General features: G+C 40.0%; 3 protein-coding genes and 1 non-coding gene across 18 annotated transcripts in view; 1 reads left to right on the plus strand and 3 right to left on the minus strand.

The window, feature by feature from the left end:
• Positions 1 to 20123, minus strand: part of MEGF11 (multiple EGF like domains 11) — a 254581-nt gene extending 234458 nt beyond the window's left edge. For all 11 annotated transcript variants that reach the window (XM_051628083.1, XM_051628087.1, XM_051628080.1 and 8 more), the window contains exon 1: positions 20082 to 20123. The gene's annotated coding sequence lies outside the window, so the exon portion shown is untranslated. The remainder of the gene's footprint in view (positions 1 to 20081) is intronic.
• Positions 20124 to 35128: 15005 nt separating this feature from the next.
• DIS3L (DIS3 like exosome 3'-5' exoribonuclease) lies at positions 35129 to 51343 on the plus strand. Of its 3 annotated transcripts, none has more exons than XM_051628206.1 (17): positions 35129 to 35283; positions 37844 to 37997; positions 38628 to 38756; positions 39408 to 39543; positions 40450 to 40626; positions 41540 to 41618; positions 42533 to 42712; positions 44118 to 44287; positions 45151 to 45312; positions 46022 to 46269; positions 47114 to 47206; positions 47833 to 48366; positions 48558 to 48712; positions 48808 to 48986; positions 49323 to 49468; positions 50562 to 50736; positions 50812 to 51343. In XM_051628206.1, the coding sequence occupies exons 1-17, from the start codon at positions 35154 to 35156 to the stop codon at positions 51121 to 51123; spliced, it is 3159 nt and encodes a 1052-aa protein (XP_051484166.1). In that variant the 5' UTR covers positions 35129 to 35153; the 3' UTR covers positions 51124 to 51343. The 3 variants fall into 3 exon arrangements, with proteins under 3 accessions (XP_051484166.1, XP_051484169.1, XP_051484168.1); XM_051628209.1 differs by having other exon boundaries at positions 35194 to 35200; XM_051628208.1 differs by lacking the exons at positions 35129 to 35283; positions 37844 to 37997; positions 38628 to 38756; positions 39408 to 39543 and adding an exon at positions 39557 to 40338.
• TIPIN (TIMELESS interacting protein) lies at positions 50727 to 59652 on the minus strand. Of its 3 annotated transcripts, none has more exons than XM_051628211.1 (9): positions 59193 to 59652; positions 58704 to 58862; positions 57758 to 57851; positions 56763 to 56838; positions 55625 to 55747; positions 54985 to 55048; positions 52920 to 53117; positions 52453 to 52600; positions 50727 to 52345 (listed from the first exon to the last, which is right to left on the minus strand). In XM_051628211.1, exons 2-9 carry the CDS (start codon positions 58834 to 58836, stop codon positions 52204 to 52206), a joined length of 978 nt encoding a protein of 325 aa, XP_051484171.1. In that variant the 5' UTR covers positions 58837 to 58862; positions 59193 to 59652; the 3' UTR covers positions 50727 to 52203. The 3 variants fall into 3 exon arrangements, with proteins under 3 accessions (XP_051484171.1, XP_051484170.1, XP_051484172.1); XM_051628210.1 differs by having other exon boundaries at positions 52453 to 52603; XM_051628212.1 differs by lacking the exon at positions 50727 to 52345 and having other exon boundaries at positions 52376 to 52600.
• LOC127388979 (small Cajal body-specific RNA 14) lies at positions 53933 to 54069 on the minus strand. The gene has a single exon (XR_007890528.1). It is a non-coding gene; the product is annotated as a small Cajal body-specific RNA 14 (non-coding RNA).
• Positions 59653 to 65120: the final 5468 nt, after the last annotated feature.

Genomic DNA, 65120 nt, shown 5'->3' on the forward strand with positions numbered 1-65120 from the left:
TATATTTGCACAAACTGGTTTGTATCTGTGAATGGTGTTCATAGTTTTCTAAGGTGCTTAAAACAAATCAAATAATATATCAGACTCATCTAGCATCTCTGAAGAGCAAACATGAAGAAACATCTTGTGTCTGGAGGACATTCTTGCCATTCCCAATCTCATGTCTAAGTCACAAACTGATTTCATTTCTATGCTAGAACAACACTGCTAGCAAGGAGGTCACTGGGACTTGTAAAATGGTTAGAGAATATTGATTTCACTAATTCACAGTTTATGAGAAATATATGAACATAAAAAAGACCTTAACTTTGTTTTACATGTTCTTCTTACTGGAATGATTATCAAGGTGGGCCTGTATTGTGATAGACGGATAATATTACATACTAATTTCAATACTTACAAAAAAGTCTTACATGTTAATCACTCATCATCAATCCCATATTGTTTGCTGACAGAACATGAGCTACAGCTGGGTGAAATATGCTTGCATCAGGGTGGACCTTACCTCAGTCGCATAACACCACATAAATTTCGTGACACATTAACAGATGGGTACATTTTTTAATTACTTATCTTGCCAGTGAAATATAGATTCATTACAAAATTAAATGTTCAGATTTCTCAACAAAATTTGCACCAGCAGTGTTGCTATTGTTTACCTTTAATTGATAGTCCTAGTTTTAATGTTACTGTGGGTTGGTAACATTAAAACATATTCTTTTCCCTTATATTGATTAAAAAGACTTAAATGAAACTTAAATCAATTGAAAGCCAACATGCAGATTGATATCATAGAAACATCACAGAATGGTTTGAGTTGGAAGGGACCTTAAAGACCATCCAGTTCCAACCCCCTGCCATGGGCAGGGACATCTCCCACCAGCCCAGGTTGCTCCAAGCCCCATACAACCTGCCCGTCAAACTTCCAGGGATGGGCAGCCACAGCTTCCCTGGGCAACCTGGGCCAGGGTCTCATCACCCTCAGTTCATAAAATATAAAGGAAATTCTAACATTTGCAACCAAGTACAAAGAAGTGACAAAATGAAGAAGCAAGGATAGAGAATATTTAAAGGAGAAATTCCAGCAAAAGTTGGCATGAATTGACCCCATACAGTTTGCAAAAAATTCAGATATTGCCTGAGCATTTCATTAAGGCAACTAACATACCTAGTCTAAAAATAGTTATTGGTATAGTACTGATAGTTGTGAAAACTAACTAGCCATTTTTAAACTTTATTTTCCAAATAGACACAGTCAGTATGATGACTACATATGAACACAGTTTTGACGAATGAGCTACTACAATTATCCCTTTTAGTGATTCCTTTTATTGTATGACCAGAACCAGCTCAGGTAATTAATTTATAGCTTTCCCCGCAACTGTGATTAGCTTTCCTGTGATTATCTTCAATAATTTTTCTGCCTATGCTCAAGACATTTTCCCCCCAAAGAAATGGCCAGGTCCTCACCTGTAATACACACAAGGACTTGGCAGAGAGTATACCTCCTATTCTCCTAATGAATAAACAATATGAAGTAGAAAATCTATTAATAAATACAAATATTCTGTATCAGGCAGCTTAACCATATCTAAAACACATGACATTTTTGTTTTCTAGATTATCATGCCTTTCATAAAGCTTCCCATATTAATTAATATTACAGATGTTCTATATTCTTTTCATTCCCTTTTTCTATTTCCAATTTAATTGCCCTTGTTCAACATCTTCTCAGAATGGTTTAGTACATGCAAATTTTGTTGTGGATGTAATTATAACTTTATTTAGATAGGTGCTTTTAGGTATTGGTGTGGTTTGCTTTTTTTTATTCTGCTGTGTTCTTAGAAGAAGACATGAATTTTCATTAATCCTACAACTCCCATTACCTTTTTATAAAACGAATACTGGTCTAAAAGAAGCTGCTGATATTCCACTTGCTGTCATGTATGCTGTACCACCTGATATCTAAATATATACCTACTAGGAACATTTTGTCAGCAATATAAAAAAAAATAGCTTTTCTTAACCAACTGAAATATACATTTGCTGAATGAAAAACCCAGAAAATAAATTGTATTGTATATTCAAATATATAAAAGAATATATGTGTATGTATAGATATATGTATGTGTATCTATCTCCTATTTTCTCCCTCAACTCCCATGCCCACAAACCTGCAAACAGTCCTTCTATTTACATGCAATACTATAGAATGTAATTTTCCTTAAGATTTCTTTCACATAGAGGATTTCAATATGAAATATTTCTTAAGGATGACCAGAACAGCACCATTTAAAGTATTTCAAGGTTTCAGATGATGGTGCACAGATAATTCACTGTAAATTATCCCTACAAAATATGTTCTCAGTTTGAAAAGAGGACATAAATGTAAATCCTATCTGCTCATCTTGTCAGTCAGTTGTACATTTATATCCAAATAAACAGTTGTTTCCTAAAAACATGAGGGTCAATGCAGACATATGGCTTGAGTGATTTCAAATTAATTGAAAATATACTTTTCCATGTTCTGACAATGATTACATACACCTGCTACAGGAACATGTATTTCAATACTCAAGCTGAGGCTTTGAGAGCACCAAGTGGTGTATTAACTTCTTGATGTACTGATACATTAAAAGGAATTATGCATGCAAACTTGGCCACAGCAAGAAGTGATCTTATGTCTTATACTGTTCTGAATTTGATTATTCCAATAAAATTTGTAATAAAATGAAAGCAGTGTCAGGGGAAAAAAAATGTAACTCCAAAGAAGAGCAAGATCTTTAGTAATGAAATGTTTCCACCTGAAATCTTACACCAAAAGCAATTTGAATGATCAATAAAATGCAGCTCTAACTAGTCCATAAATAGAAGAGATGGATTCATGCCTGTCTTAGTTTCCTTCACCCTAGTGCTGGCTTACAGGCATTTCAATCATTCAAGAGAAAGAACAAGGGTACTAGCATTGAGGGGGACTCTTGCATCTGATGGCTTAATTTGCTACCTAGTAATAGGGGCCTGACATTCACATATTGCAAACCAAATTAAGATACTGGTCCCACAACACCACTGAAATGCTGCCTAGAGTGGGTTCAAACATCAAGGAGAAAGCTGAGAAGAAAGTCATATCCAAATTGAGAAAGGAAAAAAAAAGGAATAAACTGACACAGAGACTGACAGGTGGGAAGTGGGGAAACAAGGTACATAGAATGATGTGTACCATCACCTGGTTACAAGACCTGCTCTCAGATCCATGGAGCAGAACTTGCCTAAAGCTGGAGTCATATTATCAGAAAACGATTGGGAGGAAAGCTCCTGTGTTCTCCAAAATGATGAAATACACATAATGTGTCTTCATCTCAACAAAGCCTTCCTTATATGTTGTCTGAAATGCCTCTCACTGAAGAAGCCAGTGAAGCACTGAAATCCAAGTAGACCAGGACAAAATCTAACTTGTAAAGAACATTGTAATGCTGGAAGGGGCACAGGGTGTGTGGGACACAAGGTGCCACAGCACTGGAAGGAGGAGTTCCTGGAGACACAAGCAGTACAGGAATACGAGCAACTTCATTTGACAAACTTCCAGTAATAGGCTTGGAATTAATATAAAAAGGAGACTGAAACACAAGCTAAGAATCAGAAACACCTAAAATGCTTTGCAAGCTTCTGTGAAGAACTGAATTAAGAGAGGTACTCTCAGAGTTTCAGATCAAAATGTGTGTATTTTCTGAGTGAAAGTCATGGTACATTCTTTTACCAGTGGCCCAAAACATGGCCCTTGTATGAGGCACAAAATTTCCTCCAGGCACAGGACATTCAGGGGAGGAAATTTCTGGCTGTTTCTAAGTTCAAAGTTATTCAGTTGAGCAAAGATTTTGCAATTAATTTGAAGCTGACTGGAAAATGTTATTGAGTTGTCTCCTAACCAGATTGAGAATACAGCAGCAAAATCAAATCATGGGATGAGTTTCATGCTCTCTTACAGCAGTGGTTTAAATTTGCTCAAGTTAATGGTGTCTCTGTCAAATTACATCAGCTTTTTAGCTCTGAAAGAAGATACCAGTATAAACTACTACTATCTACATCAGCAATCTGCTCTTCAGTAGCTGCAAGGATAGAAAGGAAGACTATTGTTTCAGACACAGTCCAGTAAACCAAGCGGACTCCTACACGCCCAAGAAGTTGCAGCTTAAAGTCACCAAAAGCCTTAAATCCCACCAGATTCCTGAATGTAGTAAACAAAAGTCATCAGAAATTACTTTTTGTAATTGCTTGATGAGCAAAGTATTTGTATCTATGCTGTCCATTCGTGGCCAGCACAGGTTTTCCCTTGTTTATCCTTGTGCCAACTGCCTTCACCGGATCAGGCAGGCTTACCGCAGGGATCTGACACATATGGATGCATGTATCCCAAACGTGGCACTACACTAGTCTTGTCAAGAATAGAATGCCCCTGGCAATGCAGTTCTCTAAAAAACTAAATTTGGAAGGAATAACAAATGGTAATTAACTGCCTCAAACAAACAGCTCTGGCCTGAGCATAAATCAGTTTAAAAGCATCTTCCTAGGTGGCAACCCAATTCAAAAATTTCAGCAGCAAAAAAACTGATAAACACATTCTTTGCTGTCCTGCACTCTTGCTCCTTTTGATTGTATGTGACTCAGCCCAAGGCTTTAGCTGATTTACAAATGCAGACAGACAAAAGCCAGCTAAAGAATACCCAGTATTCCCTCCCTTTGCTGCAAGCCAGAGAGCAACAACATCAGAATCAACTACCTTGTGCCTTTCAAAGAGGAGACAGAAAGATGCTTTCACTTTGTTTATACTTCACAGTGAAAAAAAGTTGCAGGAGTGAGCTGACAAAAAAGAGAAAGCCTAATTCCTCCCCTCTGAGTAACTGATTGTTGTTGCAGGTATTTGAAAAGCAGATGAACAAAAGAGACAGTGAGGCTTGGGTTTGTGTAAGCAAGATGGAAACTGAAAAAGTTAACTGTGTACTTCCATAAGTACGTTGTTACAAAGGTTGTTTGAACATCAAGTGTCACATAATTCATGTACAACTCAGCCTTTTTCAGCAGCTTCCCTGGGGTCCTGATCTCTCATCTCCAAATCCCTGTGACACCATAAACTGACAATATGGGTGCCACATGCCACTGGATTCTCTCTCACAACTGCTTACCGAGGCAGTGACTCCCTGGGGTGTTGCTGCTGGGTGCCCCACACAGCCTCACCTCTCTAGGCACCAGCTCCCTGACACTGCACTAGCATCTGCTGGACAAACAAGTGCTGCAGGAGAGAGCACTGACAACTCCTCTCCTCTTTTCCTGCTAGTTTCACCCATATAATCCCAGTAAAACCACCAAGTTTACTTAGATTTATGTAGAACAGAATTCACCTCAGTTTCTTTTCTATTGAACATGTTTTGTTTTATCATAATAAATCAACATAGCGTGATGTAAACTAGCTGATCTTAACCAGAAGTGCACTAACACCCATATGGCATCTGCATACCTTGGTAGGTTCCTGCCTGCTCTGTGTAATTTCATTAGATAAATAATAAACGTGTAAAATTTATCAATGGCGTAAAACATCTGACTGCAGTGAGTTTACATGCTTGATTTGTATTGTTCACAGATGGCTTATTACAGCTAGCAGGATTTATGTATTTATCCTAAAAAAATAACAACTTTCAGTTACATTGATTTGTCCAATTTTCCAGGAGGGAAATAGAATTAACCACAAATAAGAAGAAAAAATTCAAAGCAGACTGATGAGATGCTGTTTTAATTATGCTAAAAGCATTCTCTCTTTGTTGCAACAGCACTTTCAGAATTGCAACAGGAGTAATGTGAAAACTCAAGCAAAAGTTTGAGGAAGGATTTTCCACATATCATAATTTCCTCTATTGAACAGTGATTGAGTATTAGACAAAGCCAACAAATTATTTGTTAGAATGGTTGCCTTGACACAATAATGAAATAGATTAATCAATTCTTAAGAAATTAATTTTCTCAAAAGCTTTTCTTTAAAAAAAAAACCTGAAAAACTTGAGTCTTCAGTGTTGAAGTGATTGTGAAAGTCATACTAGTAAAAAGGGAATACACAAACTCCAGTTTACGAGGGCTGATCTGCAGAATTACACATAACACCAAAGCTAGTCTCCTGTTCTGACTTAACCACTGGAGCAGCCTCTTTTTACACCAACTGTAGAAAGAGCCTAGGAAACCTAGGAGAATATTCAGGGAAGTATTGCTGTAGGCTTGCCATTGCTACGTGTTAGAGCTGAAGACTAATCACTAGACTGGGAGAGTTTTTGATCTGACCCAACACAGCCATTACTCTGCTCTTTGGTGCTACACCAAACTGTTCCTTAGTGGCAGACAGACTCAGTGAATCACTTCTTCCCTGTCTCCCCAGGTATCAAATTGTATGCTAATACAGTTGAAAATCTGTGCTCAGGTTCCCAAAATGTTAATCCAAAAAGCACTCAATGAACAGTCCCTTTGAATTGAATTGGGTTGGAATTAGGCCAAATAAACTTCTGTCCTTTCGAAAATCATAATAGAGAATAAAATTGACAAGCACCAAAGTTTATTGTGCAGCCACTGGACACAAGTGCATTCAATATAATCAAGCTGCTACATCTCATGTTTTAATTATAGGAAAAGCATTGTAAAAGTCAGGCTTCCATTAAAAGCAGGCAGTTTAACAAGACTTAATAGTAAATTTTTTTATCAATAGGAATATTCAGAATTAACTCTCTGTGTACGAATTAGATTTTAAATAGCAGGTTCATTTCTCTGGTGATCTAATTTAGGCTTTGGTATCAATGTTTCAAACACAAAAAACCTCCTATGGTAAAGTTTTATCCCTAATGTTTTCCAGCTGGTCTCTAATAACTATTACTAATTGTACTTATTAAAAAGTGGATTTATGAAACTCAATTATACTGGTTTTACCCCTCCTACAGCAATTTTCAATACCAACCAAGACTATTTCAAGACAGAAAAAAGTTTTATGCGGGTGACAGAATAATTACGAAAATAGAAAATGCCTTTTATACAACTTGATTCTCAGTAATTCTATTTCAATAATCCAAAAGAGAAAATACAGCATGTAATAACCATTTTGGGAACACTGTTCATTCCACAAGATACAAGGTACTTTTATTACTTGGATACTCAGCTTTGCCTGTGTGCCCTACTGTGAACATAACAATTTACATCGTTCTCAGTGAATCTATTTTAATTTTCTTTGCAAACTTAATATCCTGATTCAGCAAAGCATTGAGATTCAAGCTTACTCTAAGCCCACAGTGAAGACCCCAGTCAATATACATTTTCCTGAAATCCATGTAGTGTAGCTTCAGCAAAGTTGTTAAGTGCACTCTTATCTTTAAAGTTTAATGTGACTAAATCTTCAGAAGGCTCCCAGGTAGCCATTTAAATAATTATTTGGCTGACCAGTGTTCAGTGTTGTAAAGAAAAGTTACAATACATCCTCACAAAACCATGGCTTCCCTCCCTGGCCTAACACAGACTCTAATGCCAGTTCTCACTTGGCCTCAGTACAAACATATGCTGTACAGAATTTTTCTGTCATCTAACTGTGAGACATAAAGAATGTGAAACATCACCTCAGTTGCAGGACTTGTGATTCAGATATTAAACACTGTAAGACACATTTTTACATTATCATTATCCATCACACACAGCAACTTAAGAGAAATTAGTAAACACAACTATGTGCCTGCCCTGCTATCTTTATGAAGCAACAAAGCTTCTGCAGTTTAATAGGAGAAAAAAATTATAAGTGACAAACTGGTTTAGACTAAAATATATCACATAAATGTGAAGAAATTTCTGCTACAAACACATTTTTATTACAATCTCCTACAACTTTCCCAGATGGCCAGGTAGTGGCAAATCCTTGGGGGTCACCATATGCTCTTCAGTTGGTGAGTCATGTCTCTTGATTAGCATTCAGATCTGACAAATGCCCATGAAACCAGAGCTGGAGACCAAGACCCTTATGCATCAAAAAGCAAAACAGAGGGTCTTCCACGGCTAATTTGGAAAGTCAAAGTCATTATATCTAATGTAATAGCCATGAATATTCTCCTTGAACATGACTTTTAGCCAAGACAATGGGCCAGGCTGTCTTATTTCTGCAAGATTCTATTCATTGCTAGGCTGAATATAGACACAAGAATGCTATTTTTACAACATTACATTACAACATTGTCTGCTGTTGCAGCCAAACACTTTGGCTTGAAAATTTGACTTCAGATGTGTTAAGTAATGCACAATAAACTCTCAGCCAAAAGAAAAAAAGGAAAATAAATGCTAGAGTGCATGGAAAGCTGTGCTCTGGGCACAGAACAGTTAACACTGCCTGCTGTACACTCAACATTTGCCTTAAAAGCTGCTGTGAAAAAAATCAGATTTCTCCCCAGAAGTATTATGATTGAAAGTAGCAACTTGAAAATAGCAATGTTTTTATGGGCTCCTGCAAGGAGGATTCTCCAGTGCTCAGTAGGGCAAGTCCAACCTCCTCAAAAATACTGATCCCATTATTCAGCTTTGGTAATTAAAATGTTTTCTAAATGATTGTTCCCCAGCAGGAGGAAATGGATTAATTTTAATGCATTATTGTATTTTCGCATGGTACAACTTTTTCCTTCCCCTCCCCGCCCCCCTTTTGTTACCACTCTTTGCAGCTGAATTATTTAGATGTGAAGCTTTGCCTACTGCATTTGACATGAAGCTTTAGGGAGTAAGTGAAGAAACCCAAGGAGTTCCTCATTATTTGCAAGTTCAATTCCTTTCTGTTTGGATATTGATTAGCAGAGTATATATTGTGAGGAAGTGGCTTGACTAAGGGAACTTAAATCTAAATGTGACTTTAACAAAATGTACATATTTAGAAATGCATTAAGATGTTTCATTATATGCTGCTTTTTAAAACAAGTTGTTTGGGTTTGTTTTGTGGTGTGTGTTTTTTTTTTAATCATGCCACAGATTCTTGTTTCATTTTAACATATTTGAATAACAATATGAGAACCATTTACAAATGTAGTGCCTCTTATTTAGGCCCAGAATCTGAGTCCTTAAAAACACACCTGTCGACTTCAGTTGGTTTTGGGTTAGTCTGTTCATCACCCATGAGTCACAAAGACTGAAGAAACAGACACCTGGGTAGCTAACTAGCAACACTTGTTCAACACCAAACCCTGTCCCATATGAAAAGAGATCTGTGTTATCTTGCTATTTCATCACAGCAAGCAATATTTTAAATAATTAATTATTTTCTGTTAGTGTTCATCTTTTGCAGTCCTTTGAGTAGAATCAATGCTGCCACAGATGACCTAACATTAAGTAGTTTCTTGAAACAGTGTTTCTCCTGCTTCCAACGATTTTTTTTTTTCCCTTTTTACAAAGGCTTCTGCTTAATCAGAAATTAGAAGGAAAGTCCAGTATGATTTTCTCAGTCAATAGAAGTTTGCCTACACATCCAGTTCTATTTTCAAGCAGACTTAAGGTAGATGAGAAAACTGATATATAATCAGATCTTTTGGAATAAAACTATTACCATTCAATTGCACAAAATATAGCAACAAACTGGAACAGAACTAATTGGCTTTGCACTCAGTAGCAACGGACAGCAGTCACCTCCATAAAATTAAGAGAAATGAGCAGGGTAGACTGGTCTATAGCTAATGTGAGACTAATTTGCCTAGGGATGCACACAGTGCTCAAAAGATCTTTGCACAGGATCGTGGCGCACTCTCCAACCATGGTAAGGTTTTGAAAAAAATCCAGGAGCATTAGTATTCCCAGAAAATATAAGGTATTGATGTTAGAGGCAGTCTTTGACAAAGCCAAGAAGAGGCTTCACCTTTCCTGATTCTCTATCATCTCTTTTTCTGGCAGTAGATTTATCCAATAAACAACAGAACCATAACATTTATTACTTAGTATCAAATTTACTAAAGTGCTCAAAGGTCTCAAGCAGAATGAAGGCCTATAGATTACATAAAGGCCTCCAAAGAAACTGTTTGTCCTACAAAACTTAATATCCTACATTCCTCTGATGAAAGCCTTATCTTCAAAAAAAGAGCAAGACTTCAGTGCAGTTGAATATGCCAACAGCAAGTACGTGTCCCTCATTGTGGATTTGGTTTGAAAATCAGCTCTGATAGAAGCTGAAAATAAAAAGTAATGGCCTTCATACAGCAAAGTTATGAATGTATATTACAACACACTAGAGAGCAACACAGGCTACATTGTAATTTTGGAATACACTGTATAGATTTAAGTCTCCAGTACAATTTAAAATAAGAACATGACAGCATGAAGACCACCTTATCTGTTCTGAACAGCCTAGTATCTGATGCCTTTGAACAATTAGTTTTGACTAGATGAGAAGAATTCTTTGTCTGTTATGAATTGCTACATAATGAATAACAAGCTATTATGTTAATGCAAAAAAATACTTATTTGTATTAAAATTTTGTTTTTGGTTTTTTTTTTTCTATGACAGGCAACATGCAAAACAAGACTTCTTCTAATTCATACACAGATGTCCAAGATGTTTGCTAGAAAGCCAAAAAAGAGTCTGACTAGCAGCTGGGGTTTCAATATGAAATGCAAACACTCAAGCACTGCTTGCTCTTTAAGTGGATCGGATGGTTTAAATTGGGATCTTAGCTGCTCATGAGAAGTTCCTTCTCGCAGTGGCTTGAGAATTTACCTGGAGTGACAACTTTGTAAGACTGCATTCTTCACACTGCTAACTAGGATGATTCATGAGAGCAGATGTACTAACCCTCACACGCAGGGAGTCAAGCTTATAATTTACAACATCTCCTCCTAAGAGGGATGTTTTTATGCACATTGACTTACACATTTCTTCTCCAGAACTCTAATGCAAGAGTTAAGACTTATCCTTTCATTTTCCCATGCAATGTAATAAACAAGTGGCAATCAAGCACCTCAGAATATGGAAAAGAGCCACTTTAAAACTGAAAAGTAACATTTTTTTAAAGCTAATCAGTGCTCCTACATGGGTTCACTGAAGTCAGTCCAGTGCTAACAATGCTCTCCATTGGCAATAGCAAAAAGAAAATAAAGCAAACCAAAAAAACCCCAATAAAATAACCCAGAAGCATTAAGAACTCTAGTAATGTATTCTAGTGAATTCAGCACTCATGAAAGAATACTGGACAGGTATGTTCACCTTTCTGTGAAAACTGTTAAGCATTTAATTCATCCCAATTTCACACTATCATAGAATGGTTGAGGTGGGAAGGGACCTCTGAAGGTCACCTGGACCAATCCGTGCTCAAGCACGGCCACCTTGAGCCAGTTACCCAGCACAGTGTCTGGGCTCCAGGATCGAGACTCCACATCCTTGGACTTTAAGATTACATCCTTGTTTTGTGTGATTACATTCCTAGTTGTTGAAATCCCTAAAGACAGAGCTCCATACCCAAATCCTTCCGGAGTTTTATGTCCTCCATTTTTATTACTTCCTCTTCCAAAATTAAGTTGAATTCCTTTCACTCCCTCTAGTTATTCTTCTTGGTGCTGTCACCAATAAACTCCCAGGCTCCCCTTATTCCAAACACCAATGAGGCATCTGTTGACTACCAGATCCTCAAAAAAATCCCAAAAACCAACCTGGAAAGCTGTAACTGAAAAGCAGCTGGGGATGGCAGTGTTGAAGCCAGACATGGACAGACTTTGAGAATACCAGGCAGGCAGGCAGGTGGTGGCAGGTCACAGTGGAGTGGGAGCACACAGGCATTTAAACACTGGCCAAACTGTTCACAAAGTGGAAAAGCAGCACAGACACACCAGTCCTTCCCCTTCCTGGGTGCTGCTTCAAGCACAATTCAGTAGGACAGAACAATCAGATCCTAACAACATTTATGTATCCCTTCAGGTAAATACTGTGTGCTATATTACCAAAATTTACACCAAAATGACACTTTTGCAAGTTTAGAATACATACTTGCCTTTACCTTCAGTCATCTGCACATTGATAGGCTGTATATGAAAGTCAGAGCAAATTTCATTCTAGAGTGCAAACGTTTTTTTTTACAAGTCGACACAACCTCTAGTCTATATTCTGCTTCCAGTGCACATTATTTTAAGTGGGTCTCCTGTTTTTTGAATGCCTAGAGAAGAAACCTAAACTTAGCTCTCTAGTACACAGAGAACACAGACCCTAAAATTGTCCTCTGCTCCATCAAGATGCTCTTCAAGTGGAAAACTCAATGCTTAAATAAAGCCTAAAAGAATGCTAGAAAGGGTAAGACAAAAGACAGACCTGCAGGAAAATAAGAGAGGATGCAAAAAAAAAAACAAAACACCACACTAAAAAGAAAAATCAGAAGGATTATCTAGAGACCATCAGCATGAAATGCTGGGCATTAATCAGTGCAGCAGCATCCTGCTAACTATTTCTCCTTGCCTTTCTCTTTCTGTCAGGCAAAGGGATTTTGCACACCATACACAGATCTGATTGCTCACTTCAGCATTTCATGTAACTCAGTGATTTCTGGGTGAGCCATTTACCTGTTACTGAATTTTATCTAGTTGCCTGTGTCCCCCCTTGTTTATTTTCACAATTATGTTGCTTTTTCTTGCTCTTTTCTGTATGTAAGTGACTTTCTGTATCATTCCTACCCACACACCTCTGCCTGCCAAGCTATTTTCCATTCCCTTTCTTTTTTAAACACTGTTTTCCCCTTATTCAGAGTTCCCACATCCTTTGCGTTTTACAGACCAGAGCAAGAAGAACAACCTCAGTTTTCAGGCTGCACTGAAATCATCCACAAACAATCCCATGGAACATATTTCGAGAAATAAATGTTACTTACATCTTTATCAGCCAAAGTGGTGTAATATAAACAAAAACAAAGATTAAGAAAAAGAAAACTTTTCAAAATTCCTGTGGATTTGACTGGACAGCTGCCTCAACTGTTAAGAGCACCCACTGCATTTGTTTGTTAACTGATATTTCCCTGCCTTCTGACCACAAACAGCAGATGGTATTTTGTCATTCAACAGGCCTCAGTTTCCATAAAACACAACTCCTGCCCTAAAGAGTTTATAATCCAGTGCTAGGGAACAAGTGGATGGATCCTCTCCTGCAAGAGGCAGTACCAGGCAAATGAGGCTCCTTCCATCTGCAGCATACAAATCACAGAATTATTGAGGCTGGGGAAGACCTCTGAGATCATCAAGTCCAACCTATGTCCTAACACCACATCACCTAGACCATGGCACGGTGCCACATCCAGTCTTCCCTGAAACAGCTCCAGGGATGGAGCCACTTCCCTGGACAGTCCATTCTAACATCTGACCACCCTTTCTGTGAGGAAGTGCTTCCTAATAACCAGCCTAAATCGAAATCTTTCTGTATATTTGACCATCATTAGTTACTATAAATAATATATTGTAAATATAATTTGCTACTGTAGTAATTTCTGTTACTTATTCCCAGTAGCCCTCAAAACAGAGCCTGCCTGTAATCAATCTTCAATTACTATGCAAATATATCCTATAGGCTAATGATGTCTTTCTTTTGAGACATGTAATACATAATTAATGACAGCTGTAATGGCACCAAAGACTCCAAACCAAAAGAACTCCTCACTGTAATTTATACTTAACACCAGTAAAGAAGATTGATTTGTTGTACTTTCAAGTTTTTTGCAGTCTTCTGGAAAAGTGATTAATAGGAGCTCTAGTCAGTGACTGCAGTTACTGTATTTTGCCCCTCAAAACAGAATTCTACATAACTAAGTACAATGATATTTCCTGCTGTAACATCACCTGGCAATAGTTGGGGCTACATTTAAAAACTCTCATTCAGGGAAAATCAAAGAAAAACAGCAAAAATATCACTCTATATAAGATACATGCACAGCTCTGTCCTGCTCATACCACCACAGCTATCGAACCCATCCTATCTAAACTAAAGCTCAGAGTTACAATTTATAATTTTCAAATTTGGTCATTAATTCATTTACAATGTTTTTAGTCTTTTTACCTTTCTTTACAAGTAAAATGGATATTATGAAAGGGTGGGATTCCTTCCACCAGATTTCTGTAACCCAAAAATTAGATGCCTGGCCACCAAAGACTACCTTGACTTCCTTGGAGAAGGGGGCAGGCATGATATCCACAAGGCAATTCATCCTGAAGTCGAAACCATCTGTGAAAATGAGCCTCCAAATGTCTAATCCCTTTGCAAATAAACACTGGTATAAAACTCTTTCCTTGGCATTTCAGTGCACAACTAGTCACAGTGTTTTGTACAAGGCAATGCTTAACAATACCAAGAAATTAATTTTCTGATGCTTGAATCGTATCTATAAAATAGCTGATTGGCCCTGTTTGGTTGATAAAATGCCTACCTGAAAGGAAAAAAGGAAATTAGAAGAGGAGAAGGGTTGAAGACCATTGCTACATTAGACATTTTTACTAAGTTTGAGAAATGGTAGGTGTTATAACTTTAATGGTTCTGACTTGCCTTATTCATTTTAAAACACAAGTTAATTTGGTTTCAAATTAATCAGCCAGCACTTCTTTAAATTGATATTTACAGCTTTTACACTTAAACAAAAGCAAACAAAAGTATAATTTATACTATAATAATGGCATATAAAGTATCACTGTTTTAATTATTTCCTGGAATTAAGTTAGCTGTGGCAAGTAGATAAAACCCCTTTGAATAGTGAAACATTGCCATAGTTTGTCTTGTCAAAGCTCCTGCTTCTAAGAATATTTATGATTTGACCATTCCTTGAGAACCATAAATGACACATAATGTGAATGAGACAGTTTCAATCTCAGTCTGGATATTTCCATCCAGAACTATCCGTCCCCAGGTAACCCCAGCCTTTCTCCTTTGACAAAGGGCTCAATACCTGCCTTCCTCCTGAGAAACAAATTCTGTCCCTTGTGCTAACCCCTAGGACTTCACCAAGACTGCATGGAATGAAAATGAATGCAGCATTTCATTGTGAATTAAAAAAGCACAAATCAGACCCCAGTGTACAAAGTACAAGGGCAGTTTTCTGGAGTCACTGACTGGCAAGTAGGTACCAGATTATGATGCACAGAACTCATTTGACAAATCTGGTGTCAGTGAAGTCACCTACCAGTGTCCTATGCTGCTACCAAAAGCACATTGGCTGCTAAATGACTTTACATTCTTCTTTTTCTACCAAGCCTATTTTAGAAAGGTTGTATATCAATCTGGGAAATGCTGTGAACATGATGTTATCATAATGGTACCATATGCCAGTCGACTACTTACAAATCATCCATGCTCCCCTCACTTGATAATTTTAAAAGCATGATAAAGAACTTGATTCTTCCTCATGCTTACACTGGCTTTATATCAGTACACTGCCATGCTTCACACTAGTAAAAAAAGGGATAAATATTTGTACCAAACCCTCTAAAAACCTTTAAAGCCTCTTAAAATGGGAGTCAAATGACAGTTCTTACTACTCAAGTATTTGTCTCAAAACCAGATGAGCATTAAAGATTCAAACTCTATAAAAAAGTAGAATATGCTCCCAAATCACCTTATCTAGCCATAGAGTCTATAGAAATAGGTCACATACTTTAACTAAGAGAACCTGGACCCATTTCCCCTCCTATTTACCAGTTATAGGAAAATATTAAAAACTAATAAAAAAATATTTGTTCACAAGTTTCACACTTGGCTAACCATTAAGATGTCATATTCTGGCAGTTCTCTGGTGCCTTTTTAACTCATTAAAATATTTTTCAGAGTGACTATTAGTGCTCCTAAAACATGTTGGGTTGAAAAACTTAGAAAACAGTTTGCGGAATTAGAGAACAGAACTATTTTCACTCGGCTACTGTGTCTTACTCCTCTTCCAGGCAAAGCACATTTCTAGCAGTGAATTTGATTTCAGGCTCATGCCTAATCATTCCTTAGCCTTTATAGCCACGCTGTTACTAGGAGAAAATCTCAGTGCCAGTTCTTATTGAAGAGGAAAAACTTAGGCCTACCAGTTCCGGTCTGGTTTACAATCTGGTGCAAGCTGGATGTGCTCTTCTTTCCTGCTGCATTGCTGTGAGCAGGCTGAGTGGTGACCTTCATCTTATATCTCTCCTCTCAGAGGAAAGCTTTCACACAAATTTCCATACTTTCAACTTAAAGCAGCAGCCATACATGAGAAACAGCATGAAAGGCTTAGCACTACTTTTCGTACACAATTGTTTGTAAACACACTTATCTTAGAAAATTCTGGACTTGTCTTTGGACATCTTGACTGAATATCTTAGATTCTCTGGGATCTTGTCCACTGTTTTACAGCTACTGAGCCTGATCTTCACAAGGGCTTGAAATACTGCCTCTTTCTGAATTTGGTACTTAATTCCTCTGGTAAGGATCACATTCTGTAAACTCTTGAAGAAAGTTCCTTCTCTCTGTACACATACACCAACTGTACATCACTCACAGGAATTACACATGAGTATCATATGTCATCTGGAAGTCTTTAAAACTGATTATATCTGGTATGTCTCCTCTGAGAGTAGCTCTTCTAGTTTTCTACAAGCTTTTTCAGCTCTCTTTCCTTAGCATACAGAACTTCCTCACTGAGGCTTCAATCAGTTTTGTGTGAAGAAAAGTTCCAATCTCTACTGCAGCACAGTCAGCCTGCACAGTATGTAACAATGAAGTTGAATTTTTTCCATCTTCTCCATTAACATCTGAACAACCCTTTCTAGGGGTAACTAATTTATTTATTAACAAAGGTAATTGTACCTCTTCCCTTGAGTCCAGGTTATACATTTTAGTCATTTTTAGTAACATGTGGGATGCCAGGGAAGGACTCAGTTGCTTAAACAGGGATGCCAAGTGCTATTTGAGACATCCAAGAAAAAAGAAAGTTTCTTCCTTGGGTACTAGGTACCACAGATCTTGTGGGACAACTGAGTGCTGGTGGAGCAGCAACTAGGTAGCAGGCAGGATACCCTGGAGAACTTAACATGGTTGAGAGACCTGACTCCTACCTGCAACTACTCTGTGGTCTAAAGTCCTTCACCATCGGTGGAGAAAATCCCAGTGACTAGTGAACTGGAATTAGGCTCTGACTCTTGCAGGATCACAGTTTCCTTTGCACAGACAGGCAAGGGAGAGAGGGGCAGGGTAAGTAACCCGATGCCTCCCAGCTCTCCCCTACACTATACACCCAGAATCGACACGTTTGCATAAAATGACAGTAAGAACAAAGTGTGTAATTATGTACTTCAAACACAAAGTGGTAGAGATGGATAGTTTGTGGGGACCCACCACACAATCTCTGTGCACCTGGCAATACACAAAGGCCAACAGCAAGCATACGTATTGCAATAATTAAAATGTAGTGCAGGCACCACACTTCCACACTCCCCAAAGCCTTCAGCCCCCGTGTTTCAAGAAAAAGAGCCTATGGCTTTTATATAAAGTGATTGTAGAAAGTCTCCCTTTAAATTCCCGCCCCAGAGATTTGCACAGCAGTACTGCAAAAAGTAGTAATTATACAGAAGCTTTTTAGTATGCAATAGCATGAAGCACTTCTCTTTTTAAGCTGAACAACCAAAGTAGTATCGTAAATATTGTATTTAAATAGTAGCTCAAACCACATGGTTCTGAAAACAATAACCAAGCACATGCTTTGTAAGAGCACAGAATTAGAAATTATTTCACAAACAAGGATAAAAGGTTCACAAGAATTGTGACCACCCTACAAAGACGCAGTTTTTACAGGCTGTACTTGAAGGTACACGCACAGTTCCAATATAATTAACTGTTTTCAGAGATTTATAGCTTTGCTGTATGCATTTGCTTAAATATTAATTTTGCTGCCTGGCATTTAAAGCACAATGGATTATTCAAAGTAAAAATGGCTGAGTGCCCCATTCAAAATAAAAATGCTTACAGATATATATAACGTATTAAAAGAGAATACTAGCTTCTATTTGATACTTTTGATTATGAATGTATCATTATTGTAAAAACAAGAGATTAAATTAGTCCTTTTCAGTAAGTAAAAAAAAAGAAGCAACATTATGCATTCCTAATATTGCATATTTTACCTCAGCTAATTTTATTTTTAACTAAAGTTACAAAGTTTTATGAAGTAGAAAAAATTCCAGTAAACTGGAAAGAAATACTTACATTTTATTTTTAAAAACAGTGACCATGTGACCATTTTCAATGCTTCATAGTTTGAAACATTGAAACACACTCACCATAAAACTTCTATAACAAATTTACTCACGTATTAACCAGAAGCAGATAAAAGCCAAAGTCCAGCAGTTTGAACATTGAAGAAGCCTCCAGAGGTTGTTACCAACAAGAACTCACGCACTTGCAGCACTGAAGCTAATTTTGCAAGCATTTATCACTACCCTTAAACACATGTGCTAATTAGTATTTATTATCCTGCTGCAAAGCCAATCCAGGTGCCTCACACTAACTTTAATAGACTCCAGACCAGGTTCCATCAATGTAAACTTGTTCATAAGCTTTTGCAAGAGCTGATGCTCAGTCTCTAAAAGCTCACATAAAATCAAATCCTATTATGAGACTGTTCAGTTGGGTTACTCACCTTTAGTTAGCACTATCACAAGCAAGGCAATACACCTAAAAGAGTCTATCCATCAGACACGGCTCTGGGAAGGGAAACTTGGCGGATTTAATGAGAAAGTGGACATGTAAGGAAGGTCCAAACAGAGAGGGACAGAAAAGCTCTGGCTGCACTCTAATAGAAGTCTGATAGAATGGGAAGGATCTGGACTGAGACTTGGGTATCCCAGAAGAAATCTCCACAGAATTAATTAACCCTATACTGGGAAACTAAGATATCCAATCACCTGACTTGAGATTTCTCTTACCATAATACAGGACTGAGAATGACGGGGTGGCAGGTCTCACATTTGACAGGATATGGAAGGTAGGCTGCTACATTCTAGTTAATTCATATGTTACATATTTATAGTCTGAACCAGAAGGTCATAAAGATACAAACTTCCTTTTAGTTAACTCTGGACTTTCTGCTGGGAAGGTGGGGAGCAGAAAAGGGGCTAATCGCACAGTATTTAATGATCATAAGTGTTACTTAAATCTCCAGCCCCCGGGATACTTTGAGAAATGGCTGCCTTTGTTTTGCAAATTATTGATCCTCTGCCCACCTCTCTGGGCCAACCCAGCCTTTGCAGATTAAGATTACTAAACACAGGCATCAGAACTCTGTGCTGTCACCTGAGGATCTCAGCTGAGCTGAATTTGGAAGCTGATGCCTCGACGCTTCCAAGCTACTCTCTCCTTGTTAAGAACTACACAGCAGGGTGGTTAGAGTCTTTCCTATATGGAATGTTTGGCAGCAGCGAGCAGCACCTGCTAGAGAGATTCCACCAGCTCCCCAGCCTGAAGACACAGGCGACACTTATACACTCCATCCTACAACTTCTTCCTTCCCCAAAAACCCTTTCCACCAGGAGCCCTCGTACGTACAGGCAAGAGAAGCAGCTACGACCCGAGCAGCGAGTCCACCCGCCCGCGCAGAGCACCCGAGAACGGGGACACGCGGGGAACAAATCTGCCTCCTACAACTACAAGAAAGTTCGTGCAGACACAACACCCCAGTAAACCATGATGCGGGGGGGAGGGAGGCCGCTTCTGAGGGAGGCGCTGATAGGGGAGAATCCTAATAAAGCCGTAAGATCTCACCCACACACACATCTAGAACAGCACTTCCAAAATCACCTACGAGAACCCAAAGAAAGATCGAGGGAAGGGACAGAAAAGGGAGGCTGGAGAGAGATTGTCTCCCCCCGGTTCGTCTTGGGTGCCTGGACAGTTCTAGGAGCAGCAGGGAAGGGGGCCGCCTCTCATGCAACCAGAGGGTGCAGAGGAAGCTCCTTGCCCCGCAGCAGCAGCCCCAGGAGCAAATGGGGCGTGAGGGGCCGCAGCTGCGGGCACAGGGGCTCCGGTGCCGCGTCCCCCGCAACACCCAACCCCTGCCCCGACGCGCACCTACCTCGGCGGGACCAGGGGCTGGAGCCCCTCCGTCGGGGCTGGATCCGCGGGGCTGCGGCGGCAGCGCGACGCGGCGGGAGGCGGCCCGGGCTGCGACGGCTGAGCCGGGGCCGCTCGCACGGGTGCACCGCACCGGGGCCGCTGTCCGGGTCGGGGAGGCGATGCTGCTGCGGGGGACTCCGAGCGCCTCTTTGGCTCTGTTAGGAAAGTTACCGCGGCCACACGACCCACCTTAAACCCGCCTCCCCGCAGGACCCGGGGGAGGGGGAAGGAGGAGGAGGAGGGAGGGAGGAGACGAGGGTGGGGGCTCGCAGCCCTTCATTTCCCAGCTCAGAACCAAGTCACAGCAGCATCTCTCGGGCTGTCGCTCCGGGATGCAGGGCTGGGCGCAGCGGTGCATTCCCAGCTCCCGCAGACACCGGGCTGGGGCCGAGCTCCGCTCCTCTCCCCCTGGATTTTTGCCTGTACGCGCAGTACCACGAGGCCAGGTTCAGAGCGCAGAAACTTTCCCGTTTCCTGCGGCGCTGACGCTGATTTTTGGCTTGCTCGTTTGGTGATGGCTGGTTTGGCATCTCGTTATTTATTTAACCATTTGTTGTTCGGGGGGAGGAGGATCTAGTCCTGAAGCCTTGGGGTTTGCGTATGTGGGGGTTTTTTTGTTGGCTTATTATTATTAATTATTTTGCTTTCCTCCGCCCGATTCAATTAAAATACCTTAAATAGACTAAAAGGACAAAGAATCAGACCGAGACACCGGCACCCCAGGGGTTGCCGCCCAAACAGGGCATGTGGGGATGGGGAAGCAAACTCTAGAGCTCAGGGAGAAACACCTGGCGACTCAGCAGAGGGTAGGAGCCGGGAAAAACCCTAAGGCTCCCTGCCTCCTGCCGCTTAAAGAACGGTATCTCCAGAGCAGAGGCCGATCAAACTCCACGGATGTGCTTTGCGGGAGAGCACGCAAACTTCTGGACTCATTTCAAGGTGCCTCGGCGGGCAACTCCTCAGCCGCTGGCCGCTGTAAGGGCATGCGGACAGACTCAGGGCAAGCAGGCAGCTCTCCGGCTGCCGAGAGCGGCCCCTGGATAGAGCAGCTGTCAGGCGAGACTAAGAGGATGCTAATAGAGAAAAAGGCGACGGAAAATTCACCTCTTCTCTAGCATCCTCTACCGTTCAGAGCATCTGCCCTTCTCTTGTCAAGCAGACTGCACCACGGCTGCTTTGTAGGGCAGCTCGGTGCCGCTGGATGCTAAGAGAAGTATCAGACAGGGAATGAATTACACCCTGTGGTTATAATTTTCTTCCTGAAAGATGTACCAGAAGATACAAATGTATTATGATAAGAATCATTAGACCAAAATTGACAGGTGATTTGAACAGCTGCACTAACTTAGCTCTTAGCCAGCAATCTTGCTTGCACAGTCTTTTCAAGATGAAATGCTCTAATGTGTTATGTACTATTACTTATTGTTTTCTAATTAAAATAATAATGTTGGCTGAGTTCCTGCTTCTTTAGCATCTCAGTATGTAAGAAACATAAAACCAAGTCCCTTTTTTGATAATACATCAAAATGGTTAGTAGAACTTTGTTGTCATTGCAGCCACACTATGAATCCCCTCATTGTACAATATTTTATGTACACACGAGGCTGCCAGCATTCTCTGTCCTGCCCTGTGTGCTCCTTGGTAACGTGCCAGCACATGACTGCAGGTGATGGCAGTGTTTCAGAATGGATAAAGAGCCAGAATTGGTACCCTGTTTCCACCAGGGACTGCCTGCAATCTCCTACCTTCCCAAAAAGCTTCTCCGCTCCTACCACTGCTTTTGTACCCCCAGGTTCCCAGCCTTTCCCTTGCTGCCTTGTCCTGGTTTCCATCCTTCTCACGATCCAGCACCAGTCACCTAAACCAGGAGAATGGTGCAGGGGAGAACACATGTGTGCTGGGGTGACTCCACCTCTTTTTTTTTTTTTTAAACCCAGCTCTCTAGCTCCAGAAGGTACTTTTTCTTCATTAGCCACAGTTAAGGCAAGCTAACCCGGATCTGCAGCAGTGTTGGTGCCTGAGGTGGATTCATCCACATGTCTCCCTACCTGTTTTTATTTATTTTTTAAAACATTCTTATAATTAGTATCAATAATGAATCATTAATTAATAAACTATTTTCAATATTAAATAAAATTTAATACATCAAATTTGAACTAGATTTAGTGAATACAGATAATTAGGGGGTTTTGTTTGTCAAAGAATATTAAAAACACCAGTTACTCTATACTGATGACATTTCTTGTGACTCAGTTTTGTGACCAGTTTCCAGTTGGGGAACTATTTAGCCTCCCTGATTTTTCTTTTTAAAGGGTAAGATACTGTCTGAAATGCGTGGAGGCAAAACCAGTTGGCTTAAAATAAACTAGGCCAGCTTGCTGCTATGATTTTTTTTTTTTTTTTTTAATAAGTTTTTTGCCTTCCAGAGTTCCCTTTAAAACTCCCAGAGAAGTATCCTGTCAAACTATGACTGCCCTGGACATAAAACCCCCCCATGATATTACACTGTTGTATGACTGTTTATGATGTTTGAGACAAAATATTCAGCCCTGCCTTTCTCATGTAAAATTCCATCTAGCTCTGTACTTTCATTTGGAAACAAAAGTTTAGTTCTGGTATTCTCTGCAATATGGTTGTCTACTCAAAGGGTAGTAGACAGTAAAAATCAATGAACCTGGCTACTGATGTGTTTCACATTTGAGGGCAACTACTAGAATACTTATTATTGGCCTCTAAATACAACCCCCCTCTAAGTAGACATGCAGTATAAACAGCATTAGATTGCATCACACTGATTCTAGTTCAGTGGTTCTGTTTTATAAATGCTCAGTTTACAAATAAAGATATTTTAAAAATGGTTTGGCTTTTTTCTTATTGACCCAATGAGTCTAAGCTAGAGTTATAACCTTGTAAACTCAAGCTGAATCTTCTAGCTTTCTAGCTTAACTAGATTCTTCCATAAATCAGAATGACTTGCTGCAATTCTGAAGGACAAAATAACTCTGAGTGCATAGCTCAGTTTGGTGAAACAATATTTTTGGTTATCTCCAGGCAACCTGAGCACCAACATGAAACTGAGAAAAGAATTTTTTGGGGAAAGAAAAAAAAAAAAATAAAGAGTGCATTACAACAGTGACTCCGCAACAGAAGACTGGTTAATAATTCTTCTGATGAAGTGTGAGCCAGAGAAGAATCCATTTCCCTCTTCCAGAGCTCAGCTGGGGTGACAGGAGTTTAAAGCAGTGCAGGTCTTTCATGAAGGCAAGCAGGTATGTCCTTCAGTGCAGACAGTGGAAGTCTGAAAACACTGAATTCTCAGGGAGCTTTGCCTTTTGCTTTTGGGGGAGGCAGAATTTTACCCTGGGAGAAGATCTGTTTGCTGGGTAAGAAATGGCCACTTGTACACACTTTCTCCTCACAGTCAAATCACCTTTCAAGAGCATTTTTACTGCTTTTATTTGCTTAGTTCTACATGCGTAATTCAAAACTAGTTCCTATTTACTTTTTAATTGTCCATTCTTATTTCTTAAAGGGGGAATCAGACCCCAGAAAACAGCAGCATACTGAAACACCTCACTGTTTGTGAAAGCATCCATTTTCAACCCTCTAAAAGCATTGCACTTTTAATATTAGAGCTGAAGAAATTAAATATGCATAATTTGTGCCTGAATGAACAAATTATTATTGAAAATAACGCTTGAAAAGAAAAACAAAGCTTTTCAGACATAACATGAATTCTAACTTGTTTGTTTTTTTTTTTAAACAAATCAGGGCTTTAGTTTATGCATCATTCTGTTCCCCACAATAATATGCTGTCTCTGCAATCAGTGATGATAAATGGTACATAATTGTAAACTTGATATTGGTTTTCAATACTGAATTCATCATTCTGTCCTCTTAACACATATTAAATACTTAAAAGAATTTATATATTTGTTTGATTTATCTGTGATTTTTTTTCCCAATATGTAAAATATATTAGTTTGCTGGTTTTTGAGAAACCAAGAGTAGAAAACATCATTAATAATACTGAATAATAGTGTTGGACTCATTTATGCATGACTCCCTTCTACCAATACAGAATGTCCAAACACAAACCTATTAGTTGCAGGCAGTGTAGAATCTGGTGTCTTAACTAGAGCTAGTTCTGCATGTTTTGTTTGACTTCCGTGATCTATCCAAATAGGGATTGCAAGAATTTACTCTCACTTAGAAAGGTAACTCTTGCATTCACATGACTCACTTTTCACTTTATTCTATGTCAGAATTGTTGACTAAGATATCAAGTTTGGAGAAGTACCAAGTTTGTGTCCACTTCAGAGACAACATGGATTTACCTTTTTTCATATCATGGACCCATTCTCCCAAATGTGGTGGTGCACTCAAGAAACCCATTGCCTCCAACCACATCTTCACCTTTTGGTTTTGAGAGTTAATAGACAATTTATCTACCAGGGTCCTGTGTGTCTACAGGACATTCCTCTTAGTGCTGGCTGAGGTAGAATCAAGAGCATGGGAAGAATTTAACCAGTTTCCAACTTCACACCACCAAGAAGGCATCTACAGGTTAGTGAACATTCTCAGCTGTATTTGCATTAGGTTAAAAGCTGCACAACCTAGTACCAATCTCTTGAGTTTGTCCACTCATTCACAGAGCCATTATTTAAAGACTATACATCTACACTTCCTTAAACTGAGGCTGGACCAAATTGGAAACCTGCTGGCACTGATGTCAAGCAGTAATACTGCAAGTAGTCTCCTCTGAAGACTTGTAGTGATATTAAGCACCAGAATTTCTCCTTCACCAAACCCAAAGGCTGAAACAGCCATGAGCAAGCACAGACCAAAAGAGGGCATAGAATCAGCAGCTAAAGAAGGACACTGATTCACTACTTCTGCCTACACCAATACAGGGAAGTCCTCCAAAATTATTCTTCTTCACACAGAAACCCAAGAGACTGCTCTGCCTTAGGAAATTCCCCTCTGGAGAAAACTGCCCAGAATTCCAAGTAAAAGCAAACCAGATAATAAAGTCAGAATAAGGACTGAAGCAGATAGAAGTTCACGTGGATGGCATTCTGAAACAAGTCCATATGATATCTTCATTTTTACCTTATTAACAAGTACTTCTAAATATGCTGGGGCAAATGTATCACCAAGCTCAGTTCTTCAAACACTTGTCTCCAGATAGACTCAATATTCAGGACAGAAGTCAAATCTGTATAAAGTGTACCCTTACAGCAATTGGCATTACTTGGACATACTGTGGAACGCATAGTGCTATTCTAAGTTTCTATCAGAAGAAATTTTGATTTCTGTGGTCTTGTATTCAGTGAGGAATGGGTTTTATTACAAGAAGAAACAAGCTGAAAGAAGCTGTGAATTTATCTTTATGATCGATTTCTGCAGGAATTTTTATCCTGAAGTTTTAGGAACTAGTTGAATGTGAACACTGAATATAAACATTCTATTAACTGTACCATTTTCTATGAACATACTTATCTTTATCCATTATAATTTATTTGCATAAAGGTAGCATCAAGAGTCATTAATCAAAACCAGGGCTTCATTTGATTCCCACACATTCATAGCAATCTACAGTGTCCAAAAAAAAAAATTAGATTCAAGCAAGAGTTAAAGCAAGATAGAAGAAAAGTAACTGCCTGTGTTGCAATGACAAACCTGGGAGTCCTGATTCCTAGTCCAAAGCTCTGCCAGCTGGATTTGTGTATCTCAGTACTGTGGTCTGTTCCCTTCATCTTCAATGGGCTCTGCGTTGGAATTTTGGAAAGAGGATAATCTGAATTTTTATCTGCTCTGGGGTATATATTATTCCATTTTCAAAGAAAATCTAAGAAAATTTGTCTGCAAACATTTCATTTTCATCCAGATCAACAGGCATTCATATAGTTTAAAAAAGTCAGGTTCTGCCAGAAGTTTATTCACAAAATGACAGCATCCTGCAATGCATTTATTTCTCTGTTTTGCCACTTTACAAGGGGAAAAAAATATTTCTAAGATATTTTTGGTAACATATGACTAAGTAGCAAAATTAAAACTAGGAAATTAATAACTACATGGCATTTCAATCCCATCAACTCTAATCAACATAAATCCATTCTAATTAAAACCTGCAAATCCTAAGGATACCAGATAGCCCTCTATTATGAGGAAATGGCAACAACAGGCACAGTACATACAAATGGAGAGTGTGGAAGGCTCTGAAAGAGGCTAGGATGAAGCAGTACTAAAAGTATTCCTGTATTTTAGAATACCATTAGCCCCCAATAATCTCTAATTAGTGTAAATACACAAATTTTATCCTTTAAAACTTAAAAAGCATTTTTACAAGCTAAATGATCTGAAGGAAGTGTACAGCTTCAGCGGCTGAAAAAGGCTGCTAAGTTTATCACAATAATCAAACCAGAAATAGTATTGTGATGCAAAGCGTGTTCTGATCAGCATGATGAGTAACACACATCAGCTTAAATGGAAATAATAGAAATTATGTAATTGCACTGGAGCCTTTGTTTCAAAGTCAAAACATCTTAAGTCCTGACTCTGTCATTAGGACTTGACCAAGAGCCCAGGAACATCAACAAGAACTGTTGTGCTGACACTCTTGGCCCCTGTGTATGCCCTTTATACAGAAGTGGAAAGGTTCTGTCCACCAGCTTCAGGCATCTTACATCAATTCAGGGGAGCTGTTCATGTCTCCTGCATTCCGTTCAGTCTTCCCCCTAAAATTGGCATCGGTTTTTAAGTACATAACAGTGGATGTCAACTCTATCTAGTTCTGGTAAACTTTTCATGTTACATTGAGATCAATAGTTCCCCTCTCCTGCTACTCCACTATCAGGTAAAGAAAGGCATGCAAACAGAGCTTGGATGTATATTATTTGTACACATCTACAGCAGCTAATACTGATACTTTGGGGTATAAGGGAAGAACCCATCTTCACCCAGCTCCAAATTATATCTTTTTAAAAATCCCTCTTATATCTATTGGTGGTTTTTATCCACAACCAGCAGCGATTACACAAATGCATTTGCTTGGCAGGCAGTGGTTGTCACCCTGCCAATTAGCTCAACAGGAAGCAAACAACCTGCTGACCTTCCCGGGCGAGCAGTCTCTCTGAAGCAAGCAAATGAGATTGTACAAGGGCTGTAGCTCAGACAGTTGTGATTATTTTATATCATCACCAACTTATTCCACTGTTGCCCTGGAATTACAGCAACAGTACAGAGCCAGAGAAGCATAAAGCTGGAGGGAACCAAAGCCATAATTAAGCCAGAGTTTCCAAACTGTAATTTATGAAATCATAGCAAGTGTTGTCTTTATTACTGTTTCAACAAGCACTGACACTATGGGAGGCTGGTGGTTTGTAGAGAAGTCCTCAGAGCTGACAATGGTTTGCTGGACTAGGAAGCCTGGGAATCACTTATTTGGTTACTGTGGCAAGGAGCAAGTTACAGCTGGACTGCTCCTAACAGACATTTATTTAACTTGTTCTTACAAATTTCCAGTAAATGATATTTCACAATCTCTTTATGCAAACTGTGCCAGAATGCCATACAATGATATTCTACAAGAATATTTTATAGTAGTTGTAGTGTCCTTTCCAAAACCACAAATTGTGGTTTCTGGTTGGTTTTTTTTTTGTCTTTTAATGAAATAGAAAAAAATGGCACATCACTTATATAAATGTTTGGAGAACACTGTATTTAGAAAAGCAAGAAAAGAAAATTCATCAATCTTCATCCTAGCCTATTGTGAAGTCCTCTAGCACTAGTTTAGTGACATAAGTACTCCCTCTATGCTTTCAGTGTGAAGCAACAGTTATAGTTGGCCTTTTCTTTAATATGGCATGCTCTGGAAGTAGAATCTGGAACAGCAAGAGGACTTTGGTGAGTAATCAGGAAGGCAGCTTGAATAAGGTTCCTCAGCTATGAGCACACACACACTTCAGAATTAACTTTCATCTAGGTCTTTCTTGCATGTCATACCATTGGATCAAACAAACAGGAGAAGTGGAAACAGGCTGAGAAAAAATGTGTTCAGAGACAGAAAGATGCTTTAATAGATAAAATGCTACAACCTCCTTTAGAAATGATTTTCCAATTTGCATTCCTATTGTCTGAAATCAGGTCTGAACAGAAGCAGCTGACGGAGGCAAGGGGAATGTTTTTATGGAGTATAAATAGTTTCAGAAATGAAACCGTCAAGTGCAGCACATGAAATGCTGTAGAAAAGTCAATTTAATGGTCATCCTGCTGCTAAACATTCCCTATTTCCTTTCACAGCCTAACATCTTGTGATTTTATTTTTTTTTTAATCTGACATATGGGGAGACATTAGTTGGAGACTCGAGGGGACAGAATCTAAAAGAGATGCAGAAATGGATCAAGGGAAGATAAGGAACAGAAATCAGAATTGGGAGATATTATGTTCCAAAAAAGGAACTGAAGGGAGCAGACATACCAGAAGAGAAAAATAAAAGCAGGAGGAGTGGTGAGATAAGCTGGAAAATGACATGCTGAACTCCATTTTAAGCAAAAATATTAGATTGAAATTGTCTAAGATTGTCCCTTCATCTTCTTATATGCTTCTAAAAGTGTAGGCTATGGTATATGAAAGAGTTTTCATGTCACCTGACTCAAAGTACAGAACTGTTCTGCCACAGAATTTGGTCTGGGTTGTTTTGGTTTGGGTTTTTTTTGCATTTTGTACGAGCAGAAAAACTCTCTTACCTGCAGCTGCACTTGTTAGTCCAACATGTGGAACATCTTACACTGATGCTTTGCACTTCATCAGTAGCACATACTGCATACTGGGATGTGGAATCAGGACTAGAGAAAGAGTAAAAAAAATACCTAAATTAAGAATCAATATAAAATATATATATATATAAAAATAAGTCTCTCACTAGATTAACTGTGTATCTTGGTATTCGATGGGCATTCTCGTGTCCTGCATGTCCACAGAAAGTTCCACATCAAATCAGCTGTCACAAGAAATAGCTCTATTCCTAGAGCTAAATATGAAGTTTTCTCAACAGGATGTGTTGAAATGCTGTCTTACTCCTGAACTATGTTTATAATATCTTAGGCAACCTATAGCAGCCTCTTTTCACCACACAAGCCCAAATGCTTCTGTTTGGATCATGCATAGAAACAGCCACTTTCTTCCCTGTCACCTGCAAAGGCAGGACATGCAACAGATTTGGCAATTCCTTTACACTGTCAGTTCTGCAGCTCTGGTTTGAACTCTAGATAGGAAGGAAAAGATCACCACCGAGTGGGCGGGCAGTGCGGTACCTGAAAGAGTATTCATGTCACCCATTTCTTAGCACAACAGTCTTCCCGGTTCACTGAAAACAAACTATAATGATCTGAGTTTCTTTGACTCGATTCACATTTAAAACCAGTAGTTAGTATCACAACAAGTAAGTTTTTAAATAATTTGAAAAAGCTGCAGCCACGTGGGGAACACACTCTCATCTAGCATCACTCTAACAGAACCATTTTAGCAAGATGCACAAGCATTTTGCATAATGACTGCAATATGAAGTCATAACAAAACTATCTAACATTTGTGATGAAGCCTTAAGGACAATGACAAAGGCACCCATTAACAAGACATTCAGCTGCAGAATATACCCAGTAGTCAGGAAAATACTGCAATCCATTTCCCTTGGATATTAATATGAATTTTTAAATGGATTTCTTTTGCCGTTCACATCCCTTTTGTGCTCACTTTACATGAACAGCAAATGAGCTTTAATAAGGGGAATAATGAAAAACACATTTTAAGCTTGAACATTTGCCAAATGAAAACCTCAAATTGCAGAACCAATGATTACTGGTACATATGCCTTTTTATGACTTCAAAATATTCACTGTTGGTGAGTTTTCACACTTACAGTAAGAAAACACAAGTAATATCTTTACATACAGAACTGTGGAGCATAGGTTAAAGTATTACTATATAAAATTAGATACACCTGAATTATTTGCTGGCTAAAACTTAGTTCTTCACAATAATAATGACAAAAGAATGTATTTTGAGATTTTGCATTGTTTATGAAGTAAACAACAACAAAGTTAAAAATAGACTAAACTGTTATTTACCCAGCCCTGCTAGGCAATATGATGTGCCAGAGGACAGAGCATTTATTGGTATGAAGTCTTTACTCATAGCCTTTTAGTGAGGAAAAATATAAAGCACTTAAGATGTACAGCTGCAAACCAAAAGTGCAATGTTATATTTTCCTTTACTTTCAATATACATCTCTGAGATCTCAAGGAAAACCTTTTGTATCTCATTTGCAGAGCAAACACAAAGCAGAGCTCCCCACAGGTGAATCCCATTTAGTTTCTTATGATGGGAGCCTAAGAGGAAATTAATCAGTTTTGCCCAGAAACTTCTTGTGATTTAGAAATCAGGGGTAAAAAAAAAAAGTCACCCTTGCAATTCTGTCTGCTATTTATTGTGCCAAATAAATAAAAAAATCTTTGAGCATTATGTTGTGCAGCACTGAGCCCAGACTTCAGCTAGATACACTATAGGGAGCAATCCCAGTTTGGTAGTAGGTGGAAAAGGTGACCTGTGTAGTCTTCCCACCTCTAACCTTGATGGTCCTTTGAACCATTCAGGAGCTACTCCAGAGGCTGAGGCACCACAGAGCATCATTTCAATGTAAAGGCTCCAACCAAATCAAACACATTTTGATGACAAAAAGATTGACACAGTGGACTCCTCCTTTGATCAATCTAAATTGTTTTCATAATCTCTAGCATAACAAACATAAAGATATTTTATGAAAGCAGAAATACTGGAATCTACCAAATTATAATCTACAATAACCTATCCTTATCAGCTAAAGCTTAACATCCTAATGATGTTAGCATAAAGATTCTTGTCCTTTAAATAGTATTTGAGATCTCTCATCAATAAATATATTTAGAAACCTGGCATAAATTAAGTAAAGGTACAGAAAATAAGTGAAACCAAACAGTATACAACTTTGCAGTTCAGTGATGTAATAAAGTTTTGAACTGCATCCAAAGAGGAAAAGGGTGGTGGAGAGAAAGCCAAATGCATATCATAGCAAACATCAGGTATTGTGATAAATTGTCTTTAGGCTTCCAATAATTGTATACATGTAGTTTCATATTCCTGCCATGCTTGAAGAGATCTGCAAGCTACTTTTTTTTTTGTATAACAGAACAACATCAGTTTCTAGCTCATTCTGGAGAAGAAATTTGTCTAGTTATGTCATAAGCAACTTAAAGCAGTTTGTTCACCGAAGCTGAAACGTTGAATTTTCTGCCTATTAGACGCCGCATTGGAAGCAAAAGTCACAATTTCAACCCAAAATCAATTAAATAGTGTCTCCCAGTGGTGATAAGCGGTATTGCAAACTGAGCAGTAAAACTGTTTATGACTAACTGAAATCCAGGGAGAAAATCGGAATACAAGAATACAAAATTGGTTTGTTTACACTAAAATAAAAAGAACACTATGTTCTTTGTAATACAAGAAAAAGTAATTTTAAAATGCAAATAGGACAATCCACATAACTACAGACCTGTCAGTCCAAAGTGCAATCCCAAGCAAGGTAACAGAAAGTCTCCAAGAGAAAAGACAGCATTTATTCAAGTTAGAAGCAGATGGTGAACTGCCAATTGCTTCAAAACAGATTTAACAATAGAACCAACTTCAAAGATATGCTGTAAGATAATAAAATCCTCTACCTCAGTGATGGAGTCCTTGGAGAAAAATAAAGAAGTGCCTTTTTCAAATGGAAAGATAAGAATTCTATTAATTCCATGACTCTGTGGGTCGCAGACTTCAATATTCTGTTTCTTGTTTGGGTTTTTCCATCTTTTTTTTTTTTCCTTCAGACAGCCTGTATTAGCCCTCAGAGCTTACACAGCCCCATCTTTAGGCTCTCTACTGCAGAGTTGTTTACAAGAACAGTAGACAACCAAAGATAATTTGCTCTATACATTTCTATTTATTTTTCTGTCACCATCTTAAACACAAACGTAGCTAATTAAGCTACATTTAGCTATGCAGCCCACCTCACAACAGGAGGGAGGGAGGAGTGTATAATAACAGGCTTTACAAAAGCAAGGAAGGAATCTCTTTGCAAGATGAAAACCCAGTAGTTGCTCTGCCAGGATAGAAGTGAGGTGTATCAAAAGATATATGTGTGGTTCCAACTGGCAAACACTGGTAAGCAGGTGATCATTAAATGGTCAACAATGCATCATGCCTACATTTAAATACCTGCTTTTGCCTTGTGCACTTTCCATTTTCAGAAACAGATGCCTAATAACCTACATAGTAAGGTTCTACTTCTGCATTCAAAATGAGTCTCTTAGGTCATACTGTTCTCAAGCACCAACCAGATGAGTCAGGCTTCAAGCTTGGGAAACTCGAGCCAGAAGCTGGTATTCTCCAGTGACCTGAAACATTTCTTTGCCAAAGTATTGAGCAAGTTCTATCAAAAGGTACTACAATGAAATTCTGTCCTGCATCTCCTGACATGCTTTTCCAAGGAGGGAAACCTCCTGAGAGGCTCACTCTTCCCAACATAGACAAGAACAAACACATAACTGAACTTCAAAGAAACTTCTCTCACACTCATTTAGAATAAAAGCTTCTCTAGCCCTCACTGCTGTTAGCCAACAGAGCACTGTAGGAAGTATGGAATACTCAGTGAAATGGATATTTGTACTGCTTGCTTTCTGTTCTACCATGTTTTGTTTTTCAAGCACTTAATGAAGGAAAACTGCATGATGAAATCTCATCATTCTGCAGCTGTGCTGCACTTCACCTTCATTCTTCAACACTTAGTGAGATCTCCTGAACACTTTTGCAGCTTTTACTTTAAAACAATTCAAGAAGCTCTTGTTATCCTGTTAGTTGTGGCACTCCCTGCACAAACTTCTTGATAAGTATAAAGCCAATTACCAGATGAACAGGAAAGTTTGTCTCTGATCTCACTGGGACAAAAATCAGCTGTTGTTAGATAAAGTGTAAACTTTGGCTTCAGTGACTCAACCTTTTACTCACATGAGGTTGCTCGCCAAAAGAGGAAGGGAGAGGAGAAACAGTTTTAGAAATTTTCTGACTAGAAGATTAGAAGTAAGGATGCAACTACTCAACAGTATCAACAATGCATGAACTTAATGCAAAGGTCTTAAATTTTTCTTTGTTAAAGACTGAATAAATGAGAGAAGTAATCTCTCACTTTCATTTAATTAACCTTCGCTTTATTGCAGCCATTGAATGATACTGAGTAAGCACACTGGTCTATGTCCTTCACTGTGTCAGCAATCAGCATCTGCTACATTCCAAACTGAATTAAGTGTCTTTTCTCCAAAATGTACTGAGTTTTTTTCCCATTTCCATCACCACTGGCTATTTCATCTTTGCTCTTACTGAACAAGAGCTCCATCATTTTGGTCTCCATTTCCCCTTTCCTCTCACATCCTGCTTACATAATATGTCTAAAATCATCCTGACTACCAAAACCAAGTCTACACTTTGGTCGTCTCTCACTCAGCTATAACACCTCCTCCTCCACATATGTTTAAGAACTTGGCTTCTGTAAATCAGTTTCTTACAGATGGTACTTCCATTTACTGGCACCAATTGGTTACTTCAAGGTATGAGTCATTGGAGATACACATAAACAGGAACATACAGTGACATACTGCCTTGGCTCTTTCCCAGTCTTTTTGCTCATAAGGACAAATACTAGATAGCTTGCACCATGGACTTATGTTCAAGTGAGGTTATGCTAATTAATTAACACAACAAATTAATATTAAGAAAGTATGAAAGTATTTTTCTAATAATCAAAATAATCATCCTCAAAATGCCATACTTACAGCATTACAGCCTTATTTAGAGGACTGACTCAGACCCAGAAACGATGCATCGGACTCAGGACCTCCCCTGCTTTTCTGTTTGATCTCGAATTAGACTTGATCTTTCAGTGCCTTAATCTATTGGTAAATGTGAAGAACACTAGTGGCACCTACTGTAAATTGGCTGACATGAGGGCTTGCCTGCTCTCCTCACTTCTCCACTTCAGCTCCCTTAGTGCTAGCTGGTGATCACACAAACCAGATCATCTGAAAAAGGGACCTGGGATTTCACCTGGAAGATGCCATGAAAGACCATGGAAATTCACACATACGCATTTATGAGGCACTATAGCTTAGGCATGGCAAGACGGCCTTGTTCTCTTCTTGTTCTTCCCTGAACTTTTCAATCCTCCAGTGCCTCCAACAACAAAAAACCCACATCACTTCCCTTGTGATAAGAAACCTAAAAACAAACAGGAAAACCCTGCATGTGTCTTCACTACAACCACCCCATCCTCATGCCCCTGCAGCCTAACAGGCCTTAACGGGTTCTCCTCGTTTGCCTTCCATGAACGTCCCACCTTTTTAGCATTCTCTCCACTGTCCCCCAAATCCCTCGGCATTCCCTCACTGAAAGGGAGCCTGTCCTCTCTGCCCACCCAGCCAAAGGGCTCTCCCTGGGCTCACCACCTGCCCGTGGCCCTTCTTATCACTTTCCTCTCAGCTGTGACACGAGTTTCCTCAGCTCTCTCCCTCCTGCCTCTCCAGAGCTTCCCCTCAGCAGCTGCCCCGCTCCCCTCAGCTCGCTCCCGCCCATGCTCCAGAGCCGCCTCAGAGGTGCCCCTCAGAGCCGCTACAGTCCCCTTAGCTCGCTCCCGCCCGCCTCTCGGCGCTGCAGCCCCGCTCCCCTCAGCTCCCCCGAACAACCCCAGCCCGCCCTTTTCCCGCCCCTTTCTCCCGGCGCTGCCCCGTCCCGCCCCGCCCGGCTGCGCAGGCGCCCTGGGAGCCGCGGGCCTGTCGGCGGGGCCGCCGCCTCCCGCCGCCTCCCGCCGCCTCCCGCCGCCTCCCGCCGCCTCCCGCCGCCTCCCGCCGCCTCCCGCCGCCTCCCGCCGCCTCCCGCCGCCTCCCGCCGCCTCCCGCCGCCGCGATGCTCCGCACGGAGAAGGTGGTGCAGCTGCGGGGCCAGCACGGCCGGTCGGTGCGTGTGGTGCGGGAGCACTACCTCCGCCCCGACGTGCCGTGCCGCAGCGCCCTGTGCCGGGCCGCCTGTCCGCGCGGTGAGGGCTGAGGGCGGGAGGCCGGCGGGGCTCCCGGGAGAAGAGGCGTGGGGGGGATCCGGCCTGGCAGGCCCGGGGGGCGAGCTGGAGCGGGAGGCAGGTTGTCCCGGGGGCCGCTGCGCCTCAGCTGCCGTCGGCCAAAGCTGCGGGCAGAGGGTGATGATGGTCACAGCCTTGACGGGCCGGGGGGCACCCGGCGGGAGGCGGGGAGCAGCGCAGGGGGGCACAGCCGGTGAATTTAGAGGCGAAATGTTGACGGGAGAGAGCCGGGGAGGAGGTGGGGGCCGCTGTGGGCGCCCGAGGCTCGTCGCAGAGCTCGTCGCTGCCCGCCCGAGCCGGGGCTGGACGGTGCTGAGCGACAGCCCGTGAGAGGATGAAAACAAACGGTCCCAAGTGACGGAGAGAGGGAGCAGAAGTGTTCCTTCAAAGCACAGCCCTTCCGGAGTGAGCCGAGTGTTAAGGAAAGAGAACAAAGAGTTGGGAAGTTGGTGACAGTACTTAACTGTCAACAGTTTGCAGACAGTGATAAAAGGCTAAAGGATAATGCAAGTGTTTGGGTGTATTGTTTTTTTTTTAAGATCTGTTAAAAATGCATTAATTTCTGCTGGTTGGTGGTTTATAGCATGAATTAAATTCTGCACTTACCTGTTAAGTGTTCTTACAATGGGGCCAAGCCGTTACCTTGAAGCTATTATAATTCTGCATCTGCCGTGAATTCTGTTAAGTAATTAAGTGTAATTGCCTGCCTTATATCTGGCCATTTCAGCCGCGGGAAGACTGCCAGCCTCTGGGATGTCTAGATTTGTTGTTGGTTTTACACTCTGTGGCGCTGGTTTGTGATTCATAGAGCATCCTCTGACCTTTGGTTGATATTTTGGGTTCTTTGTCGTTGTTGTCAAATTGCACAATTTTATTTGGTGGAGGACACTGGCAAATAGCTAACACAGTATCCAGCCAATATTTAAATTGATCTAATTATTTGATTACCTAAAATAAAAGGATGAGAATTTGAACTTTTTTATTTTTCCCTTCTGAATTGGCATAGATGTTGACACTTTTGGTTTAGCTGCCTGTTGCAGTTGAGGGCAGAAGGTTGTGTGGTGTATTACTGCTATCTGGGGTGTCAGGACTAGTGATAGTTCCTGCTCCCTAATGTGTTGCATTTGGTTATTAATTCCTTAAGGATAAGTTTCAGGCACATAGCAGAAAAAGAGGTATTAACCTCTCTTGCCATGCCTAACTTCCCCTCTTCTGGACTTACATGTACATTGTGTGTCAGATGAGTGTCAGAATAAGTCCTTCTGTAGTTCTCAGTAACTCAGAGGGGAGGTGAGCACTTGTTTTCATTCCTGACTCCGCACTGTGTGCTGCGCAAACTTATTTCATGCACCTTGAGAGTCTGCCTGCATAAGTGACATTACAGATCCTGGGAATGGTGTGCTGTGCCTGCTGAGAAGTTATCCTGATCTAGATGTGTAGGTTAGGCAAGGATAGTATAATGTGGGCAGGTTGCATAAATCTTCCAGTGACATCTTGCTTTTAATGCTCTTCTGAATTACTAATAAATATTAGCTTTCTTGGATGTGTTCTGCCATCACCTCTTACACACCTTCAGGGTGAGATGTAGCCATGTTACTCTATGCAGAATTGTGCCTACTGGGTTCACGCTTCTAGTGATCACAGTTAATAGATTGTCCTGTCTCAGCTTCTACAAAATTAGTGAAAATAACCTGACTTGTCAAGATCTATGTAATTTTGTTAGATATAATTTACCAGCACTATGGTAAGTTCAGCAGTTCAGTGTTTATAATATCATAAGAGGTAAATAGGCATGAGAGAAAATACAGTGGAGATCCTCTCCACCCCAAACTTTATTGGGTAATCTTTGAAACATCTAAAACAATTAAACAAATTAATTTTTAGGAACATTGTAAGATGTTGTCTGTGATGGGTTGTTTGTGGTATTTTGATGGTGTATTCCTAACAGATGGAGTCTCTTTAGAAATAATTAGTGATTATGGTATAGTTTAAATTCCAGAACATCCTCCCTTTGCACCACTACTGCTTTTATCACCCCTATCTGTATTGTTCTGTGAAAAGATATACAAAAAGAGCCTGCTGGAAATGGAAAGTGTTGAATAGAGAAATGGAAGCAGTGTAATAGAAGTATCCGTAATTGGAATGGAATTTCAAAATTTCATGAAAAGATTTTCTGTGGCAGGTGTATAGTCTCATTTTTTCATATGGAAATAGAGAAAAATAGAACTGTTACTTGGGCTTTTAAAGGACATCCTTGTCATAATGCAAGTGAATCTTTTTCACTCATTTGGATAGAACTTGCTCTAAATTTTGGCATCAGTCAGTGCAAAAGGGTTCTGTCACAAACTTTAGAGATTGTACCACAGATTTGTACCATAGGAGTCTTAGTTTTGTTCATCAGAAAAGGTTATGTATATCTTTGAGGATGCACAGTCCTGTTTTCCTGACATCTGAAGGTATTTTTAAGAAACTGGTATCCCAACTGAAAGTTTAAACTTTTACACTCTGAATTCTATTTTAGATGGCAAATTATTATCGGATGATGTTACACATTATGTCGTCCCTGACTGCAAGGTTGTTCAGGATTACCTGGAGATTCTGGAGTTTCCAGAGCTGAAAGGCATTATCTTCATGCAAACAGCCTGTCAAGCTGTGCAGCATCAAAAAGGACGCAGGTATTTAGCCTATCATAACTTACTTTTTATTTAGGTTGAAGTTAAGATACTGACTTTGTAAAAAGTATTTTTAAACCCAGTGACCCAGCGTCAGCCAACGTAGTGTGCTTAATTTGTTTTTAAGTCTTTCAAGTGTCTCAATGTGATTTTACAGAAGAGCTGTGATGCTTTGTGATCCATGGACATCAATGTCTGTTGTAGTTTTCCCTGGGTAGGAGTGATGTTAAACCTTTATCAGCTAATCAGAAGGCTTGTGACAGGAATTGAGGAGACTTTGCAGTAACAATATTTCATATACCACAGCTAGTCGATGGGCTCTTTTTTTGTTTGCTGTATTAAAGATTGAGCATGTGTCTTTGTGAAGTAATTACTACTCTTACATGATACTAACATTACCAGACATTAACCTGTGTGTGGCCATAACATAGATTTAAACATCAGGTGCCTTCACAATGAAAATTACAAAAGCTTGCTTAGAGATAATGCTTTAGGTTTTATCATCAATTTAACAAATGCTTTTCTTTGTGCATGACAGTATTCTTCCTTTTTTTCTGCTGCTTTTTTATCTGGAGTTATAAGAGCATTAGCAAAAGAAAGCACCAGACTATATTTATCTTTTTGATATTCCAGACAGTACAACAAGTTACGGAATCTAGTAAAGGATGCTCGTCATGACTGCGTTGTGTTTGCTAATGAATTCCACCAGCATTCTTACTTGCCAAGGCAGAAGGGAGAATCCGTGGAGAAGTGGCAGACCAGGTTTGTTTTCATTTACATAGCACTACACTGGACAGCATCATGACATTGTCTTTAGGAACATAACCATGCACTGCAGATGTAGGAGTTCATGCACTTGCTCTGCTTCACTCTGGAACAGTTCACAATAACTGAAAGTCTAGATTCTGCTTTTGTGATGAAGAAGGTGTCAACATTGTTTCCTTAGGAAAATAGACAAAAATGTGCTTAATTACATGCAATAATACTAAAAAAATGCTGGATCATTTTGAAGTTACAGAGCCATTTTACAGAATGCTTTAGCATAATAAATAAATCACACACACCTTATTGGACTGTTGAATGTACTGTGTGAGAGCTGCAGACACCATGGCATTGGAGTCCTGGAAGCTCCAACTTGATTTTTACAAACTAACTCATAGGAACAATAAGTTACACTGTATGTAGGGCACAGGTGGATGTGCTGGGGAGGAAGCATTTTATTTTCCACTGTTCTCTTGGTGCTTCTGTGTGGCATGTAACATTTTTTGCAGACAGAAGGTTTGTGCAGCTTGGTGTATATATCTCAGAAGAATGTGTGTTAAACCAAAATCTAGTTTATACAAAGACTGCAAATGTCTTGCAAGTAGCAAATGAGATATGCCAGAAATCTTACAACAAACTTTGCTTTTCCAGGAGTATTTACAATGCAGCAGTCTGGTATTATAATCACTGCCTGGGTCAGATGCCAGTTGTTATGGTAACAGAAGATGAAGATGCTATCAGGCAGTATGGAAATGAAACAGAAGGAGTGTTTGTGATTTCCTTCAAGGTAACATGCCAGAAAAATAGAAGGCTTCCTTTATGCTGCATCAAAATGATGAAGCAAGTACATTAAAGCCCACTGTGTAGTGCAAATCATTTCAGAGTTTACATTTAAGAAAAATATTAAGCTAACTCATGTCATTTATCAAAGAAAGCAGAGATGTCAGTCATGGAATCATAGAATGGTTTGGGTTGGAAGGGGCCTTAAAGATCATTGTCATGATACAATAAAAAATGGTGGCAGTGAGCAAACCAGAGAACTGGAAGAAAAAACCCAGCAGCTCTAAAGATAGAGGTCATATTTCTTATGAGCTGTTTTCCTTGTTTTTAAAGATCATTGATAAACAATGATCAGGTACCTCAGCCAGCTGTCTAAATCTCAGTGCAGTCCATAACCAGCTAAAGCCTAAATATCCATCAGCATTATTCTGCCAGTTTAGCCTTTATTATTTAGGATACAGTGATGCATGAGGAGATACTTAATTCTTCATGGAGGTTTATGTTTAGCTAGGACCAAAGAGATTTACCTTAAAGCTATACAGAAATGATGCTATGAGGCAATGGAAAGTGGTCCAGACGTAGCATACAAAATAATAAAAAGTTTGGGTTGCCAGTTTGATGGATCTGCTGTGGCATTTGACAAGATGTATGTAGCCCGGATGGAGTATAGCAGTAAAAGTTGGCCAGTCTCTACTTTAGGTGCTGTCTTAGCAATCTTGTTCCCTTTGTTGTGTTTAGCAAATGAATTAGGCTGAATCTGGAACAAATCTGTGGGGCTTAGAGCAGACACATCATTACCCTTGTAAGTGCTGTTTGAGTTTAGCATAGGAGAGAACTCCTGTCCATTTTGGGCTTTCCAAATGCATTATTAAACAACCTCATAGTACTTTCATGTTTGTTTCTGTGCATACAGAATTACTTGGATAACTTCTGGCCTGACTTAAAGGCTGCTCATGAACTCTTTGACTCTATACTTCAAGCTCGGCGTGAACGGGAGAGTGAAAGCCAAGAAAACAAAGGCAAAGAGTATCCTGAACACTTACCCATGGAAATACTGGAGGCTGGGATCAAATCTGGAAGATACATACAGGTAATGTGCTATATAGAGAGCAGACACAGAACAAAGGAGCTTTGTGCATGGTACCTTTAGTTCCCTGAATTAGACTGAGTAGATAAGGAAATATTGATAGAGTGGGAAGAGGGAAAGAAAACAAAAAAGCAAGAGTAAGAGGATGGAAAGGATTAGGAGTCTCAAAATATTTCCTCTGCTTGATGTTGTGAAGACGTGTTTTTTTTTCTCTTGAAGAAGGAAAACAAGGATTTGTTATTCAGGATCTTAAATTTGCTATGGATTTCTCTTCAGGTTGATATGTGATATACCTGTAAATCAAGAAATGAGGTGTGACATGAAGCAGCTGGGTATCATTCATAAATATAAATAATGCTGTACAAGGGCAGAATTTCTTACTTCATTTGCACAGAGGTCCCTCAGTGTTTGAAATAATTTTACGGTTTTATGGCTGTTCAGGGCCTTAGTATTGATTGTTGGCGGACAAATGTCCTTCTCTTAAAAATAATTTAAAGAATTAGAGGTGGTAATTTCTTCCTCTCCTGACAATTTCAGCAGTGAGCCAAGACTAGAACATGAACAGAAAGACTGAGGGTTTTCTTTCTTGTAGGAATAACTCCAGACTCCGTATCAAGGTGGGCAGCAAAAGTAATCTTGCACTGCCTGTGCTTGAATAAAAGGACCTTCACCATTTTACACTTAAATTGAGCATTTAAGGGAACTTACCATTCTTTTCCAGAAGCGAGTACTTGAAGTTCTGCACTGTACGTTCTTCCCCTTTAGAGAGAAGTTATGTTCAAAATAACCTACATATCAGTAAAAACTACTAATTTGTCTAACAATAATTATAAAACCAAAAATTTTATACTTGAAAGTGGGCTATTTAGAGGTGTGACTGTTTCATTCTGTTCATGGGTTTGTTATTTTCTTTTAGGGGACACTGAATGTCAATAAGCATAGAGCACAGCTGGAAGCTTTTGTTCGACTTCAGGGATTTGGCAGCAAAGAAACAGGTGAAAAGACAATGAGAAGATTTACTCAATGCTCTTTTGACACTGTCTGCACTTCTCACATGAAGCCGTGTAGCTGTTCAGTGAGTAAACAAGATGCAGGCTGAGGTTCTCCAATGCTTGGGATTATTTTCAAAGGCCGGGAAGGAGGCTTAAGATTAATCCAGAGAGTGGCCTTCATGAGAAAGCAATACCCTGTATGTCCTCCTGCCTCTTTCTAAATGCCTTTGGCCACGTTCTGGACCATTTTCCTGCTAACAGGTTTCCCTAGACCTTTTCTGAAGTTGACTGAGAACAGAACTTGTTTGACTGAAACAACTGTTTGTGTAGGTGTTGGCAGGAGTCGGAAGCTGGTCATTGTGAGCACAATAGGAAAAATGCCTTTTGAATCAGATTGGAACACAGTGTTGTCTTTCTGGTCTGAGTTAGTAATAAACACCTTTGAAGGAACAGCCCATTATCCTTGCACAGATATATTATCCCAGCTGTCACCATAAGTACTGTCAAATGTTCCTGTGACAGACTCTGCAATCAAACCACTTCCAAGATACTATTCCTTTTTTTAAAATGTGTTTCATTCTGGACCCTGCCCCAGTCCTGTTTCAGTTTCCACAATTTAACTGTGTTGTGTGTTTTTAAAGCTGCTGCCTAAGAATAATGAACTCATCTTAGACTATGGTGCTTTTTATCCAAGAGTTCACTTACTGAATTGCTTGGTATCTCCTTAAAAAAACAAACAAAAATGAGGGAAAGTTTTTCATTTTCTTGCAGTATTAATAAATTGCCAATAGTCCTTTTTGGAAGAAATCACGTTGAAAATGTAATTTTTTCTTTATTTCAGCAGAATGCTGCCATGAGTGCAGGGATTTGAATTTTTTGTCAGTTTATGGTTCTATTTCTTTTTGGTTTAAATGTAGAACTTCAAAGTGACATCCTTATTTATGGGGCCAGAGCCCGAAACCGCGCGATCCACGGCGACGTGGTTGCTGTTGAGTTACTGCCTTGGCAGGACTGGAAGGGAAGGACTGTTGCTCTTTGTGAAAATGAGACTGAGGATAAAGCACCAGCAGACACCACGGGGGACCCCATGCCCACAGGTAATGTAAATAATAGAATCATCAAGGTTGGAAAAGACCTTCAAGATCATCAATCCCCACCATCTGCCCTACAACTTCTAACCACTAAACCATCCCCTGAAGCGCCACGTCCACCTGTATTTTGAACAGCTCCAGGGATGGTGCCTCCTCACCTCCCGGGGCAGCCTGTTCCAAGGCCTCACCCCTCTTGCTGTGAAGAAATTGTTCCTAATATCCAATCTGAACCTCCCCTGGTGCAGCTTGACCCAATTTCCTCTTGTCCTATCAGGTCACTAGGGAAAAGAGGCCAACACCCACCCCACTACAACCTCCTTTCAGGTAGTTGTAGAGAGTGATGAAGTCTCCCCTCAATCTCTTCTCCAGGCTCAACAGCCCCAGCTCCCTCAGCCTCTCCTCACAAGACCTGTTCTCCAGACCCCTCCTCAGCCAGTAGATAGCCTGACACAATGTTTTGTTAAGGTCACCCCACTTCTTTGATCCATGCTGTGTTGTACTCATCATTACATTGTCCCTTCCCTTGATACCTGTGATTGTCACATTTTTTGCACTGTAGTAAATCTGAAGTGATTATTCCAAATTAAAACATACTAACATATCCCAACAAGGAGGATATGAGATTCTTTGTATATGGAAAACACCCCGCCCCCCCCCTTTTTTTCCCCTCTTTATTTTCATTCACAGAAATAGCTGGATTCTTGTAGTTACCTTCCTAAAATACTGAGTTTAGAATACTTCCTACCCAAATGCTGTGACCTCTCACAGCTCTGCAAGAGACAAACTGCCATTCTAATACAGGCCAGTTTAGCAGAGGATGCACTCAAGTCCTCCACTATCACTGTTGATGGTATAGAAAGATAACAGCATCCTTTTCATTACTTGTTGACAAATAATGTTCAAAATGAAAAATTATGTGAAGAATTACATTACAATGTGACAGGTGTACCATGGGAACTTAGAGTCTTACTTGAAAATATTGCTGTATCTTAAAAGTTTGCTGAGATTAGAGTTAGAAGTTTTAGGAGGTTCATTCTCTTCCTGCAAGAAAATGCTGTTTGATTTTGATCGTGCTTATTAAAAATGTTGTGTATTTTTTACTAGAATTGGCTGCATTTCAGTAGTAGTGAAAATCTCTCTGAATAATTGATGTTATATATCAATTCAGATTATACAATGAGTTAGTCTCCACGTAAATAAAAGCTCATTAAAATCTGCCTGTGCCAACAATAATTTATAACAAACTTGTATTGTTGTCTGCATACCATATGGTCTTAGCAATTGTCATACAGATTTCTGGACACATTAATTCATGTTACAAAGCAGTGAATCTTCTCTACCTCCCACATATTTTCTTTCATGTTCCTGTTTAACTGGTTAATTTACAGCCAACAATGTTCCTTATTAAAAGGTAAAGTCGTTGGAATAATTCAAAAGAACTGGAGGGATTATGTGGTCACGTTCCCCTCTAAAGAAGAGAGCCCATCCCAGGGCAGAAATGCTCAGAAAATCCTTGTTACACCTTGGGATTACCGAATTCCCAAAATCCGGATCAGCACCCAGCAAGCTGAAGCATTACAGGTAATCTGACAGAAGCATTTCTCTTCTCTGTGCTCCTACCAAATTGTGCAGGTGTTACATGCTGTAATGATGTTTTTCTTGGCAAAAAAAAAAGACAGCTAAAACTATTAATAAAGTTAAGTCTGTGAGAGCAGGTCAAGTTCTGCCTTGAAGGAATATGTTCACTTCCTGTCAAAACTGCATCACCTTGAGGTAATAAAACTTAGTTCTGAATTTGGGCCACAGTCCAGGTACCCTGAGCGTTGATAGAAAACTTCTTTGCTTTTTTCTGCTAAATTAAGGTTCGTATTAGGGGTATAAATTGTCATAGCCCATGTGGCTGTGTTGGATCGATGGCTATATATAACTCTGAGAAGAGTACCAAGGAGAGCTTTTCAGCAAATAGTGAATTGTGATGATTCACCTGCCATTGCTGGAGAAAGAAGAAACATGGTTTTGTTCATTCCTGGCCATTTTTACCTTGTAATGTTAGATACTTCTTCACAGCCAAGAAGTAAATTCCATTTTTTTCTGATACATGAATATTTGTGTACATCTTGGGTTTGCTTTTACTCTTCGTACTAGAGATTCTCTATATAAATGACCCCCAAGTGGGTCTTTGATCAGGAAATAAACATAATTCTCAGTATTTCATAGAATCATAGAATGGCTTGGGTTGGAAGGGACCTTGAAGATTCAAGGGTTCCAGCCCCCCTGCATGGGCAGGGACAATATTTGTTTTGATGCTTCTCATTGTGGGTTTCTTTTTCCTTTCTATAAAGTTATTGGAGTTGCCGGTCTCTTTGGATGGCCCCTGAAGGAGTATTTCTGTTGATGGCTTGTCAGGAGCAGATTGCTGTTCTAACACAACTGTCTTGCTGCAGGACTATAGAGTTGTTGTGCGTATTGATTCTTGGGAATCAAGTTCTCTATATCCAAATGGACACTTCGTGAGAGTTCTAGGAAGAATTGGAGATCTTGAGGGGGAAATTGCAGCTATTCTGGTGGAGAACAGCATCTGTGTTGCCCCTTTCTCAGAAATCCAGGTTAGTCTTTGTGATTAGGTACATTTTCTGTTTATTTCCAGGGTCTTGTTTCTCAAGGAGCAGGACCCTCCTACAGGTGAATGACTTAGTTGCTGGCAGGTGTTTGAAAGCTGAAAATTATTTATAGATTATTTTTCTGGGATTACTTTTGGATCAGTGGTTCTACAGATACCACAAATTTTCAAGTCAAGAGTGATTTGAGGACAATCTTTTCCATGAGGAGAAGGTTCCAAAATTACTTCTAATACAAGGTAGACTTTTAAGGTATTAGTGTCTCTAGTATGTGTTTATGGTACTGATTGTAAAGGCCCAGACCTACTGAAATAATTGTCTTGAATCCTTTTGTCTTCAGCCAGGAGAGGAACCACCTTTCATAGATAAGTATTTTGATTGTACCTATAATTAACTGTAAGAAAAAGAAGTAAAAACCCAGTATATGGTGGTGATGTTTGCCAGGGCTGCATTATCACCACAATAACAGTTGCTAATAATATGCATAGTATTCATTTCAGTTCTCTTTCATACTTGCTGTGAAGTAAATGTAATTGACTTGGGAACTGCAGGGAAAGAAGAATTTGTCTAGGATGGAAGAGAACACAGAAGATTTCATGGCATAGAAAAGGAAAAACTAATTAAGTCTAATTTGTTGCTTTTTTTTTTTTAGAAAAAAAGATACAATTTTATGTTCATCCCTCATGTTTTTGTACAGATGAGTGAAATGCCCATGAGTTCTTCAAAGAATCCATGGAAAGTGAATCCAGAGGAGGAAAACAACCGTCTTGACTTGAGAGATACACACTTGATCTTTAGCATTGATCCAAAAGGCTGCCAGGACGTGGATGACGCGCTCTCCATTAGAGCTCTGCCCAATGGGAACCTGGAGTTAGGTGTCCACATTGCAGATGTGACCCATTTTGTGGCAGCAAATTCTTACACGGATGTTGAGGCCAGAGCAAGGTAAATTGTTTTCTAAAAATTTGAAAATTTAGGGAGTACAGAATTTTATGATGCTGCCTTAAGGAAATGTTGAGAAACACTGGAAGGAAGGAAATTTTCTTCTTTCCTTTCATGGAAACAGCTTATTGAAACAAATATGTTCCTAATGGTATTCTACTTGTAGCTGGATAGAATAGGCTTGCTGGGGAAGAAACTGCTTTCTGACCTACTGCTTCACCCTTTTACTATGAAATTGCCCTTTTCCACAAAGTTAGAATTGAAGTTTATCTTTCCCTAAATGCTTCTTGTCTGCTTTATAGTTTAGTTTAACATTTGTGATTTGAAGTATTTACAAACCAGTTGTTGCAGTCCAAGTAAGATGAATCTTCACACAGAACATAGCACACCCTTACATTAATATAATTGCATTCATTTTTGTGTTTTAATATGCCAAATATTCTGCTCTTTTTTTTCTGTTATTGCCACTGTTTTAAACTTTAGCTGCTGAATCACTTTATGAAATGTATTCTTTATAGATGCAAAGAAATATAATGTGTATAGCCAGCAGAGATGTTTGGTATAGCCCTTAAATGACCTCTTCTCATTTGAGCATGTGTTGTACAGCCCTAGTTCTGGCCTTAAAGGCAGTTGAAGAAACCAGGGAAGGCAAAATGAGGCTTGTACAGGTAGTTACTTAAATAATTTTACTGTGGTGTTTCACACGTGTAGGTTCTGTCAGAATAACCTTTTAAAATCCTGCTATGTATCTTGTTTTGCTGAAGTAATGCTAATAGCACAAGCTGCCTGGGAGATACACACTAGGAAGTCCTTGTGAGAAGACCAGTAAATGTGTTTTATTCCTCAGGGCAACAACTTACTATTTAGCAGATCGTCGGTACGACATGCTGCCCTCTGTCCTGAGCGCTGACATCTGCTCCCTTCTAAGCGGGGTTGATAGGTAAGATGCTGTGTAGTGGCTCCTTGTGCACTTCCTCGTGGAATTACTTGCTACTATTTGTAAAAGAAGTAGTGGAGTCCCAAAAAGCTCAAATACAGTATGGCACAATGACTGTCTCATCCTCCAGTAAGGTTTCCCCCTCCCCTTATCAGTTTGCCATGCCCCCGTGTGAATGCTCAGGGGTTTCACTATTGTCCTGTTCCTCAAAGGTGCTGTTACCCCATTTTATGGCATTTCACAGGGTTAGCTGGCTGCTGGCAGGGAAGAGAAGTTCTTTGTGGATACATCCAACTAATAAAATAAAAATGAGTAACTGTTGCAGTGTAGCTGTGCTTTAAAATAGATGTGGCCTTGTGTCTTAGGGGCTCTCTGCCACAACAGGTGGATTGAAAACGGTGCTGATGTCGTTGGGCCTCATTTATGAGATTGTGATACACAAGACTGAAAGGCAAGTGCATGAATGAGTGGCACTGCTGAGCACTGCTTTGTTTTATGAAGAAAAAGATGTTTCCAGTAAAAACCAAAACAACAGAATGAAACCTGTAGAAGTGTAACAGTTGGATGTGTTTGAAGTAATAGTTTAAGTCAAGCAGAAGTATGTATAGAATGGTGGTCTTGTCTTTAAGGTATGCTGTGAGTGTCTTGTGGGAACTAGAAAAGGAGTCCTATGAAACACTGCACGTCTGCTACAAGAGAACCATCATTCGCTCTGCCTACAAGCTGGCTTATGAAGCAGCACAGGGATTATTAGATGGAGACTCAAGTGTTGTGGATGATATCCTGGAATTGAAAGACTTGGATGAAAGAACTAGAGAGAAGAAGTTGGCTGAGCTGGTCTGGGCAATATCAAAGCTCACTGATGTGGCACGACACGTCAGAGCTCAGCGGGACAGCTGTGGTGCTCTGGAGCTGGAAGGGGTGGAAATCCGAGTGCAGCTGGATGATAAAAATAACATCCACGATCTCATCCCCAAGCAGCCGCTGGAAGTGCATGAGACTGTGGCAGAATGTATGATCCTTGCCAACCACTGGGTGGCAAAAAAGATCTCGGAAAATTTTCCTCATCAAGCTTTGTTGCGTCAGCACCCCCCCCCGCGGCAGGAATTCTTTACTGAACTTCGGGAATGTGCCAGTGCCAAAGGTTTCTCAATGGACACACGGTATCTTTTAGTACTTCTCTTAAGCACTTTAATTATAAATTTAAGCAACTGTTTGGCTGTGTTATCACAAAACATTACAGTAACTATTGATTACTTTTTTTTTAATGTGCTTTTGTGTGCTATTTTTAACTGTAAACTGTTAATGATCAGGGAAAGCATAATTTTCTCCAGAATTAACACTTTTTTGACAGGTCTAACAAAGCACTGGCTGAGTCTCTGGATAAAGCAAATGACCCATTGGATCCAATTGTAAATAAACTGTTGCGATCTATGGCCACTTATGCCATGTCTAATGCCTTGTACTTCTCCACTGGCTCTTGCCCTGAGGAAGAGTTCCATCATTATGGTATCTTGTCACTTCATTTTTTATGCTATTCCTGTTTTTTCTGAACTGTTGGGGGGAGGCAGTTGAGTGCTTAACACTGCTTCTTTTATTCATAGGACTTGCCTTGGACAAGTACACACATTTCACTTCTCCAATTAGAAGATATGCTGATATTGTTGTCCACAGACTCTTGATGGCAGCGACTCTGAAGGAAACTACAGGAGATGTGAAGGATTATGTATTCAGTAATAAGGATCTTCAGGAGTTGTGCAAACACATTAATAACAGAAACCGGGTAAGACGGTGGTTGTGTCTCCATGCATTTGTGTGCTGCCCAACAGAGCAGGGTATGAGACCAGACTGCAGCTTTTGGGTACTGCAATGACATAATATAACTTGATTTTTATTACTTATAATGCTTTTGGGGTTTTTGACTTAAGTAGCAGTTTTCTTTGGAGAGTGTTAGTAAAAGTGACTTCATCTGTACAACATGTAGGACTTCATTTCAGATGTAGTTTTTTTTTCTAGGGGATGGGTAAGGGAGTAAGTAGTGGGAAAAAAACCTATGAAAATCAAAGCCAAATATTTATTTAGGTGGTTTTGTCTTCTCTCTTTGTGGGGGGGCTTGCAGGCAGCCCAGCGTGCTCAAAAACAGTCTACTGAACTCTTCCAGTGCATGTACTTCAAAGACAAAACCCCAGAAGCAGACGAGCGCTGCGTAGCAGATGGTGTCATTTACTCGATTCGAACCAATGGGGTGTTGGTCTTTGTGCCAAGGTGAGTTGATCAGAGCTTGGACTGAATGGGAAAATAAGGCCTAAATGTGCCTAGAACACCATGAGGACACTTGGAAAAGGAAGTGTTTATAGCCTGGCCTGGTGTTGACTGTGGTTTAGATTTTTGTTGTAAATCCTAAGTGGTGCTTTTCTATGAGTTGAGTCAACAGGAGTTGCTGTGAGGAAAGGCTGAGGCTGTGCTGCACACAACATATTTATTTCAAAACATTAAAAGGCCATTTTTTGCCCAAGCAGCTTCTAGGGCAGAACAAAGTGGAATATTTCCCCACCCTTTTTTTGTTTTTTTTCAACAAAAGCCTCACGTAAGACTTGGGCAGCTCTTCAAGACAGAAGAACTACCTTTCCTCTCCCTTACTGAGTCTCAACATTTTGGATTAATGTGTTTCTGCATTACTGGTAGGAATGCTGTTACCCAGGCAGCTTAACAGGTGCAAGAAGTGTAGGTGTTAAGAACTTTCCTGGAAAAAACAAAACAAAACCCAAAGATCATTCTACAGGGGTGTTAGGTAAAGTAGACCTTTATGTGAATGCCCTGGACTTCCATAGATCCAGCCAGAGGCTGCTAGATCCTGGCCAGAGACTGAGCTTGGATATAAATCCAGCTTGCTGTAGGCCTGATGTCTCTAGCATTCCAGATGGCTCAGCTTGGATGCATGGATGAAGCGCCAGAACTCACCCAACCATGAAGGGCTCCTTCCAGAGAACCCTGTGTAAATACACTGCTGGACTTGAAGTAACTCTTTTTAATGGAGAACTGTTTCCTCACTGTGCTGTCTGGAATAACCTGTAATGCTGCTCTCCTTCCATTATCAGGCTGTTCCAGGCTCCACCCAACACACAAGATCAACAGTCACCAACTGTGACTTTTGAAACACTTCAGCCAGTCTTCATGCTGATTTTGTATACTCTAGGGGTTTTTTCATTGTCCCTGAAGCAGGATTATCACGCTACAGTGCTTGTTATGTTGCTTTTATGTAATCCTAGTCAGTCACCTGTTGGTTTCAAAATTAAGAAAACTGATAAGGGTGAAAATAGTTAAATCAGTTTCTGTCTACTTATCTGCTTTTCTGTAGATACGGAATCAAAGGTGCTGCCTATATGAAGAACAAAGAAGGCTTAGTCATCTCCTGTCAGGGTGATGGGAGCTTTCAGTGGAAACCTGGATCACTTCATCGCTCTCAGAACAGAATTACTTCCACTGCAACCACAGGAGAATCAGTGACATTGAGCCTTTTCGATCATGTTACAGTGAGTATTTAATCTGAAGGAAGTAAAAGGAAATAGCACCATCAGAAAGAAAATAATTTGTGTCTTGATTTTAAGGTGAAAATACTTGTGCAGGCTTCCCGCTGCCACGCTGACACCATCAAGCTTGAAATAATCAGGAACGCACCGTACCAGACTCCAGACACAGAGGCTTCCCAGAAGAATTTCCATGTGGTGAAATCTGACTTAGTAAAAGAAGTCAGTCAGTCTGCAGAAGCAGCCCAGCGTGCCCAAGAAAAAGCAAGAGTTGAAGTCATGGATGAAGACTATCAGAAGTACTGCCAGACCAAGGGAGCCAGCTTGTACCAGCTGCTGGAGGAGATCAGGGATTTGGCTCTATTAGATGTTTCAGCTGAGATTAGAACTTGAGCTATAACTGAGGAACAGCTGCTTGATGTTCTGCTTCTATTCACTTTGTATCATTGATTTTGTTATTTTTTTTTTTTTTAAACAGTCTATTTAAATATTCAAGAATCCTTTTAATAAGAAACTAAATGTCTATTTTGAATAAGAATTATTTTTCTCATTATGAATGTGTATGAGTTTTAAAAATATTTTATACATGATAAATATCATCTTCCAGACTGAAGAGAGTATGGTTCATTCTTTTAACTATAATTTCAAAAGTTACTTTCCCATGTTGCTATAAATTAAGTTCTTAAAACCCAAGTATTTCCTACACCTGTTGGCTGTCTTCCACTACAGTTCAGTGCATGGAACTCATCACTACAAAAAAACAAAAAGCTAACTCTTCACACTAACTTGGAATACAGCCTTTGTTCATTGCAATCCTCCAGCTGCACATGTGGCATAAAGTAACACCTACTGACATGAACTGACTTCATCTGCTCCAAGTGCTGCTCTTCCCTTAATTCAGTTTCTGTTATGAACAACAATCTACCTTGTGCTATTGGAGAGGGCAGCTCAGGGTTTCACCAACATGGTGGTTCTTGTTCATGCCACCAAAGGGAAGAGCTTTTGTGCAAGAAGGAGAATCAAGACTGTAAGAATAGGATGAAACAGTCTCAAGACAGAGCAGAATCAGCCAAAGGAAGGTAACTAATCTGGTCAAAGCCAACACATGTTCCCCTAAGGGCTGTATTTGTCTGTGAAGACATGTCTGACTAGTCTAAGGAAGGTGGAAGTTTGGAGGCCTCTAAGTGTAACACCTTCATACACGAAATTCAAGTTTGACTTCTGGAATGTAATAGCTTCCATTTTATAAGAACAAGATAGAGGTACTTGATAAGCAAGTTAAAATCCAGGACACCCATTCAGACAGAACAGTACCTGCTGTCATACACGCCCTCTAGTAAGACACAAAAACAAAACAGAAAACCAAACAACTTAAATATAAACTTCACCTGTCAACATCCCTGTTAACTCAGTTTGACTCAATTGTATACAAAATTCAAAATGCATCAAAGAACTCACATTTCTTAAAGAATGTCACAGGGAGGGGGTAAAGATGTCTTGTAAAATGCAGATAAAGACCTTTACTCTGTTTCCTGGTGTATGGAGCTGCTTATCTGCAGTTTCAAGAGTTCTGTCCAAGGATACAGAGATGATGGTGAAGACTTCCATGAAGCTTCTGGAGTCAAAGAACAAAGAGCCACCAACATTTCAATAGAATGATCATACTTAAAACATTGGGGTCTTTTGGTCAATAAAGTAATATAAAATATGGGGAACAGTTACTGCTGTTCACTGGCACATTCCCATTCTGTATCTTCAGGTTCTGCAACAGGAACCTTGGTTGCAGTAACTTGAGTGTCTTCAATCAGATCAGTGGAGTCTTCAGCAGCTGGGGTGTTAAACTCCTCTTCCAAGTACTGAGTGGAGAGCTCTGCTGAAAAAAAACCAAACAAACCGTTTCCTACCATGAGAAAACACTTCCTGTGTGTTTGACTGGAGTTTGTCACCAGAGATAACCAGCAAATTGAGTTTCCTCTCATCAGATGAAGCAATCACAAGTGCATGACAACTAGAGCCAGCAGTTCTGACTTAACTGTGGACAAATCTAACTACAGGAACACTTTTTAAATTTGAGTTACATTTTGCTACTTACTAGAAAAGCAATCACTACCATTTCCTTTGCCCAGCAGCTCAGTCGTATGAGCTCCAGCTTAACTTTTACCATGAACACTTCAGTCAGAGCTGATTACCATTGTGCTGTGCCTGGCTGTTCCACTGCAGCTTTGCTTGCCTGCGTTCCAAGGCCAGCTGCCTGTTCTTCTGGATGCGCTGGTGTTGCTCCTCTGTGAGGGTTGTACCAGGGAGAGAACTGAGCTCCTCTGCACTTCCAGGGCAGGAATGCACATCTTCAGAGGCTGTGTCCAGGCCGTTGCTTTCCCCTCCACCATCTGCTTAAAAATGTGGGAGTGGGAGAGGGGCAGCAATCACCACTTCAAACCGAAAAAATCTACTGCTAAATATCTTGCAAGGTAACATTTTAAAACTATTTCTATGTTCTACATTTTAAGTTGCATTGACAGCTGAAAATCATTCCATCATTTTAGTTTTAGTGGGCAATTTTCTGCCTAGGTCCACATACCTGGTATTCAAAGCATATGACAAATGCTTACCAGAGATCCCAAACACAAAAGAACAAATACCTGGATTCAGAGGCACAGCTCAGTGCACTAAGTTAGCCATCGTGAGCTGTGCTTCAAGGTTAAAAAGTCACAGTAAATTCAGGCAATCGTTAATAAAAGGCCAGATAATTTTGTTCCCATGCCTACTAATATGACTCTGACTTCTGGGAAGAGGCAGAACTAGTTATGGGAATCAGACTGAGGTCTGAACACAGACATTGAACAGCCAGTTTTCAATTCAGCGTGCTACTATTATGGGATATGTACTCATTAGCCAACACGAACACATGCAAAATGGAGGCAGTCCAACTCCATTAGACAAACTTCACCCACCAACAGAGAAGCAGAGCACTTTTTCAAGAGTGCCTAAGGCCAAGTATGCTTGTGCCTCTGCACCACTTTAAGCCTGTGAATAGAGAAATTAGCTGACAACAAGGTTTTGATTTTCAATACAATACTCTAGCTGTGGTTTTTATTTCAAAACTGTAAGACACCTACTCAAGTTTTTCAACTGAAGACTGACCAGTTGTGGCTGCACACTGACTAGCATGTTTCAAGAACAGATCAGGATCACACTAAATACAAATGTATGGAACCATCGCACAGAAACATCCGATAACTCTACAGACACTGTCGGCAGGAACCATTTGCTTTGCTGTTTGTGGCTGCTTAGGGTTGCATTCCATTCCTAGCAAATGCACCCAACAGTGAAGACAGCCACATGTCACTAGCTGCCAAAAGGTTATCTCCACAGGTGAGGCAAAGTTCCACCACCAGTTAACTCATCCACCAGAACACCTTTTACAAGCACTGGTTTGCCTGGAGGCTGAGGTTCCAGTGGCAACAAACTGGAAAATGAGTAGATACTTGTTTCAAGAGAGGCCCACAGTGGAAGTGCAAACACTTGCAAATGACTACGAAATCATCTCATTTCTGCTAATCAAGTTTGTTTCAAACTACCAGATTAACTGCTCTCTCTTTTTATTTAATAAATAAATAATTTTACTTCTAGTTCATCTAAAAACATCATCTTATTTGAAGAGACTCCTGAATTATCTACTTGTGGACAGGTTTTGATATTGGCAGAAATGCTCAACAGAAGCACATGCCAGGACTGACACACAGACACAGCACCCAGAGGCACCAGTCAGTACTGTCCCTCTGCAGAGCACTCCACCCTGCCTGCACCCTAACAGCCTGGAATAGAGAAAGTGCAACGAGCCTTTGATTTCTGCATCAGGAAGTTCCAAGAGCTCTTCAAATTGTACAATACAAACCAGTATGTTCACTTCATAATTGCAGTTTTGGGTTGTTGGGTTTTTTTGGTTGTTTTTTTTTTAAGTATATTTCTAACAATGCTGGTAATACTTTTCCAAAATACATTTTCCAAATACATTTTCCATTTCCTTTCAGCACACCCAGCAATTTTTATTTATCTTAACACATATTATGTAATATTTTAGTGCAAATACCAGTTCAGTTTTGCAACTGTAAGTCTCACAAGCTTGGTTTTAAAATAGATGACCACACCACACAGTTTCTTCTACGTTAGAAAAACATGCAATGATCATTAATTTCTGGTCAGTAGGAGGGAAAGTAATTTTAAACACTGAACTACTGAAAAAGCAGCACGTACCTTCATTACTCCCAAAGTCTTCATGTAAAACAGGAAGGTCAAGTCTAATCCGCTTTAGGCAGGTCTGCAAATGAAAGATTAAAATACTGATATCTCTTCTGTAATAAAGTATTTTCTGCAACACTGCTGTGCTTTTAATACTACTCCAAATTTCTCTTTATAACTTTATTACTCCGAAAAAAATATTCCTTTCACTACATGTCTCTTTTCCCACAACTTTTAATGCTGTGGATCATTCTTCTAGTCCTTCATCTACCACCTCACCAGATGGAGCTGCATTCTTCATGAGGCTTCTTTTGCAGGTTCAAATATTAAAAACCAAACAAACAAACATACCCCCCAAACCCAACCAGTTCCAGCACCCTTAAGCAAATTACATGGTTAAAGGTGCCCTGAAAAAGTTGAAGCCAGTTCTCTGACGTAAGACCAACAAAGAAAGGTTAAATCTAAATGTAAACTTAAATACTTCAAATACTGGAAAGAGCTTTTTTTTAAAAAGAGATAAATTAATTTCAGTAAGATTATACTCCTTAGCAGTATGCACAACTTACATGGTCTTCTGTGGGATAATTTTCTCCTAAACCTACCTCTCACACTATTCAGTGCTGCATGAAAAGAAACTGACAGGGACAATACGTACCTGAACTTCCTTTTTGTTTCCCAAAGCCTCTACTCTGTCAATAAAATCCTCAAATTGCAATTTTGGAAATAGTCTATGAGCCCAGTGTTCCATATGTTGTATGAGTATCTTCAGGTCCTCTGCCTAGAGTAGAAAACAAGGTATTTAGCTAGACAAATTTCACTGAGTCAACAGGCAGCAGAAGGAAACATCACAGTAGCATTTCTGAAAATGTTAAGTATCTACAGCTTGAAAGTCTCCTGAAAATGTAAGTAGTACAAATGCACTGGTAGCTTTCCTCCCACAACCAGGTCTGAAAGTGCAGCTTCAAGCTATGAGAAGAACAGTGACCCGAGTGCAGGAAGAGCATTTGCAGATACTGTAAAACATCTGACAGACTTCTGAGAAGTTGCCCTTAAGCAACCCAGCTCTGAACTCAAGTCTGAAAACAAATCCCTGGGGTCACAGCTGGCATTTGTTTTCATGTTTAGAACACAGAGAAAAACATACATCTAAACAACCTTATCTAGCAAAGATTTTTGCTCATATCAGCACTGTTGCCTAGTTTCTTTGTGCTTCCAATTTACATCATGAGGGTTCTCTGCAAACTTGGGGTGTGTAAGAGTGCCAATAGTCTAGTGTTAAAGAAAAATCAGCTTTGTATGTTTAAGTGTATCCAAGACAATGAGACATTTTGTAGAGAAAAAACTGCTTTCTCTTACCTAAAGTGCTATGTCAGTTTCCTTTTTTTTCAATATTAAAAATTCTGGGATAGAAGTGTCACAAAGCCAGGGGATTTTCAGTAATAGAGGAAACCGATCATGAAATTAGATGGTAAAGGCATTCCAGATGTAGTAGGCAGTCTTATAAGCCTGTTGCAACTTCAAAAACCTCTTTCTATGGACCATACAAAGATGATATTCTAGTTTTGGAGTACATGAAAATAGTCTTCAGATCAAAATATGTTAATGCATTTTTTTTAATTATTTTTTTTTTTTAAATTTGCAACCACAAACTCCCATCAGGGCACATTCAAATACTGTGAGAAAGCTGGCTAACCAGAGTTTAATATCAATCCTCTCCCCATCAGATGGGCAGCAATCTCTCAAATCTAGATTCACCTCCCAGGAAACAACAGCAAAAGCTCCCTGTGTCTTACCTCATGCCCCTTACCCTTGAACTTTACACTGTCAAACATGTGTCTTAGGGCTGGAAGTCCTCTTTCAGAAATTAGCCTGTTAATAAGAAATGGGGAAATTTATTTAAAACCCATAAATTCTCTCTTATTTAAAAAATAAATAAGTGAACAAAGCCACAAAACTAAAGATACAACCCCTCACATTCCTTTAGACAGCCTAAAGCTACAGAGCTCAATTTGAAAGACAGCACAGAACTACAAGCTGTTAAGAAAATACACAAAATAGGATACAGACTACTGCAAGACCCAAGACACTTCTTTCTTTTTCTTTTTTTTTTTTTAATTCACCATACATATGTTCCTAGTGCAAGGAACTTTTTTTTTATTTATTACATGGTCAGTTCTAGCATCTATATTGGCCAATTAAAACCAGTTAGATGTGTGACCAGATCACCCACCCATGGTATCAGTGATTAAATTCATCAGTGTATTTAAACAGAAAACACTGAAAGCTCAAATTCTATCCATTGCTTATGAAGAACTTACACCAATTTTAAGGACAACAGCAAAGAAAATACTAAAATCCTTTATCTTTACATAGAGCTTTTCCAGCTTGTACGTAAGGCAGGTGTAAGTGTACTTCAAGTAGTACCTTATATTCAGGTTTTATTTTGAAGCACACTTTATTTGAACAAAATTCTACAGTCCTGTGTTTGAAGCAAACTAAAGAAGATCCAGTCGGAAAAATCCTATGTATGAATACTAAGTCTCTCCCAAATTATTAGCCATGTACGAAGTCCCAAAGAGACTTCAAGAAAGCTAGACTAGTAATAGCACTACACAGGTAGGTTGGGGATAAAAAGGTTGAGATACAGCATGCAAAAGGCACTTTCATCTCCAAAATTCTTGATCTTTGACTTTGCAGGAGTCACAGTAACTTTAATCTCATTCCCCACAGCCATATACTGAATCTCTCACAGAATAAAAAATTCTGGGAAAAAAAAAAATAAATTTACCTCTGGGCATCCAGTTTAGGCCTTGGTCTTTTAACTGCTCTCTGTGGAGCTACAACAGAATCCTTTGTTTGTGACTGCTGGTTTCCATCTGGTTCTAATAAAGAAAATATACCTTAAGTGTATAAGCCAAATTACTTCAACTAGAATAATATAATATAAATTTTAAGTTTCCACCCTATCAAAAAGGCAGCATCACACATATTTCCTGGCAGGTGCAGGACTCCAAACAAATGTCTGCAACTTTCACCTTGCTCCTCCCACAAGACAGGCTGGAAATAAATCAGCCTCTTAAAAATAAACTGAGGAATCGACCTTTCTAGCCAAGTAGGCTCCTTGAAAGGGAAATTCCCTAATTTTATAACTTTTACACTATATTGCTGATGAGAAATGTATTTAGATGCTGCTTCTCAATGTTAGGGAAGTCAAATTAAAAACAAACATAATTTGATAGGTCTGAAAGACAGACCTAAACCACCAGCAGTGCCTTCAAAAAGATGGAGAAAGAGACAAAGTGTGACCACAATCAACATGTCTTTTAGGAACCAAATTTTACTGCCCTGAAGTGCCTCTGATTTCTTCCTAGGTCATATGGTCTACAAAATCTAACACCATTCAACACCCTGCCCTCTTCTGAAATTCAAGCCATAAAGGGTAACTAGAGTTCACCACTGTACAGTTATTTTTACCAACGTTTTGTCAGAAGGGCTTGAATTTTATAAAGATTCGTTTGTGTGCAAATCTTCATGGAATCCACAAAGGTAAAACTTCTTCCACAAGCTCAGAAGCATAGAGGCAATAACTAATTTGCAAATTGCTCTTATCTACGCAAGACTGTTTTTAAATGTTAAACTCAAGGTGGTGAAATACAACATCAATATTATTGATTTAACAGCATTTCATCGTCTATACAGCAAAAATAGGATCGTTAGGGGTCATAAGGGTTCACCTCCATTAGCTTGAGCCCACTCAACATCATCTCTTCCTGGAGAGGCAGGAGGTGGAAGAGGTGGGAACGTTTCATCTTCTGTATTCTCGTAATCAGGAAGATCAAACAAGTTGTTCTCTAAAGGATCTATCATTGTCACAGATCAGCTTTACTCCTCTCCTGCAGAAAATACCAAATACACTCAAAGAGAAGCAGCAAGAAGGCAGCTAAACATCAGTTAGCTACAGTATCTCCACAGCTTTTGCAGAAAACAGATTTGCCAAACAGAGAAAAACCAGTCTGATAAAAATGAGGCGGGAGTTCCCTCACAGAGAGATAACACAAGCTTCTCGTGCTTCAACTCAGAGTCACTTGGGAGTGACAGGTACGGGTCACAGAACACACCAAAAGGATTTCTAACCAAAGCACCCATGAAGACAGCTGTTTTCCACTCATGTCCTTGAGTATCAAAACTATACGAGGTGATAATTCCCCTGACTGACAGCTTACCCACTCGGAAAGGCAGTCTGGAGGAGGATTCTCCTTTTCGGCTCCTCAGGCAAAGCTAATTCCGGAGATTTTAGAACATCAGCACGACCGCGTGTAGGATGACCGCTGCTGCGTTCCCAAGGCTTCAGAAACAGCTCTCTTCACACGGAAAAGCTGTTTCTCAGACGATTTTAGCAACGAGAGGCCACCCCAAGCGGCTCCGCGCACACCGGCGGTCGGCAGCGAGCTCCCTGCCTCAGGGCTGCGAAGCTGAGGGAGCCGGCGGCTGCGGAGGCCACGGAGGGAGCGCGCAGGGTCTCCAGGGCCCCGCTTCCCCCGCGCAGCCCCGAGGCGGGCAGGCACCGAGGGGGCTCTCCCCCTCCCGCCTGCGGGAAGCGGGGCGAAAGGCTCTTCTGGCCCGCCTTGCCAGGGCAGGCCGACCCGGGGCCCCCGCACCTCCTGCCCCGCCGAGCGACTGAGGCGGGCGGGCGGGCAGCGCGCGGCGGAGCTCTCGCGGTAATCACGGGTCTCGCGAGCTCCCGGAGAGGGCTGAGGGGAGCGGCCGGCGCAGCGCCTGCGAGCCAGAGCGCATGCGCAGCTCCGCGGCGGCGCCGCTTTTGGCGCCAAAAGGCCCGGGGCGGGGCGGCCCTTCCCGCCGCGGGAGCCGCCGTCACCTCAGGAGGAGCCGCTGCGGGGGCACGGGTTTATGCCGAGCATCCAAGGTTGCGAGGCTCCTGTGCTGGCTGGAGCCCCACGAAGAATCGGGCCCAGAAAGGGGGTTTAACATAGTGGCTGCTGAGCCCTTGCGCGTTCCCCTTCCTCTGAGGAAAGGGCTTCCAGGACAGGTAGCGGTCCCAAGCTTTGCTCCATACGGATGCCAGCTAGAGCCTTCTGGTAGCTTAAATCTGATCAGTTTGCAGCTTTCCAGGGTGTAATAAAGACACCAAGCCCTCTGAGATTTGGCAGCTGTGTGCATGAAGTGCCATTTAAGGACTTGGACTTGAGGCTGCAGGAGCAACAGGAGAGAGTTTTTCTCCAGGTCAGTCCATAGAAGTGCATCTCACTTATGTCACGGGCTCTTAATTTAAGCCAAATGCAATAAACTGTCAAATATGAATACATGACATTATTCCCCCCCTCTTGTTTCTCTATATACTTGTATTTGACATGTAATTCTTGTAATTTGATATATCCCTTCTAATATGACAGAGGAAATAAATTGCAGCTACTTTCTAGTTTTAAAAAATGTATCCTTTACTCAAAATTATTTCAATGGTTAATGTTTAAAATGTCTATTTCCAAATGCAGCAGCATCTTTTATAGTAAAGAATGCATTAAATATAGTCCATATGTTAATGGATTAGTTAGCATGGAATCAATTTATTTACTCTTTTTAGATATAGACAATTTCTTTAATTGACTGAGGCACATGAAGTATGAAAACAAATACATATTTATAGTTCTGCTGCTTTACAGCTCAAAAAACTTTAAAGGTTTGTGTCATAAAATTACTGAGAATCAAATGTCTGTATTATGAGCTCCTTGCCTTGAAATTAGTAGTAATTCTTTATATGAAAAAATCTTTACGAACAAATTAGCTACGTTTGGATGTAGCCTGAATATCTGATTCATAAATATCAGTGTGATATATCTTTCCCTTTAAATGTTTTCCTTATTATTGAATGCTTTTGTCTGTGAAGTAATTGCATTTAAATAGTTACTTAATGTCAGCTACACTTTCTAGAGAGCTCAAGCTTTCAAAATTCCCTCAAGTCCCTGTGTATTTTCTGGAAAAATCAACTTGTTAGTAGAAAAGAAATAGCATGGTAGGGTCCTCTGAGAGCAGAAGGCAGTAGGAATTTATGTGGCTGGCCAGTCTCCATATGCCCAGGTCAGTCTACATAAGCAGAGCTCTGTCCTGTGGTGTTTTGTCTTTGCCAGAACAGGTAGTTAACAGATATGAAAAAAAAAGAAAAAGTGCTGGAAAGGTATAAAAATCACTGTGCAAAAGTTGAAGCAGAAGATCACAGAGGAGTAAAATGTTATAAAACCTACCATATTTATGCAATTGATTAATCGATATTTTTGGAGAGTGTTTAATTAGAAACTGGACTTGATGACCTAGGTGTATCTTTCCAGTCCTGTGCTCCTAATTAAATGAAAAGCATATGATGGCAGGCATTGATTATTTGTTTTTTCCTCAGGAAATGAATAACCAGCCACATGCTGATAAAATAACAAGTCAGAAAAACAAAACAAAACCGTAGCTTGCTTCTATTTTAGAAGACACTTCTGGTTTCTAGTTTAGGTGAAAGGGAGTTACTGCTTGTTTCTTTCTGTATTAAGTAGTGTCTTTGCATTAGAAAAACTGCAGAAAATCAACACCTTATTTTATATTTCAGTCTCAATTCCTGTTATGTTATGCATAATATATGGGGGAAAAAAAAAAATCTGTTAAATGGGTAGCTGGCTGCTTCAGCATTTGAAGGTTAATGTTACACATAATATATGGGGGGGAAATCTGTAAATGGTTAATTGGCTGCTTCTACATTTGAAGGCTTTTATTCCTATGGGAGTAATACTGGTTCTGCAAAACCTCTCTAAGTACTGTGTTGGCAAAGCTGTTTGTGCAATAAACCCAAGGCAAAACTGATGCCATTGCAGCGTGTTAGTGGGAGATTACATCTTTAGGGATTAAGCAAATTTCAGCTATTAGCTAATCTAATCTAAATTTTAGATCATGCAGTCATCTTAAACATTAATTTCTAAGCTTTTAGTATATTACTAAACAGGATTGTGTTTTGATCCACAGTGTTCTTTTCAATCTCTGCTTCTTGAGGAAGGCAAGACATGTGAGAAAGCCTCAGATCTCTGTCTGTTTGAAAGCCAGTTTGTCTGTCAACCTTCTAATAATTTTTGATGCTGTTGGCAAATTTCAGTCAAATTGGAATCAGACTTTTAAAGTTCCATGGCTTGTAGGACTAATTATTTTCTTAAATTGCTCTATTAAACACTAAATAGATTAAGAAGTATAAATGTTACAGATAAAATTCTGTGTGCACATATTTTGGCAGGAAAATATATAGCTTTATGTGGCAATAGAGTTTTAGAGATGCAATTAATGTATGTAGTAATTGTGACTTTAGTTTCATGCAAGAATCTAGATAAAATTTGGGTTTCCGTGAGGCATTAATTCAAATTCCTAAAACACATGCTTTGTTTTGGCTGAGGAAATATGCTTAATTTTCAGTTGCAATACACTGAAGTGAAACCTGTTAGTTTTACAGAAGCTCAAACCAATCTCTAATGATCTTGAAGCTTCTCAAATGTGCTATATAATCAAGTAAAAGAAAACTGGTCATTCACCCTACATAGATCATCTGTGTGACAACCATTATAAAAAATCAACAAGAAAAAAACAAACTCAAAAAAAACCGAATAAGGTGTCTTACGAGGCTTTGAGCAAAGCCCAGAGGCCGCCCAGCTCCTGTGTCCCTGCAGGGTTCCAGGAGTATGGTTGTGCCTGAGGAACTCGGCAGCAGCAGCCGCAGTGACACGGAAATGATTCCTGAGGAGGCATCAGTCCATACACCCGTGACTTTATTTCTGTAATCGGTCAATTCAAAATACCTTTGTTCTCATGCTTTATGTCAAAGGGGCTTTAAAACAGATGAGTTGAGCTCAGGCATTTTTCAGATTCCACCTGTTTGCAGTGCAAGTATGAAGTGCTCCAGGGGAGGGAGCTGTCTCTAAATAGCTGGGATTGGCTGGTGGGAGCGTGTCTCTGAGCCGCGCAGCTGTGAACATTTAATTTTTTCTACTTTAGAAATAGGTAAGATGTTAGTAACAATGTAGAATCTTTGCATAATATATAGGGAGGTTTGCTCGTAATTTCAGTTTCTAAAAAGTGCATTAGTGACTACTTTGATTAAAAATATTCTTTTCCTCTGTCAGACCACAGACAATTTAAACATGGGATTCAGAAGGGTTCTTTATACAAAGTGTTCTTTATACAAAGTATTTACAATGTAAGTGGTTTTTTTATAGCATTTACTCTACACTTTTACTGTCAGCTGAGTCAGTCAGTGTGATCCACACTTTTTTTATTGCTGTGTTACAAAAATTCTGCATGCAGAAACCCCCATTTTCAGTGGCACTATCCAGTTATTCTTCTGTCTCTGTAGGCTTTTTTCTTTTTTTCTGAAAAACAATGCTACAAAGCAATAAGTAATTCAAATTCACAACTGAAATAATCCTTGCAATAATCTTTTCAGAGAACAAGAGGCTGCCCTTTGCAACATAGTAGAATAACTGCAGTTGCATAACTCATGTGGGCAATTACAGCAGAGTGCAACTGCAATTATACAGGGCATCTATAGTCATGCATTCAGGACCTGTCTCATATTCACATGTTCTCTGGAAAGGAGTTCAGTGTTTCAGATAAAGGAGTCTGCATTTTTCCACACACAGTTCTGTAAAGAGGAAAACAACCTCAGCTGCAACTCAATGTTTTCTTCAGTAATCAGGTCTGATTTTATTCTAGAAAGAACTGATGGTTCATGAGTTGCTGTAAATGCTAGTAATTCTATTTTACTTTAGTGTCTTAGTCCTGTGGAAAAGAAAGAAAGGAAAACAACACCTAATTAAAACTCAAATAACTATATCAATTTGTGGCTGAATCAACTCATTTGAGTATAAAACCTGCCCACAGTTGTTAAGAAGCTATTAATAGTGATGTATTTCTATGTCTGAATTTTATATGTATATGACTCCCCCCCACTTCTGAAGCTACCTCTGGAGCTGCTGCCTAGCAAGGGAGAAAGGCATTTCAAGGCATTGATCTTTTTTTGCTTGCAGGCAAAAGACATAAAGCACAGAAATATAATAGCAGTTAGAGTGGTCAGTGCTGGCACTGCCAAAGAAACTGATTTTTCTCTCTTCTACCCAGCACCAAGTCATTAACCACCACCTTAGAATCACAGAATCATAAAGGTTGGAAGAGACCTTCAAGATCATCGAGCCCAACCATAATCCAGCTACCACAGCCACTTAGCTATATCCTGAAGCACCACATCTAAACACTTCTTGAACACCTGCAGGGGTGGAGACTCTACCACCTCCCTAGGCAGCCTGTTCCAAGGCCTCATCACTCTTTCAGTAAAGAAATTATTTTTCCTAATATCCAACCTAAACCTCCCCTGGTGCAACTTAAACCCATTTCCTCTCATCCTATTGCTAGTGAGTTGGTAGAAGAGACCAACGCTGGCCTCTCTACAACCTCCCTTCTGGTAGTTATAGAGGGCAGTAAGATCTTCCCTGAGCCTTGTCTTCTTAGCACCAAGTCAATCAATACTGCTTCAGTTCTTGGCTCACCTGTCTGAGAAATTTTATTTACTGCTTAAGCCAGTTTACAAGTAACTGTAGAGTCTTTCCTTCTAGATGTGTCACATTTGTTGACAGAGCACTGTACAATACAAAACCTTACATGAGCAGTGGGGAGAACTTCTCAGATGTGTCAGAAAGCAGAAGAAATCTGCAAGCCCTTCTTAATGGAGAACTTATTAGGGTACAGGCCTTAAAAGTGTTTTCATCTTACTTCTGCTGGATGCAGACCACCCGGCTTTGTGACCAGCTGTAGGTGCTTCAGGCAGACTGACCAGCACCCTGCAGCCACCCAGGGTCCACAGCACCCAGGTCCAGGTGAGTGGGCACATGACAGTGTCACCCTGCCTCTTTGCTGCTGCTTCTCCAGTGGGTCCCTCTGCTCCCACTGCTCTTAACAGTGTGGTTCAGACATCCTCTATTATTATGTGGCAGCATTATTTTCTGAAAAATCAGTACTTGATAGATGTTGATGTTAAGGGAGTGTTCATCTCAAATCCCAGTGCAGATTTCCAGCAGTCAGGTGGTCTCTGAAATGTCAACTTCAGACAGCTTGGTGTTTTCCTC

The sequence above is a fragment of the Apus apus genome, chromosome 10, assembly GCF_020740795.1.
Source record: "Apus apus isolate bApuApu2 chromosome 10, bApuApu2.pri.cur, whole genome shotgun sequence".
In the NCBI taxonomy this organism is placed as follows: domain Eukaryota; kingdom Metazoa; phylum Chordata; class Aves; order Apodiformes; family Apodidae; genus Apus; species Apus apus.

Coding starts and splice junctions, on each gene's coding strand:
- DIS3L (XM_051628206.1), top strand. CDS start 35,154: ATGCTCCGCACGGAGAAGGTGGTGCAGCTGCGGGGCCAGCACGGCCGG. Junction 47,207..47,832: donor CTTCTAAGCGGGGTTGATAG/GTAAGATGCTGT, acceptor CTTGTCTTTAAG/GTATGCTGTGAGTGTCTTGT. Junction 50,737..50,811: donor GCCTTTTCGATCATGTTACA/GTGAGTATTTAA, acceptor CTTGATTTTAAG/GTGAAAATACTTGTGCAGGC.
- TIPIN (XM_051628210.1), bottom strand. CDS start 58,836: ATGATAGATCCTTTAGAGAACAACTTGTTTGATCTTCCTGATTACGAG. Junction 55,049..55,624: donor GAAACAAAAAGGAAGTTCAG/GTACGTATTGTC, acceptor TTTCATTTGCAG/ACCTGCCTAAAGCGGATTAG. Junction 52,346..52,452: donor GAATGTGCCAGTGAACAGCA/GTAACTGTTCCC, acceptor CTTTGACTCCAG/AAGCTTCATGGAAGTCTTCA.